Source organism: Pezoporus occidentalis, unplaced genomic scaffold (genome assembly GCF_034315485.1).
Source record: "Pezoporus occidentalis ecotype Australia unplaced genomic scaffold, CSIRO_AGI_Poc_V1 ctg26, whole genome shotgun sequence".
Lineage (NCBI taxonomy): Eukaryota > Metazoa > Chordata > Aves > Psittaciformes > Psittacidae > Pezoporus > Pezoporus occidentalis.
This window is the reverse complement of record NW_026914502.1, coordinates 2,283,448-2,355,536: the sequence shown is the minus strand read 5'-3', so window position 1 is coordinate 2,355,536 and position 72,089 is coordinate 2,283,448.

Below are 72,089 nucleotides of genomic sequence, written 5' to 3'. Positions count from 1 at the left end.
GACTGGTTTGGGTATCAAGAAAATCACAAGGGAAGAAATGAAATATGTCAGATTTGATATATCCAAGGAAAATCTGGACTTGGACGTTAGGCTCTTTCAGAGGGTTGGTCTGATTTAAGAAGCCTTGCCTTGCCTCATGCTCTACCTTGGGCTATAGGGCTAGTAATTAATTTCATGTGGTTGTTCTTGATAAACTGTGTAAGTAGTTAGGTCAAAAATTTGTAGTCAATATACTTGAAAAGCATCTGGGGCAAATCCCCTTGGGATTGTCCTGTTATGAAGTGATGATGAAAGCTTTTACTGGATTTTTTGGGATGAAGCAATATGATGAATGTTCTGAAATATTATAGAACCATGCAGTAAAGTTTATTCCTTTTTTTAAGTCATGAAAGAAGCACAAAGTAGTTTTTTTTTCTTTCCTTGAAACACTGCCTATTAATTTATGTAGCCTGTATTTAGTTAGTGATGCCAATACAGTCTTCTGAATAATATAATTTAATTTCAGCTTCTTCAGAAATGGAAAGTTCAACTGTAAGATCTTCAGATGCCTAAGAAATATGTTGTAAAGAGCTGCAGCGTGACCTTTTTGTTTTGTTTTCTGCTGCACAGATACTTTACCTTGGTAAAAACATGTCAGTGGACACTTCCTTCTATTTCTTTCTGGCAATTTTCAGATACGGCTCAAGTAGTAATTTTATATTCCATATCAAATTAATATCCTTTTATTTGTGTGTTGTAAGCTTGTTCTGGTGGGTGTGAGCTCCTCATCACTGAACTGATCCACTGTGACAGCTTCGATGCGTAATAGGGATTTTCATGCCTTCTAAGCCGTCTATGTGTCACAATGAGGAAGTTGCCATAGAGTACTGGATTTCACGTAGCAATAAATGGTAGTAAATAACAAAGGTATCAGCAACCTGACAAAGCCTTACAAAAATGGCATTAAATCTGTTGTATCATTCCTTCTCTATATTGTGTCCTTACAGGTTTCAGATGCAGTGTCCAGTAAGTCATAGAATCATAGAATAGTTAGGGTTGGAAAGGACCTTGAGATCGTCTAGGTCCAACCCCCCTGCCATGGGCCAGGGGCACATCCCACTAAACTAAGTCATGGTATAAAGAGCCTTGAAAACGTTTTCCAACACCCGATGATGGGTCAGGAAGACTTAATAGTGTGTTTGGGGTGCAAATAAAAGGTTTTTTTGCCTGATGACAGCTTGAGGAGAGAGGTAGTACCCCTGCCATTCCTTACTGGGCAGTCTGATGTGTGAAGAACACTGAGATGAGCAGCCCACTTAAGGCTGCTTGTATTGCTTGTCAGGTCTCAGGAATGGGGTTGTTACCTTAACTTCCCACTCCCTCAACACTTCAGGAGAATTCAAGCCCCAGTTGGTCAGGGGAAGGATTACAAAGATAAATGCTGTGGGTTTTTTTTATTTCCTTTTTTTATTTTTATAATTATCACTTGCAAAGTGGATATCTTCAGTAATGACCTGGAGGTCTGTTAGAGTAGTTTCTCTTCAAGTTAGCCTGAGCCAGATTTACAAGCAACAAGAAACTGGGCAAGGACCCCTTTGAAGTGTGTAGTTGGCATACTTTTTAGTATTAGGGAAACTTTCTGTGTACCAGAGGGGAAAAGCTCTGTTTTATTTCTTAGAGCGTTAGGAAGGCATTGGATAGGAAGTGATATAGGGAAAACCTTTAAGTAATATTTTCAAGAAACAGAATTAATCTAGTCAGCATACTTGATGGAGGGTAAATCTTGTCAATTGTATCACTGTTACCTAGTTGTGAGTGATCCTAAGGCAAGAGTTAGATCATCTGGCTTTTCAGTACATGCAGGACATGCTATTGAAACAGTCCAAGCTAAGTAATAATGTTTACATGATGGAATGCATAAATGCTTTTTAAGGTTGGACTCATCCAGTATGTGATTTTATAGTAGATCCTGCAGTCATGGGCTTTTGAACTCTTCTGCTGCACATGTTTGCTCTTGGCCTACTTAGTGCTAGAAAAGCCTGTAAACACAAGACAAAGCTGGGGGAGCAGTAAATAATGGTGCAGACCTGCTGGTGGGACCCATCCACGGAATTTGCTGCAGGGCAATACTGGGAATGTGGCTTTGGTTTCTTATAACAGCTCCGCTTATAATTAAAAGCCAGACCCTAATTGGAAGAGGCACCACCCAAACCTCCAGTGATTGTCTAAGACTTCTGTGAAAGGCCAAGCTTGCTGTTCTGTGCCACGGCATACAGGAAAGGGCAACTCTCAGTTTTATAACCTTGGGAATACGAAGCTGTCAATTGTGTTAGCTGTACAAGTACAAAGACATAACAGAGCTGGGAAAAAAATCAAAACCCCGCTAAACTAAACCTGCAAGGCATTCAAAAAAGAATAAGAGCATGGCGTGCCTTTTACTGAGGCTAAAATCTGTTATTTGAAAGGGCTAAAAGATGACCTTGTTCTAATCTAAATACTGTTGAGGGAAAGAGTCTTCTGACTGTATGCTGGTTTTTAATATAGCAGGAAGTGATGAGATGCTGCAGCTTAAAGGTGAACATAGACAAATTGAGTCTCGAAATGAGAAAGTAGCTATCCATTGAAATGTCTTAGGTATGGGTATGGCTTTTTGTACCAAAGAGGTCAGAGTCAGAGTTTTGCAATGCTATGGCTTTTAGAATAGAGGAATCTGAGTAACAATATATGGTTAGATTCCTTGACCCAGCTCACAGCTTGTATGCATCCCAAATAAATTTTTCTGTACTCATCATTCAGATGTGGAAAACTGAATTTGGCTGTTCCTCACCTGTACCAATGTACTAAGCTTCTTTCCAGTCGAGTGCTCAAGGCTTTTGAGGTTTTCAGGGTTTACAGAACTGCCAAGGATGCTAAGCTATGAAAATACTTAAAGAAGTATTGCGATTAGTACTATTATGCAATAAAATATGGAATGTTAATTGAGTCAGTTAAATGTTTGTTTAAAGCAAAATTCCATCATGACTAAAGGTACTTCATATCACTGTATTTATAGAGCAAATGCTGCTGAAAGCTGGCATGTTGATCACAGAATTTCATGTTGTCATGTTTCTTTGATACATAGCATGAATAAAAAATGATAGCTTGAAGAATGCATGCGAAAAATGCTACTGATACAAGGTAAAAATAGAAATAAATCTATTTAAGCCTGCTTATGGCCTCTCATGAAATACTTTGTCTGCAACATTACTAACCTATGACAATCTGTTACGTCTACGTATTTCACAGATCTTCCATACACACTGGCTTACATTTTCTGTAGGAAGCTTTATAGAAATCTGAATAGTCAAGCAGGATCCATTTTACATTTGCTTCTGCAATTAAGTCTTTCCATCTCCCGTTCAGCCTTAAAAGCATTATAAACTGGGAAGTTCATCACTACTGAACCCTGCCCAGGAGATCTGGAGAGAAAGGATTAGAAGACAATGGAGAAAACCCATCAACAAACAAACAAAAACCTCAAAAAACCCACCCAAAATAAGAAAAACTGCCAACAAACCATACAAATGCCAAAAACCCCAAAATCTTGCGTGTACCAGATCAGGCCTAAAATACCGCTTCCTTAAATTTTCTCAAATTTTGCTCCTTTTCATGATGTTTTTCTAGAGTATAAGCTTCCAAGAAATGACTAACATTGATTAATCTTCATTTCATAGCTTCGTTTCTTGGTGGCAATTTTTCTATTACTAAACTCAGCCTTGTTTCCCAATGGAAAATACTGAACCCAACTTCAGCTGAGTAATCAGAGCAGCTTAGGAAACAAAAAAATCACGAGCTTTTGGCTGGTGATTAATAACATTAACTCTGGTTCAGTGAAGATTTCTGATGAGCAAGTTTAATTTTCTAAATCCACTATCATTTGCTCTTAATTCTGTATATATACCATATATTTGCCATTATAAAGTTGTTCCAAAAAAGCTGAAGACTATAGCAGTAGGAATTTGAGTTAGAAATGAAGTTGACATGTCTAACACGAAGCTTAAAGAGAAGGGCTTTCCATAATATAGCTTTATGTGAGAACTGAGTGTGCTCACTTGAATTTCTGGCTTCTGCAATACATTGCTTTAATATCCTGACAATTATTAATGAATAATGACAATACAAGTGTGAAAATGTAAATGGGATCCTATGTTTGTTTGGAGCCTAAAATTGATTTATCCTGTTGTAAACTTAGGCTGTGCTAACACAGTGAAAGGGTGTCTCCCTGCTCCCAACATCTCCTCATGGTTATACTTGGCCACTTTCTGCTCTGTGATCCTAAAGGAAGTCTCAGGGACAGAACTGTCTCTTTCCAGAATGCAGAGGACTCAGGTTTTTGCTTACTGGAACAGACTACCACAACTGTGCTTCTACAGACTATAGGGAGCTGCATAGATGCGATGTGCTGGGAAGCAAACCACGTGGCAGAATAGCAGGGCATTATAGTTGCCACTTCATAGAGTGGTGTAAGTAAAACCTCAAAAGCTTGGATTTAATTTATGCTCTGAAGTGCTTCTCGGTTTCTGCCTTGAAAATTAGATCCTGATAGAGAAGACTATTACTTAAACGTTGACAGACTCAGTTTGTATTAGTCAAAAAAAAACATAGAACCATAGAATAGTTAGCGTTGGAAAGGACCTTAAGATCATCTAGTTCTAACCCCCCTGCCATGGAGTTTACTTCTTACAGCTTGTGCATCAGGCCAAGGCTAGTTCAAAAGGGTACTTGGCTGCACAAGTTAACCAGGAATGTTTGTTACACATATTACAGGTGAAATGGTCAAGCAAAATATGCTGTGGCACAGCCATCTCTTCCTGCACTCCTACTTCAATAAAAAGACTACTCTAAACCCAAATTCAGAATGCAGTTGCTTTAAAGAAACGGGTTTTTGTTTCTTTTTTTTGGGGTTTTAACAGTAAAAATTAATGGCTTTAGATTTCTTTGGTAAGTAATTTGCTGTATTATTGTCAAGGCATGGCTGGATATTTATCTATGAGGACTGAGAAGTACTTTTGTGTTTAAGAAAAAATAATTATCTAGTTTGGTTTTCTTTCCTTCCCTTCTCTCTACTGTCAGCTGGCAAGGTTTAGATAGTCATCTAGAGTTGTCTTGAAGGATGTAAGAAAACTGAACCTCAACCCTACCCCTGCCCATCAACAGTCAAACTTCTTAAATTCACTATCTTGTTGCGCTTGGACTTCACAGAGGTTTCTTGAAGTCTGCTGTTGTCCATAACTGAACTTCCTATTTTCATTATATAAACATACTTGTTAACTCTTTGCAAATAAGCTGAGAAAGAAGTTTTACTCTTATTTTAGTGCAAGACTTCAAATTTCCATTGCATGGCTCTTACGAGGCCAGTGCTTAAGCTTTAGGCTCCTCCAGTATCTTGCTTAGAGCCTGGAGTGCAGCTCTTTAATTTTATGAGGTGCTTTATGTATTCTGTAATAGACTGAGTGCTGGATCACTTACAAAGAGTAGTTTCCCTTAGATTGCACTTGGAAAACACCCTAAAATAGTAAATAACATTTTACAACTGCCTTGTCACCCTTCTTGCCCTTGTCTAGTTTTCTGTTTCTGCTGCTACATGCCTGTCTTTTCCACCTCCACATGCATTTGTGCAAACACCTGATGAATTCAAGCTAAAATGGATCAAACAGGATCGGGTCCCTGATCCAGTTTTATTGTGCAGCCACAAAATAGTTGTTCTGGTGTAGAGGGTAGGGTTCAGTAGAAGCTCATTCTGCAAAGAGCAGAAATATTTAGGTTGAATCTATGCCCACTTCTTTAAATAACTCTGCAGTCTTAAAGTGTTTGTTAAACTACAGTCAGAAGTTGCATTTAGTAATTTAGAGACAGAAAGCACCCTAATTTGGTAGCTACCAGCGGCTGCTTTTAGCCTTCTTACTCCATAAGCAAGAAGCGTTCTTGCATGGTGGGCTGTTACGTGCTGAGTGACTGAGCTTCTGTGCACTGGCACATTCTGCTAAATACAACATAAAACTCAGCCATGCCTTTAAAGATGGTTAAGAGTGTTTGTTGAAGGAGTTAGCTGGAATGCAGGTTGCTTAGACTTATTTGTGCCTCCATTAAGTGCACTCTCTTAAGTACTCCAGGTGGGATTACACTGGAGTAGGCAAGTGAAACCTCACTGTTAAAGGATGGGATTTCTGGCAAGCTGTCTCCCATCTCTTGACAAATGATGCGAATTGCTGGAAAAGATTAACCTATCCTGCAAGACCATTATTTGCTGGGTTGTAGCCTGCTGGTGGAGACAAGGTGGGATGAACACTGGGAGAGATAGAAGGACAGAGCAAAACTGCATAAAGAGGTACAACTGAGGAAGGTGTGCTTGAAAGCAAAACCACAGACTTTAAATGCAGTGAGAATTTCTTGAGGGACGTCAAAAACCATTGTTGATATATGTAGTCAATTACCGTGAGAATAAGCATGTTTCTTCTTTCTTTTGTTTAATTTTTGGCTATCTCTTGTGTATATAGAAGAAGAAAGCTAAATCTTAATCAAAGACCATACTGCAAACCAAAATAATTAAGCCGAATAACTTGAGTTTCAACTGACTGCTAAATATTCATAAGTGCTGAATTCTAATTTTACAAAGTTCCTTTTTTACGTTTTTTTTGTTCCATTATAACTTTTAAAGAGCCTAAATAATATTTGCAGTGTGATTGGAACATTTCAGTTAACAGCATAAAGGCAAAAGCTATTAGTGCCTACCATATAAGAAACAGTGTCTGCCAGCAAATAGTAAACTACACGGCTAACAAATGGCATCCTCAACAGGGATGCCAATAGTAACAGGGTATTGCTTATAGTGCAGAAAGAATAAATAGTGCCAAAATCACATCGTGGTTTTTCTAATGATTTAAATGAGTTAAAATTTTACTTTTTCTTAAGGGAGAAAGTTCTATTCATGTGTTTTTAAGGGCTGGTAATTACTTTTTGGAGGATGGGAAAACTGATCTTTCTGGTTTATATACATTGTTAGCTTTTTCTTATGGAATAGAAACATGACCATCAAAGGGGTTTTGGCTATTATTTAGAGAAGACAATTAGCAGTACAGCACTCACTCTTGATTTCTGCATCTGTATGCCAGTTCTTCTGAAGTTTGCAAGATGTGCATCTTTTGTCTGTTCCATTTGAATTTTCATAAGGCATCTTTAAACTACCTTTAAACTACAGTTTTAGTATGAGTTATCATTACCAGCATAATAATTAATATATCCTTGTGGAGCAATTCTCTCGCTGATCGTCACGTTCAACCCTGGAAGCAATTACCTAAACTTTTTTTCTTCCTCAGATTATCTGAAAACCTTTTAACTGTTACAATGCCTTAAGCTGGATATGAATGTATGCTAGGTAGCCAGGGTGGTATCAGGAATTTGGCCTCTGATGTAGAAGCTTTCTTATGAAAGAAATTAGGAAAAGGTTATTTTGAAGGAACTTAGCAAAATTCTAATGCTTTTTTCAGAACATGAAAGATAAGACACACAAAAAATCAATACTTGTATAGGCAATATTCAGTGTAAATCATGTCTTTACGGAAACACTTGACATCAACAGTCATAACATTTGAGAGGAGGGAATCAATGATAGCCGCAACAGTGATGGCATGAGATCTGTTGCATTTTGAGGACAGAGATGGGTTCCAAGAAAGCACTGTAGAGTAGTACTGCAAGCAAAGAACACATGAGCAGGGCTGGAGGATGTGGTTGTGAGAATACAGGCAGCTGTAGGCACCAGCACCCCAGTAGGGTGGCGGTCTCCCAGAGCTCTGCTTTCAGTCAGGATCTGAAATCCAGGACTGGCCCCATGCTGTTGACCCTAATGGAATACTCTTGAAAACACTTTCTGCAATGTGTAAGTAATGTGTCTTTCAAGTCAGAAAGATGGCAGGTAGGGTCATGAAAAAAGCATAAAGCTCCTACAGTTTTTCTTTCCTGCTACTCGCTCCAGATGTGCAAGGGAGCAGAGGGACAATTATGAAAAATACAGTGTTTAATGTCTATGTCAAATTGTAGCTCCACTTTTGCCACACAGTTTAAGAAACAAATGGGTTCTTGAATTGAATATGCTGTCAGCTTTTTCTTCTCACAGTAATGGATGTCCTTCTCTAGATGCAAATCCAATAACAGGATGATAGATGTGCAAGTAAGAGCTCTGGAATGTGGTGGAGAAAGAAGTCTTTTTTTTTTTTTTTTTGGTGGTAAAATAGGTCTTCAACTTTTTATTAAATCTAGTAAGGAATCCGTGGAATATTTTGGGGAATTTGGGTGGGTTGGGTTTTTTGGTTTGGTTTATTTTTTGGTTTTTCTTTCTATGTAGAAATAGAGAAGCGTGGAAGAGAGTAGTCTCAAAACATAAATAGTAAATACCCTAGAATCCCAATAGAAAGCAAACTGACCATCGCCTTGGTAGAGTTGCAAGAGATCTGACTTCATTTTTTATGCTGCTAGTAATTTTCCACTGCAACAAGAACTATGTTGTAAAATCTCTTCAGACTCAGACCTACCAAATGCATCTTCTATTTTAACTTAATGGTTTTTTTTTCTCCTTAATAATGTCGACATGGACAGTGTTGAATCGCTTCAGCTGGCAGGCATGGCAATACCATGGGGCTTCGAAATGGAATAAAGTAGTAACAAAAGGATCTCTGCTCATTATTGGCTTTTATCAGCTGTGATACAGAACAAAATGTCATTGGTTTCAACTATGTTTGCACTCAGTCTGATATCACTACCCACAAGACATCTGCTGGGAGATTTAATTTTGTCACACTGGTAAGTGTTTCTCACCGGGGGAATGAGTTGAATGCGTGTGGTTAATGATAGGGTGCGTCTGCTGTCGTGCTGTCAGAAACATCTATCTAGATGTAAATATTTTACATAAGCTTAGAAAGACAAAGGCTAAATTGGTTCCTGCAGTTTGCACATGCATCAGTGCAGCAAAGGGTAAAACATCAGTCACCTTTCTCTGGCTAGATGGGCTAGGGATGAGAAAATCTAGAATAGTTTTCTACTTTCTACAAGCCCATTTTTACTGGCCTCTCTTAATAAGAAAGATGTGATCTCCACAGGGAGAAAGAGATAAAAGGCCGGAGAGAGTAAAAGATAACCAAAAAATGAAGAGCAGCTTTGTATCTCCAATAGGTGAGTACATTATGTGCTGTAATTGATCCTGCTTGTCAGATTAAAAATTGAATGAGTGTGTGAGGGTACAGGAAAATAGATACCAAGTAAGGAAGAAGTCTTTCAGTGGAAGAATCATTTGAAAAATGTCTAATGATAACACGTTATTTGAACTAAGGAACAGCCAAAAAGTCCATCAGGGAGGCAGCCTGTGGTTCCTAAGTGACCTTGTCCTCCTTGCTTGATCAGATTACTCTGTCATTTTCTGTTACCTGTATATTGGCTTTATCTTTCAGAGTCTTTTCAGTTTTGGGCACTTGGATCTACTGTGTACTCTAAAAAGCCTGAAAACTGGATTGATGGAAATAGAAAGAAAAGCCACATACTCAACTTCCCCATTTTCTTTCTGTTTATATCACATGATGATTTTTTCCCCTGCTCAGTTAAATTATATTTGCAAAAATACAGATTTTTCCTAAAAGGTGAATTTCAAGGATATTAGCTGTTGGTTTTGGTCACTAGCAATTTGTCATCCAGTAAGGGCAGCTGGGTTGCTAAAATTTGAGTTCAAAGGCCATGTGCTTGGACCATCCAGACTTAGATGAGTTATTTTTAGGCAAGCCTTATGTCAGCAGTCTAAAAGGAGATGTGCACCATGCACTCCGGCAGACTCTTGCATGCACAACAGCTGTGCTAGCAGAGATTAAATCTCTCCATAACATCACTGTGCTGTAGAGAAACGCTTTCTGGAAGGTTCCAGGATCCCTTCCCCCATCTCAGATGAACCACTGCAGCTGATATTTGGCTATTAGTATTGTCATTTTCTTCTGCTGAATGTTAAGACAGCTTGCCTTCACAGTAAACCAGCGCTTTCAAGTTGCATTTATTCCTTTTTGTGAACTGTTTAAAGTTCTTTCCTTCTAAAATAACTGTTTTATCTTGAAAGAGCAAGTCTTAAGGAGGGTTTAAGAACACAGATCTAAACCCAGGAAAGCTAGAAGCTTGCAAATTTGTGCATATTCATGGGTTTTGTCTCTTTCAAGTATGGCTGCTTGAGAGCAAATGGATTCTCCCACCTCTTCTCCAGACAGGTATAGATCTGACCTGAAATTTTTTCTTACTTTCCTTTTCTCAAGCTGATGCTTATACCTAAATTAAAGGTAGTTTCCCCACATTATCTTCCTTTCCAGCCTATTTTAGCAATTAATATTAAATGCCTACATTTAAATACCTGCAATCACCATGCTCCTAAAGGCTGATCATTTAGTGTGGTGCTTTGCAAAGCTGTAAGGTCTTTCTCAATATAAAACCATGCTCTCTTTCTTTTTTCCTTTTTTTTTTCTTTTCCTTTCATTTCTTTTCCCTGTTAGTTGGAGAAGACAAATGTATGCTGTCTAGTAGTGACAGCACCGGGGGTGCTGAAAAGGGTACATTTATCCATGTCATCAGCCTTGCTTCTTTTGTTTTACTTCATGGAGATTTTGGGCACATGCCTTTCACTTGTGAACATCAAAATGTCTGTTCTTGGTTTTGCCCTCTACCCTTTTCCACTCCAAGATACCTTCATGTCTTCCTAGGACATCACATTGGTAACTCCAATTTTCATCCCTGTGACATTTCTCTCCCCTGCTGTGGTTTCATAGGCAGAATACATTACATTTGTTCTTAATTTCACATATTCCTGATAGGGAAGAATAGTCATCATTGTTCTAAACCTCAAGTTTTACTTGATTATTTATTATGCTTTTCATGCAGGGTTTGGATGAATTAGTGTTTGTACAATTGACATGATGGGAAGGATCATTATTTCCATTGCTGCCCTCTGGGGAGTTCTCTAAATCTGATGCGAAGACTGTGATATTTTCCAACTCAAGTATTATATTCTCTTATGGCAGATCCTTCCTCTGTTTCTTGCTCAATTTTCACTTTTCTTCTTTTCATGAATGCCTCTACAATTCCTGCCAGAAAGCCCACGTTGTTAACAGTTATGTTACATTTTGCAGCATCCAAATGCACTGTAATGTGTTCACAGTGCCCAGTCTGCTTCTTACGGGTCTGTTGAAAGTTAAAGGTTTTTCCTAGGTTTCACAAGGGTACAAGCCCACTTTATTAGCCATTTAAGCTTTTTGTTTGAATCATGAAACAGTTATGGAGCAATATTTCTTCAGGTGACTGGTACATGTTTTGCAGTAGCTGAAGGACAAGGGTTCAAATACAACCATGTGTGATATTTTTGGTGGGGTTCTTTGGCATTTGTTTTGTTTGGGGAGTTTTTGGAGGTTTTAAGAAGTATTTGCGTTTAGTAGTGCCCTTTAATAAAATGGACTGTGGCAATGTCTGCTGCACAACACTTCAAACAAGTCCATCAACCCTGTTACCCTGTTTGGTTTTGTCTGTATCCTGTGGAAAAGTAGAATATGGTACATCTCTTACAAAATTAGTTATAATATTCTTTTTTCTTTAAATGGAAGCCACCATAGTCCCTGTATTCTTCTGCTGCCTTCTCTGTTACACAGCTGTACATGTGTTCAACTCACTTTTACTGGAAATACAGAATTTAGAATAACATCTGATTTCTGGGGAGAATCCCCACACTGAAATATAGGCTCTCTGAGGAAGCTGCAGTGTTTATGCTAATTGTCATGACTACATACATAAAGGCATTAACAGCTAATAAGCATAAGCTGCTTTTATTTAAATGGTAACCAAAACCACCCTATTGCCTTTGCATTTCTTGGTGGTGGAGATGCGCTTCTTGGCTCTGACGTGCAGTCCTGCTAACGTTATGAAATACTTTGCTTCGCATAAAGCCCGTGTCTGAAGTTAAATACATCAAGATGAATTCTGATATTTTAAGATTTTGTAAAGCTTAACTGTGATTTGTGTTTTAGTAATAATTATTAGGGGGCATCTGTAGTCACAAGATTAGGGTGCACCTGACAGCTGCTAGTTTAGGTGCTAAATCAAGTTGATAAAATAGTCACTTCTTAGTCAAAATCAGAAAAATATAATAAACCCCAAAACTAGAAACACCCCGGTGATCTCAACCTGCCTTGTTCACATAGGGATGTAAACTGTGAAAATAATCATAAGTTTAACAGCCCCATCACCGGATAATGTCATCATTAACTCAAATGCTGCATCATTTCTTAAGCTGAGGTTTAGACTCAGAAATTCCAACTGGTTTTTAAGATTTCTTCAGCAGTGTTATATTCTCACCTCGCCTTAGGCTGTTGGGGTCAACCTGAAAAAGGTCACTGAATGTTCTTGCTTTTTGTTCCTTCTGTTGAAGGATCACTCTATCAATATTAGCTCATACTAATTGTAAGAAGCCGTGTTATTATTGTGGCTGAAATAATGATGCTTATAAAACAAGTTGCAGTCCCTGGATCGATTCATTGTTTTTATTCTGACTTCCCTGTTAGCTATGTCATCCTTACCTGAAGTCCCAAGGAAGGAGGTATTAGTTTTGAGGTGGAACTAGCTTGTCATTTGAAATCTTGCTATGCTGCGGTCTCATCTGCCTATCTACACATAATCCTAAAGTATTGATGAAAGATGTAAATTGATTCCTCCTGAAGAAATGCTGAATGTTCTGTCTACAATCAGTGAAACATGGTTGCCTTGGGAATGGATTGGGGAGTTTTAAAAACATTGGCTGTGACACTACACATGATTACTGGTAACCTTGCTTCTTGCAATAACTGGACACAGCGCCAGCTCAAGGCTCGCCTTTATTTTCTGTGACAGCTGAAAGATTTTCCTGCTTTACAGTACTCACTGGCAGTATTTCATGACAGTGAAGGCTCTCTCATGGCAGTGTCTGGTGATAGGTTCTGTATCCTAGTGTTACCTTGAAGTAAGGGGGTTTAAATACCCTGGGCAACCTTGAAGAAGGGAAGCCCCAGCCCGGCACACTTCCTGAGCCTGTGTCTGTTTAGTGTCAAGTCTGTAACCTTCATATCTACATTATTAAATGCATACCCGTTGGCTCTAATGTCTCTAGATTTCTTTCCAAGTCTTTGCCAGGCTGAACTCCAGTATATAGTCAGGATGAGGCAGTAGGTCAGGCAGCGCTTGTCCTCTCTGACTGAGGTGTATGCTACCAGCTGGGATCTCTATCTCACTGGAGAAAATAGTAGAGGTGAGGTCAAAGACCCAGGTTAAGCCAAACATAGTGTTATCTGTAGTCTTGTTGATTCATAGAGACACCGGAGGCTAATGTTTGAGATGTCATCCGTGATGTAATTGCTACATAATGAAAAAGTACATATTAAATGTTAGCAAGGTGATCTAAGAGGGGTGTTGTATCAGTCAGGTTGTGACCAGAACAGAGGCTGAGCTTGGTAATAAGTCTAGCACTTCGTAGTTTGAAGCAACACGCTTCAGTGTGATGTTAACAGTGTGACTGGGAGCAGGAAAAAAGTGTTGATGGGAGTTAGTTATGTACTATGCTGCATGGACATGGAACTTCAAGTTACTCCAAGTCCTAATGGATTCAAAACGTAGTTGTCCACCTTTTTAGGCAGACCCTGTAGCTTGGGTAGTTTCTCCTTGCCCCACACTTCCTGAGTGCCAATTGCTGGTCAGTCTGTTCCTGTGACAGTGTTAACCCCCAGGTAGTCAGTTAATAAACTTGTTCTATGTCTACTATAGTAAATTGTCATTCATTGACTGTACTAAAGAACTGACCATTCCCTGGCATGGTTTTGGAACCTAAGAGTTAGCACGGTCTTGCAGAAATATGCTGTCACAGCTCAGAACAGAACACAGGGAGGGCCATTTTCATCAGGCATTTAATAAGATTTGGAGCCCAAGGGAGTTTTCCAGCATAACCTTAGAGTCTTTTATGCCAACAAGCATGTTTAATTTATGTTGCTGGGTATGTTTGATTTGCTAATATAGGCAGAGCCTTTTCTTTTTTGTGAAATTTCTAACTCTTCCTTACTAAAAATAGCGACTCAAAGGTCAAAGTCTTTTCAGACTACCTGAGACTCTGTTGAGAGATGAAACTTATTTTTGACAAGTTGGATTATGGGGTATGTAAAACTTTCCTGTTAGCTGTGACAGGAGAGGTCCTGGGCTGAGGACTGCGCAGTCCCTGTAGGGTTGTGTTTTCACTAGTCTTACTCCTGAGCATGTAGCATCCGTGTGCTTCTGCTATAGCAAAGTGCAGGAAATAACCTGGACCTCGGAACGATCTCCTCAGGACACTTAAGAAGATACGACCAAAGCTGCAAAAAGATTAATCTTTGGCTCTGAAATTACTTTACCCAGCTAAAGATTCATTACACTTTCAAAACCCTGTAGAAATAAGAGTGCTGTTAGTCTGAGGGGTTTTTGTGCTTTGGAGATGTTGGAATTCCTGTAGCGTGGCATGGTAGGAACCATCCCTGCTTTGTTGTATCTTGATTCCAGAAAGTATGTGCTGGAAAACATGGTGGATATCTGGGAGGTCAGAGGAGGCTGCTAGTATATCCGTGGTCAGTAGGTCTCTTGAAAAGTGAAGAGCTGCTTGATAGTCTGAAGGCATGTGTGATGTCTGATTATGTGTGGCTAAGCAGAGAATTATGGCTTTCTCCTCATCTGAAGGGGAAGATGAAGAGGTGATTTTCATTCATTTTTTTTTATTAGCTTTGTAAAAATAGCAATCAGCAAAGCAAGGCAGCTTTGGACTGAAAGACACTTTTCTGTTGAGAATACTTTTATTTTTATCCTTTTGTGATATTTTGTGCTATTTTGTTTTTCTCAGAATTTCTGGAACTTGTGGGAGTTGAGATTGACTGTATAAATGCGTTTTTGTGCAAGCGTTCTATTCTTTTTGTTATGCTTTTTAGTAACCTGCTGAGTGTCCACCTCCAAATTCAGAAATGACCCATTTTCACTTGTAAAGCTGGTCGCATATCCCAGCCAGTAGGCTCTCCTTTGCTAGAGTAATATATGAAATTTGGTAAGGGTGTCTTGATAAAATACTAAAGAAGCTCTGAAGACAACTGTCTGTGGTTGATTAAGAGTGTTTTAACTTGCAACTGTAATCAAATCTGTGTTATCCAATTAAAAAAGCCAATCCTCAATCAAGCTATAATTAACCCACCGAGTGGTATTTATACTGCGTGGTTAAAACCCTGTGTTTTCCAGATAATTGCATGACACTGACAAGACAACTGTATAAGGAAAATAAATTTATTGAGATTTTGATAGGAATATGCTTATTTTGTGAATAAATTATTCAGTCAATTGTGTCACATTGTAGATGTATTTGTACTGTGTTAATAAGTCAACATGCTTATGGCAAATACTTGTGGCACCCTCGTACTGGCAGAGAATTGCATTCCCCATGGAAATGTTTGCCATCATAGTCTGATTGCTTTCATAATTCTATTGTTTAGACTATTGTTTTCTTTAACTGTACTATATGAGTGGTTTTTTCATCTTGTTTTTATTTTTTAGCTTGCTCCTGCTACTATTGCAGACTTGAAAAACAGGTTTGCTTGCTGAAAGCCTTATCTACACTCTCTGCTTAAATAACCTCATTTAATCAAATATATTGTCACTGTCTACAGACCTGTCTGTGTTAACAAAATTCAATAGTCTTATGCAGGTAGAAACAGTGTCAGCCCTGGAAGTCCCCAAAAACGGCCAGTGTTATACAGTTGAAAATTTACTACTCTTTCTTAAATTGCTTATCGAAGAATTCTGCCATTAGGACAAATATTTGACACTGTGACTCTGAAAGTCTTGTAAAAGTGTGAGGATCTCGTAGACAACATGAACAGGGGCAGCACGTGTGCTTTTTGAACCCAAGAAAAGCCTGAAATTTATTGTGACCCTGCATGTGCTTGACCTCCAAGAAAACAGTCGAGGCCTCACTAAATCATTGTCTTCTCTGTGAGTTGGCCTTTGCTACCTCAGCTTCCCTGCTGTAGCTGATGATGGCATGAAGGCATTTTGCTACTAGAGGGTGATCATGTAGTGAAGGGACAGTTTCTGCCCCTCTTCACAACACAATCTCCTTAGGCTGCTGGAGGAATGATGGGTTTGTATGTTAGATTAAAGCATGCTGCTATGCTGCACAAAGGTAAAACGTAACAAAACCAACCAAACAAAAACCAAGCCCCCAAAACCCATTAGATTGTGAAGTTGAACCCATTTTAAAAAAGAAGGCATTTTCTTAATGCAGTGCATTAGGGAGGTAGGCAATGTTCAGAAAGCATTGCAGACAGCTGAGTGCTCCCCAAGTGTTTCTCCAAGTGATGTTTATCAAAAAATGAAAAAATGGTGTGGTTTTCATTAAAGCCAGCAAAGTGATAGCACTTGACTTCTGTATCATTTGTGTAGTGATCTTATAAGTGGGCTGCTCCAAATCTGTCCTGTATTCTAATAAATAAAGTAAGCTTATCTCTTTTACTAGAGACTCTCACCTGTTGTCTTATTACTTCACTTTTAGGGTAGATGACATTATTTTTTCCTTCCCTTGTCTTAGGTAAAACAGTATTACTTCCTTATATAATGCCTTTTTTGTCCAATGTTTTTCTGCTGACTTGAACCAAGGTGGACATGCTTATTCAGTAATTCAGATGGAGATAAAGTGCTTTTAACTTGGTAAATGTACAGTGCTGGCCTTTGGCCAACTCTTCCAGGTGGTATAAAATATTTGTAATACCTTGTATTTGCTATTGCTGGGTATCTGTGATGTTATGTATGAAAAGGTGCATTTCTTTGATGTGCTTCTCTTGGGATCTTAGAAATAGGACCTCTATGTCTATAGATTTTCCAGACTTCATCATTTGTAATAGAAGCTGGATTTCTCATTGTGCTTTTTATATTTTTCTTTTCAAAAGATTCATTCCAGCCCTGTCATTGCAATTCCTGCTACAAAAAAAGGCATAAAATTCTAGTCTCTAAGGAATGCTAAATAAGACATCAAGTACATTAGAATTTTGTTATCACTCATGAGTGGCACCTTCTTTGGTACACTCTTTTTACTTGAGAGCATCGCAGCTATGGATAAATATGAAATCAGTAGTGATGGTTATAATATTTTCTCTGAGTAAACTACTTAACTGGGATGTAGTTCCAAAGTTGTATGGATAAGTTAGTAGAAATTAATCTTCTTGGATTTCTCTTGAAAAGATGGAGAGGTTTCTCTCTAGGATTATAACGGTGTTTTGCTTTCTCATGAATGCATTCTTTCATCAAATCTGGGGAACTTCAGAAACGGCAGCTTTTCAAGCAGCTAGCCTGAGGGGTTTAATACAAACCACCAAAAAAAATAGTCAAAACTTTGCCTGCTTATGTGAACTCATTGGACTGCCCTATGCATTGCTTAACTGTGTTGTGATTATAACTATTTACATTAGTCTAAATATTTGTGTGCTGCGTAACTGCGAAAGTATGAGGTGCTAAGTAGAGAATGAATGTTTTGTTTACAAGAGAGGTGTTCACGTTGAGCAGATGAAATCTGCATGGGTTTAGGAATACAGTTTTCAAGGGAAACATGCACAGCACAATATCAAAAGGAAACATTTGTTCCTTCTCTTTTAATTCAGGCATCTTGTACTTGTCAGCTGGCCTTCCATGTAGAGCAGAACCAAAAGCAACATTTGTAGTTGCTTTGTTAATTCCTTTCTATGGATTGCAGTGAGCTTTCTCATCTTCAGAATAGTCCTAGACCCAGGTATGAAAGAGGAAACAAATATCAGTGTTGTTAACTGGTGTGGCTCTGGTGCTCCTCATGCTGGCATCCCCAGGGTGCAGGGCACATGTCCTCAGAGGCTGCAAGGGAGTTCCCTTGAGAGGTGCTAAATTCACACCTGGTTTTAATGTGGTTTCACTGCAGAGTTACGTTCTCCAGTGCAATGCCTGGAAGTCGGACTAAACCATGTCTCCTAATAAATAAATAGGAATTTGCATGTTATTCACTGCATTACAGCCTTTGGGGTTTTAAATTCCTCTTTTTGTTGTCGTGATCTCCAATTCCACTCTTCAGGCAAATATTTCAGCCCTATCACAGACCAGAAAACAAGTTCCAGTACTGGCAACCAAAATACATTAAAAAAATACCCCAAAACACACCTCCTTTTTTTTCTTCTTTTTAATGTCAGAAGGGAATAGAAAACCCAGTGAGAAGAGTTGTGTCCCATTGATTGTCTTTGTTTAGGCCAGATAAGCCTTCCCTTCCAACACATCTTGATTACTAGGACTTCCCTTTCGTTTTCTGCATTCCCAGATACGTGCCTGAGCCTTGAAATGTGGCCGTAATGCAGCCATTTATATTCACTTGGATTCAAATGGCCATTGGAAAATACAACAGCAAAGCAGTGAGATACATCAATAATTGTGTCAGAAAACTAGGAATTAGGTGATACTTGGCATGGAGATTACCATGTTACCTGGGGGTTCCTGTTTCTAAATGAACAGGCAAGGAATGATAGGCTTTGCATTTAAGAGTGAGCTAAAATGTCAGCTGAGTGCTTCCGAGTTCTTATTGCAGTCTTTATAGACAGCCAAGCCCACTACCTGAGCTCTGGTTTTAACCTTCAATGTTCTTGGAGTAGAAACAAGGTTCCACCTGTTATGTGGGCAGGTGATGTTTGCAATGGGCACTAACTGATTTGATGGGCCTATCCTGAAAGACGGGAGGATCTTTGAGGAATTTGGTGACATTGTTTTTAAGCAAAGCAGACAAAAAAAAGCCATGCACTGTTGTGGGATTTTTGCCATATTGGTCGACACCGTTGGTCTCAATGGATTTGGAAATTCAAAACAAAACTTGAGCAGACTTGGAATAAATTAGAATCAACTCCAAGACAATACTTGCACGGTGCCCTGCGAGGGAAATCTGTAGACTCTTACACAGTTCTAACTGACAAAGATCCCGTTCTCATGCTAATAGAGCCAATAATGAAGAAATGTGGGAACAAAAATAGAGTGGGTATGTGTTATACAAGCAGAATTGTGCTGAAGCAGGCTGAATAATGGTGTTCTCTATGGGATGCCAGCCAGCCCGTTAATGCTTACTGCTACTGCAAAAGCACTCACTAATCCTGCACCAGGAATTGTTTTTCTAAATAACATCAGGACTTTGATTTCATTGTAATAGTGCAAGGCAAGGGAGGCTTGGGTCTGAGACTCTGGGCAGATGGTTTGTCTCTTTGGATGAAGGGTGCTTTGTAATGGTGTGTCATGCTGGAATTGCAGCTGACAACAGGCTGCACAAGGACCAGCACCTTGAAAGGGGTACTTTGCTGTCTAATTCTGGGCTCTCTTCTTATCCAGTAAAGCTGTCTACTGGGTAGTAGTGACATTTGGGTCTCTTTTGTCTTAACTTCTGAAAGTTGCTCTTGAAAGCTTTTTTTAGTTGCAACATGAAAGGGTGACAGTGGTGTTAACACTGTATGGGATTAAAAGGAAACAGCTAGCTTGGGCACCAGCACCTTGAACTTCAGGATTTAGCAGTGTCATCTTACTCTCTGAATAAGTAGCATCAGAAAGCCAGGCCTTAAATGCTGTGGGTAGAAATATGCCAATTTCATAAGCATTTAAATGGTAAGAAGATATAGTTGAGGCAGTGCATTCAGAATGGCTTCCTTTTTCCCTTAAAACCACTGAATTTTGTTGCATTTTGCTGATCTATAGATAAATATTGGGATGGCAAAAGGAAGAGAGTTTGTTTTAGTGACAAAAATTGAGGGTCTGTTTGTGACGCTTGTGTAGATGCGGGATTTCACAAGGGTAGTAAATAAAGGAAAGCCCACATTGTTTCCCACTGACATTTGTTGTTAGGAGACTGGAGAACATGGAAACATACATAAAAATGAACTATTGCTGAAGACAACTGAGGAGTTTTGTAATCGTGTTGAGTTCATGTGGAAGTAGTTAGCTCTGTGGATGACTGCTGTAGGAAATGATCTCTTTGCTTATTGGAAGATATAGTGGCTCAGCTCCTGTGGCAGCCTGGTACCTACGCAGGTAAAGGCATCTTGCATCAAACTCTTTCTCCGATTCCTTTTCTTGCCCATTTTGTTTCTTTAAGGGAAGGTGATCTTCCAAATCCTTCAGAAACAGAGCCCAGCTAAACTGGGCAGTGATGAGCAAGGAATGTTTTCAATCAGTTTCATAGTGTTAGTGTAAGCTTCATTAAAAAAACATGAATCCAGCTAAAAAATCCTTCCTGGTCATTATTTTTAAGGTAACTCTCCCTGGAAATGTAATCATAGGTTTAAAAAGTCCATTTTAATTGAAAATTATAGAATTTAAAACTTTTACGTTATAATAGATGTTCTGCTTCAACTTTTCATTAATGTGTAATGTTCCTATTCCTTAATTATTGATTTACTATCTAAATCTAAATGCATCTGTGAAACAGTACTTAGAAACAAAATAGAGATTTCAAACTAATGAAATCACAGGGGTGTAAACTGTTGAGGAAAGAGCTAACATTGGAGATGCCTCCTCAAATCCTTATCAGTGACAGGACGTACACAACAGCACTAAATAGAATTGTGAGCATAAAGCAGACCCAAACACAGCTAAATCGTGGATAAAGAAGTTCACATTATATTTTTGTGATAATCCCTTGTTGTGGTTTTTGTTCATTTCGGTTGTAGGCAATTTTTTAGACCTGGGTTCACTCCTCACCAACGGTGACTCCTCATACACCGTTTTATCTGATTTGGACATCTTTATCTTGTACTCAGGCATAGAATTATACAGATAACTTCATTATTTATTAAATTCTATTGCTGCTTTTAATTAAGTCTCTGCAAAATCAACACTGAAGTGTCTGCCTGTTATGATTACAGGTAAGTTAATAAACACTCATTTGTCTTGCTCATTAAGACAGCCTTACGTTACGGCTCAGCATTTTTATGTTCTCAGTCTGAAGCCCACAGAGCTTCTTCATAAATCAGATTTAAAAAAAATGCTTTTTTATAAAGCTAAATGACCTCATCCATCACTGTTTCCAGATAAGATCCAGCATAAGCTACTCCAAAGATAGAGAGCATCAATCTTAGGTGATTCATTTCCTCAGCTGCTCCCAGTGCAATTTAGTGAATACATAGTCTCTGCAATAATAACGTTTCCCAAAAGTCTGAGTATTTATACTAAGATGTATTTAGGTACAAAGATTGCATCATATCTTGCATAGAGCTATGTAAGTTACATTTGAAAAATGAAATATAAAGCTTAATAACTCCATTAATTTCTTTTAACGAACCATTTAGCTCAAAAGAAAAAACCAAACAACGTTTCTCTCCTACTTCAATACAGAAATCACAAGGGAACTTTCTCATTGTGGCATCAACTAGTTTATCCTTTACTGTCCTTCAGCTTTCTGGGAAACTGTCAGATTTACAGCATGAACATTCACAAACACATTTAAGAATTCAGACTTTTACTTGCTGTAGCTGCAAGACAAGTAACTATGGTTTGCATGAAAGAACTGGAAGTCAAAAGTGATAATTTCTGTTTCTTGCTTTGATTGCTTCTGTTTCCTGGGCAAAATAGTTATTTACACTATAATTATAGAATAGTTAGGGCTGGAGAGGATCTTAAGATCATCAAGTTCCAACCCCCCTGCCATGGGCAGGGACACCTCACACTAAACCGTGGCACCCAAGGCTCTGTCTAACCTGGCCTTGAACACTGCCAGGGATGGAGCATTCACAACCTCCCTGGGCAACCCATTCCAGTGCCTCACCACCCTTACAGTAAAGAACTTCCTCCTCATACCTAACGTGAACTTCCACTGTTTGAGTTTAAACCCATTACTCCTTGTCCTATGAGTACAGTCCCTGATGAAAAGTCCTTCCCCAGCACCATTATAGGCCCCCTTCAGTTACTGGAAGCTTGCTACAAGGTCTCCAGGCAGCCTTCTCTTCTCCAGGCTGATGAGCTCCAATTTCCTCAGCCTGTTTGCAAATAAGTTTAGGAATTTGAATGTCAACTATTTTGGAAACCTGAATTTGAAAGCTTGAGCTGTGAAATCTTGTGTGGTCTTTTATTTTCAGTCTGCAAATAGACAGCCAAGGAGGAATTTGAATCTATTATGTCACTCTTCTGTTGTAAAACAGAACAAACTCTCTTTTGTTCTGTCCTGAAAGCCAGGTATGCTATCTGGAAGAACATCCATGGGTGGAGCTCACTGCTCTTACACTTTTCTCAGATTGACACTGAAGATGGGGCTTCAATGGGTAGGGAGCAGCGAGCAGGGCCCCTTGATGGGGACAGCCAGTGGCAAAGAAGGCAGTAGGAGAAAGGCCAAATTTCCTTTGGCCTGTGTTTCAGGGCATGCAGGGTGAGCAGTCTAATGTTCCCGGAGTAGAAACCAGGATAGAATGACAGGAGATAGGCAACATGTAGAACAACTTAGAGGTTAAGAATTAGTTGTTTTAAAAAGAGAAAAGCTGTTATGTTTGGGTTTGTTGGTTTTTTTTCTATAGACCAGTATGTCTGAACATATTAAATCAGTTGCTATTATGGTAATCAAGTGTACAAAGTAGCAATTGATATTTACAAAACACGGGGAAGATTTTACTTCTGGGGAAAAAAAAGGCTTATTAGCCACATTAGACATAGTGAACAAAAGCTGGCAAGCTCCAGTCGATAAGCAGACTTTCAAAACATGAACTACTCAATAGCAGCAATTTGACTGATTTGAAATGCTAGAACACATTGAAAGGCATAAAATGCTTTAGTGTATGTCTCTGTGTAATCTGATTCTTTCTTATCATGTTCTTTTTCTTTCCACAAACTAAGTCAGAAATTACCTATGTGTCAATTAAGACTGAAGTTATACTGTGGTAGACAGCTGACTGCGTTAGGGAGAACTGGAAACTCAAAAGCTTGTAAGTCAGCTCGCTGTGCAACAAAACCTTTTCTTTGATGGCCTGTGTCATTCAGCACAAAGCCAACAGTTGCCTTGTAAAAGACATTCTTACAACAGACAGATAAACCTCTCCTATTCAGAACAAGGTAACAAAAAATGGGCAAATACTGTGTTCTGTGAAAGCAACCTACGAAGTTGCTCTAAATTGATAAAGGTGCCTACGTATGGGATAAGGTACCAAGAAATGCAGATGTTGGGTTGTCTTGCTAGGGTTCTTGGGATTACTCTCCGAGTGTCCAATTTGTTGTTGGCTAACAGTTTGGTATTCATATAAGAAATAGTAAAGAGCATACCTAGAAAGAATACTGTGCAGCCTTTGTCTACATGATGCTGATCTGGCTTAAGGTCAAGGAAAAGATTTATGACTTACTTCCTGCTCAAAATAGAGGCTACTCCTCAGCTCCTCAGAGCAGCCTTAACCATTCAATTTCATTGCCCCAAAAGAATACATTGATTGTATTGTGCTTTCTTTCGGGAAGTTCATTTGTAGTTAGGATCCTAAAATAGATGAGTTCTGCATGTTTTACTCTCGGAAAACTTCCCAACCACAATGGGGGAAATGGCTGGGGTTTTAGCAGTCTGAATTTGTGTTTATAAATGAGGGAATAGTGGAGCACAATAAAATAGGATGGGAGCATTTATCTCTGTTCTCCAGCCCATGCTGACTGAATGGGCAGTGCTTAAAAGGGAAAAGATTCTTTGCTTCAGGAAGCTGAAATTTCTTGTGTTTAGAAAGTGGCATCTATCAAGGAGATGAGAAGTGTGTTCTGTGATGTTAACTGATGAACTTGGGTCTCCTGCAGGTTTGTGCTCCTCATCCCTGCATCTGTTACTTTTAGATCCTTTTTTACTGCTTTCTCAGCTGCATTCACCCCAAGGACATAGTATCTCTCCACTGTTACTCTTCCAGCCATTCCCCTGTCCTTTGTTCCATCAGTCCTAGGCCTGGTTGCTTTGGATTTGTATGTATGCTGTGTGTAGGCTCTGGGGATGCTCAGAAAAAATTAATGGAGCAATCTGAAGCTTGTGGCTTTTCATTCATTAGGGCAGTAGGTTGGACCTCTCTTACTTTCACAGCTACTTGTTATCATAAAGTGGGGGGACCTTCACACCTTGGAAACTCCTATTGAAACAGCCCAATAAGAGCAACAGTTTCCTAGTGGCTTCATCATGTTCGTTTTCCTCAGGTAGACAGAGTAAAAAGGCTTTTTTGTTTCCTGCAGTTTCATAAGTGGAATAAACCCATGACAATGAATGCTTTTTGGTAAACAAAATAATGCAATTAAAAGTCACCAAAAACTCCCAGCTTTTGAAGTCCACTTTCTTGACTGTTTTCCCTTATTTTCATTCCACTGGAATCTGAATACAATTGCTTTCCATGCAGTGGTGTTTTCTTTGTTTTTATAGTTCTATTGTTAACTTGCTTATGACAGGAATAAAGAATAGTTGATATTCAGGAGTCATAAGTACTATGAAAAGACACCAACAGACAAATACACTGCAAAGCTTTGTGCTAACGTGCTGGCTACTGGTTCTGACTGTGTATACTTCTTGGAGCTATTTTCACCTTTAGCTGTCCAGAGGAAAAAATAACTGTTAGCATAAGTAATTTCCAAGGACACAATAACTAAAAGGGCTTGAATGTCAGTTTGTCCTAGCATGTTTCAAAACATGCTAATTGTGAACATTATCCATTTCTCAGGCAAGTTAATCCTCTAAAATACATCCTTTTGTACTGTGAACAAAGTTGTTTCAATGCTTATTTCCTATGGAAATGGTCATAAATTGGAATGCCAGCGAACACACAATTTAGGACTTCCAGTACAGAAACAGCTGTTAGTATTGAGTGGTTGTATATGCTCTGTCAGTGAGGGTTTATTGCTGTCCTGGGTGAGCCATTTTGGCATTGCAGGGTATGCTCGGTCTTAATAGCTGCCCAATATTTAAACAGGGCCAACAGCTTGGATTTCAGGCCCCAAAACCTCAGACATTCTTTCCTTGCACAGTCCCGGAGGGCCATGTGGTGCCTTTAATTGTGAACAAGTAAGCATTAGTCTGGTGGCTTGAGCAATTCAGGAGATGAAATGAGACAGAAGTTGTCTCTGCAGGTGGGTTAACAGCTGCTGCCAAGTGCCTCTCTATCTTACTATCTCAGAGCAAGCCTTGAGATGAGGCTGAATAATTTCCAGTGTCATATAAAGACTGGCAAGCAGCAGGAGAGATTTGTTCTGATTCTCGTGGAAAAGAGTGAGGCAGCGTTTGTTCCTGAACACTTGAAATTGAAAGAGAAACCACTTTTTTGGCTCTTTTCTCCTGTCATTTAAAATCTGAATGGAGGTATGCGAATTCTAGCTTTTTCTTTAAGTGTCATTGCAGGCAGTAAGCTAAACCCTCTAATTTAACCCTCTAAATGCAATTACCTATAATTTAGCCATCAATTAACCTCAGTTTAGTGCCTCACAAACTGTTGCAAATAAGAAGTAGGGCAATCTGTCTGCAACAGGTAACTTGGAAACATGATTACGTGTCTTACTTCCAGGTACATGTTTTGGACAGAAGCTCAAGGGAAGGGATAGCCTCTAACAGCAAGATGCCCCTAATGGTGGTGTCATTCTCATACCTACTGCTCGGGCTTTTATTATTTGCCCTATCACCTGGAATATGCTAAACATGAGATGAGAGAGTGGGTGGTTCTCATGAAAGATGATGTACATCTGAGTGCTACAGGTATTTACCTTCCTTTACAAATCACAGCAGCTGAAGCAGTGCTCCCTCCAGTGAAGTACCATGGTTTCTAGTTCACGTTCCTCTTTCAAGCCTCTTGTGAATTCCTGAAACTCTCGTTATCTGAAGTTCTCCGGGTTTTCTCCGGTTTACTTGCATTCAAACTCAACCAGTTTTCTTTTTCCCCACTTTTCTTGGAAAAATCACTGAAGAGGGGGAAAAAAAGGGAGTCTCTCAAAAGCAAATGAGGCAAGTTACAAAGCTTGTTACCTGTGTGTGCCAAGTGGCTTCATTTTAGAACTGAAACACAGAATAGAAACAGCCTTTCATCTCAGATGTCCTGTGTTTCATCACCACTGGGTCTGGTTTCTTTAGTCTCCCTGGCTCATAGTGAATGTGTGGATTTGCTGATTGTTTTGCTGAAGTTAGGAACCTGGGCTAGTGGAAGGTGTCCTTGCCAATGGCAGGGGGTTAGAACTAGATGATTTTTATGGTCCCTTCCAACCCAAACCATTCTATGGTTCTGTGCGGGAATAGCTGTAGCAAAAATAAAGCCCCTTCTTCCATTGCGATCCTATTCAACTGTGAGAATTTCCTAACTGCTTCCCCTTTTCTGTGTGTAGATTTACAATGCTGTTACTGCTGGTGATATATCTGCAACATGTGATGCTCTCCCTTTGCTAATTTTGAGAGAGAAATGATGATATATTAAGTAGGGGATAAAGGAGATTTCTTCAGAAGAAAATGAACTATTCACTATTTAGCTGAGCTAACCTCACTCTTCAAATCGTTTCATGGCAAGCTGACTTTTCCAATTCATTTTTGCTCTTCTTGCAATTGAAAGAAGGATGTGCTTTCCCATCAGCTGTACGTTGGAGGCTCAAGCATCAGCGAGCCATTTCAGTGAGTGCATATCTAACTGTGGAAAAAGGTTTGCCTTCTAGAAATCCATAGAAAGCAGATTGCATGTGTGTCACTGATGCAACTGAATCCTGAGCTGTGATCTAGCATCTTTTATGAGCTGATGAGGGTCACTCTGGGTCAAGACTTGAATGGATACTTCCAGGAAAAACAAAAGTGTAGTAGGAAGTACTCTTTAATGCATCCATAAGTGATGCTTGCCCTTTGACTCAGTGATACAATACAGCCTGAAAGAGACTTAGAATAGTTTATGTAGTCTTCTGGGTTGGTGTCCAAACAGATCAGCTGCTTTTAGAGTGCAGAACAACATACAGCTTCAGTCTGAAAGGTCTGGCTTAATGCAGTGACAGGGCATCTAAATATCTGGTGCTTCTGATGGGCAGCAACACAAGCTGGGGAAATAAAGAAAAAACCTAAGATCTGTCTAATCTCCTTAAAAATAAATTAGGTTGCTGAAAAGGTTTTGTTTTGTTTTATAATGTATCATTGCTAAGTATACATTGATGCAATTAAGGTTTTGTTTTATAATGTATCCTTGGTAAATATACATTGATGCAATTAAGGTTTTGTTTTATAATGTATCATTGCTAAGTATACATTGATGCAATTAAGGTTTTGTTTTCTAATGTATCCTTGGCAAATACATATTAATAGAATTAATAAGTAAGTAGTGGGGCATTTTACAACTTCGTAGAAGAATAACTAGAACAGTGACTGGATTAAGGAGGAATACATTAGCTTCACAAAGAAATGCATTAGTGGTGGTATAATACAAGGTTTGAAAGCAGCCTTCAGTTAGGCAACAGCTAGTTTGCCAAAGCCTAGGAAGTACACCAGAAGAAGGCTCATTCTATGTGTGCCTTATTTCCGAAGCTGATTTTCCTCAGCACCGACTCTGAGATCAGGTACTAAATTCAGGGAGTATTTTCCTGTACACCATGCAGCCATTCGTAATTCAGTATGCACATACAACAGAAAGGCTGTTTGTGAAGCGGGAAGGCTTTGGGTTAGTTATTCCATAGGTCGCAGTAAAATGAGGCATTATGCATAGCAAGGAATTTGGGAGCTGGCTCTGGAACAAGGAAGGGAAGTGAAAAAAGCAGAAGAGCAGAGAGAAGTCTGTCAGGGAAGGCTTTTTAAGGTCTGCCAATACAATTTTATGTCATCACAAATCCATTGATACCAGATAAAACTACACTCAATTAACTTTTCTCATAGAACCGATCAATTTCCTTTAAGCTTTAGTGAATATCTCCTTTTCAATGCCATTGCTGAAGTGCTCAGTAATCCCAGTTCATAACCATGTTTTCCTGTAAAAGCACCCTATTATCAGGTGACAAGGACCTGGACTGAGACACTCAGCTCTCACCCTGTAAATGCCATTCAATCAAACGTGAGTGACAGTCTGCATCCAAAGAAGCAAGGCAACTAAGGAGTATTCTGTGTTGTTCATCTGTGATAACTGTACCCCCACAACTTCAAATTTCCCTATCAAAATTAACATTTTAGGACTTCTTACCATCGCCTTCAACTTCTTGAGGTAGTTTCTGGTTTTCATACAGAGTATAGTTTTTAGCCACCCTCAGGATCTTTCTGCTAGCCCTGAATTTTACCCGTTGCAGTCTCTTTCTCATCTCTTCCATCTCCTTATGGGTATTAACATGAATAATTGCACTAAATTCATCACCACAAATCACATGCATTGGTAAAGGAGTTTTAGTCTATAAAATACACTTATATTTCCCTTGGCAGTATGAGGGGGCACACAGCAGCAGAAGCACTGATCATGTATTTACAGAGCTTTAAGTGTAGAGTGAGGTTTTACAGTAAGTCAGCAGGGAGCACTCCCCATGCAGCCAGCCTGAACTGCCGTGGCTGCAAGATGATATAATTTACCTCCAGGGAGGCAGGACTGGAAGTGGTCTGTACTCCTCAGACTGAAGAAGTTTCCTGGTGGTGATGTGTGGAGCTGAGCTTGGTGCAATCACCAGTTCTGCTTCTGCAAACGAATGCAGTGATTAATTATGTGGGCAAAGAGCTGCTTCTGTATACCTTGATTTTAAACACAAGTGCTGGGAAGCAGTGTTACCTCTAAGGAAAAAGCTTCTGGGGAATCAACACAAAGAAGCATCTTGACTGCTGAAGAAACATTTGATGCTGAATTCTTGTTGCTTCTTCAGAAGATAAATCTAAACTTTCAGTTATGATGATGTGCTGTTGCCCTTCAAGGCTTCCAAATAGGGGCATCTACCCATTGGAAGTTAAAAACAAGCCTTCTGTTTAAAACAGGCTTTGTCTTAAATGAGGCGTAAAAACTGGTCCAAACAATCTGTCTCAAGCAGGCAAGTTTCACTTAGGTGCCATTGAGAAAACTATGATGGAGAGGTTTATAGGGTATAGTGCTGTGGAAAGGGGCAGAAGTAGGGGAGGTATCTAGCTATACTGCAGTTTTAACTTACATGTGTTGACCTGTAGGAGCAGGTGAAATGTGCTGACACAGCTCTCTTAGTCCCCTGCCAGCCTAAACTTTCTTAGACCTCCTTGTTTTGCCTTGGTTTTCATGCTTTTTTTCACAGCTTCTTTTACTATGTAATATTGATAGAAGAATAAAGTCTTTTGTTCGGGCAAAATAACACAGTACAGTAGACTAAGCACTAGACAAGGCTTGAGGCAAATTCTCTTCCTTTTTAACTTTGGTCACTAAGTCGCTGAGTATTTGGCACTTCGCAGGAGAGCAGGCAATGAAGTATACCTGCATTTGTAAAGCCTGTGTTGGGCTACACCATGCCTTTTATCAACAGTATGTTTCCAAAGGGGTGATCCTCCCTGCCACCAGATGAGGTGAGAAATATTGTGCTGAAATAGTAAATGGAAACTTGATAGCCTTTTTGGCTTTGTATTCAGATAATCATACTCCAGGGGCATGAGAGCAGGCTTTTAATTACGAATACTGGTATAATGTTTGTGTCTCTTTTGAGGACATATACTACTTGAGCAAGCCGTAGTCTTAAAACCTGTGCCTGGGACAAGGCATATATATCTCATGAAGCGTTTGGCCGCGTTTGGCCTGGTTTGGCCTGGTTTGGCCTGGTTTGGCCTGGTTTGGCCTGGTTTGGCCTGGTTTGGCCTGGTTTGGCCTGGTTTGGCCTGGTTTGGCCTGGTTTGGCCTGGTTTGGCCTGGTTTGGCCTGGTTTGGCCTGGTTTGGCCTGGTTTGGCCTGGTTTGGCCTGGTTTGGCCTGGTTTGGCCTGGTTTGGCCTGGTTTGGCCTGGTTTGGCCTGGTTTGGCCTGGTTTTGGCCTGGTTTTGGCCTGGTTTGGCCTGGTTTTGGCCTGGTTTTGCCACATACGTGTATGTTTGCATACAGATGTACATATGCTATGCATCACAGCCTGCAGAAAATAATAAAAGCTAGTTTAGTGCCATGGTGTAGGACAGTTGTGCACGTGATTAATCTGTTAAGAGGTAAAAACCACTCAGGTTTTATTTTTGGTGAAGAGTCTGGATCTCTCAGTGGTACATCAGTACTCATTTTCTGTGCAAATGAGTACCACAGTCCTGAAAGAAGAGGAGAACTTAAACAGCAACGTTGCCACAGCAGAGCTAGCGGGAGCAGCTAAGAAGTGACACATTTAGGATGTTAGTTTTCTCAGTAGCAGTCAGATGATAGGAGGCCTGTAATGGTATCTGTGAAGGGGAGCTCACAGCTGCTGTCTTCTTTTGGTGGACGACCATATTAGAGCTGATTCCTCAGGCGCTGCTAATTAGTGTATGGAAAAGAATGAAGTGCAAGAGGGTGGCGGTGTTTATCATCCCCGATGCGCAGCCGACAACGTTTAAATCACAGTGTGGTGGAATCCCCAGCGTTATTTTTCTGTGTCTGTGTTTATGTAATGCTGTCAGTTATCAAAAGCACACTCTGAACTAGATGCCTTTAATTGCATATCAACCCAAAATTCTTCGTTTGCTTGCTGTTAAAGAAACAGCGAGAGGTATACAGGAATGTCTTGGAGAGAAAGCTTTCAGTTGTGATTGCTGCGAGTACCAAAACAAGCTCAAACTGTATATACTAGAAAGACTTATGTCCCTTGCTAAATTTTACACGTCCACTGGTACCATGAAAGATTGCAACTGCAACATGCATGCTCGATTGTGTATATTACAGTTCATTAACCAGCCCTCAGGCTGACTAATTGTGCCAGATGGTATAATTTCTGTGTGTACTTGACTTGCCACGAGTGTTACTATCTTGATTCTGATATTTATCTGCAGTAAGTGGCAGGGAAAGGGTTTCTAATTCACAGGCACCTTCCCTGAAAAGACCAATTGCAGATGGAAACAATTTAATGAGTTGTGATTCCAGATATATCAACAGGAATGTGAACAGTCAGCATTCATCAGGGGAGCCACTGAATTAAAACAACAACCTTCAAAAAGCGTCTCATCAGCCTTTGAGCATGCTGGCCTGGAGTTGTGGGGGGGTTCCCGGTCATGTTTTGATAGCTTGCAGGAGGGAGAATTAGTGTTTCAATAGGAATTCACTCTAATGATAAACCTCTAAAATAGATAATTGTACCTTATTTTGTGTTCACACAAAGGTATTCTACTCCACCGTGCTTTTCCCCTTTCATCCAAGGAACAACACTCCTTAGCCAAAGACCAGCACTTAGGAAATGCGTCCCCTCCTGCCCACTCCCTCTCCCCGAGTTGATGTGTGTGTAAATTTAGCAGGGATGAATGTTAGCTTTCCCTAGGGACTCCGCAGGACATGCAGGGTTCCCTCCTGACTCTTAGATTAAACTGTTTTATTTATCTAGTAATTTGTCCTAACAGGTAACTAAGTCAAATCTCATCCAAATTCCACAGGGCAGGGAGTGGAACCATTTCATCCACGCTGAATGTAACTGAACCCTGGTGGGGCGCTTCTGTTGGAGTTATCCCTCCAGCGATCTTGGAGCAATTCAGAGGCTGTGATTTCAGAGGAAAAAGGGCTCCTTCTGTAAGTACACCTTGTTTGGGAAAAAGGAATTGTAGCCAGGGAAAAACCCTTCGGTGGGGAGAAGGCATTAACAGTGGAACATTCCTCTATTTCTCCAAGCCTCTTTCACATGCATTTGGCCTACAGAGCCTTACTTATGAAAAGGCTGCATTCACAATGTGTAGAATATACTTAACTGTGTGAAATTTGCAGAAACCCAACGCTTTATGCCCTTAACTTCTCTCTGTCTGCTCTTTCTTCAGCTACGTGTCACAGAGATAAAATATTTAGTATGCAAGGTTTTGAAGCTGAAGAAGGATATAAACAATTTTGGAAGCAAAGTTAAGCTTCCAAAGACACTGCAGACACTTAAGATATGTACTGAATAATCATGTTGATAAGCACATGAAAATGGAAGGTAAAGATCCTGAGCTGTAGTGGGATTAACTTTTAACAGGTGCAAATAATCTCTGCTTGTGATACTAACAAACTGCTCTACAGCCACATTTTTTTCACAGAGAAGGGAATTGGGTTTACAAGATAAAGCCAGCCTAAAATAAAAGCTAAACTCTTGCTGTTGCCTAACGCAACTATTTACATAGTCAATAACCACCCAAAGAATAGCTTTTACAAAAGGCAGATCCAAAGGCAAACCTTACTGGAAGCGACGTTAATTTTGCCACGACACAGCACTTATCTTTTAATTTTAGCAGTAATTAAATCCCTTCTCTTGTGCCTCTGAACAAGAAGGGCACAGCCTTACCAGCTTCTCGAAACAGATTCTGCTTTGGGGGATGGAGGGGCAACAGGCAAGGCTGGATCGTTTAATTTATTTCAGAAATGTGGTTTGGAGTTGTGTGCTTGTGAGGCTTGTGTGCCTGTTGCTAGGTTTGCCTTTCAGTGCTATGGCAACCGCCGGGAAGCGGGGCTCGGAGGGAGACTGCTGCCGCGCCGTGCATCCCGGAGGACTCCGTGTCCTTGGGGTTAGTGGGCCGAGGCGGGCGGCTCTACACTCAAGGGTCTGAGCGGAGACGAGTGTTTTGAAGATCCTGTGGCTTCAGACCCGCCTGTCACTCTTGTTCTCGGTTTCCCCGGGGACCAAAACGGGTAGCAGGAGCTGAGCAGGCTCTTGGAAGAGGAAAACGCACAGGCAGGCTGTGAGATCTGGGCAGGAGGTTTTAAACTCATCAGGACTGCGGGCAACCTCACCCCTTAGCACCTTGAATGATCCAGAATTATGGCTGGAGGCAGCTCGTGGTAATGCCTCAGATGTCTTTAACTTGCACTGTTTATTCCAAACATCAATTACCTGACTTGTGGTCGGTTGGGGTGTTTGTTTTCCTGCACAGTCTTCTATGAGAAGCTGTGTTCCTGCACTGCCAGGTGTCTGAGTCGGTGCGATGCTGTGATTGTGACCCTGAGCCTGTAAGGGACAGTGAGACTGTGTGCACGGCAGCCAGTCATGGAGCTTAGATGTTTGACTTGGACGTACTTTATTTGGGTACCCTGCTCCCTTTGATGCAGTTTGGAATTGCACCTGCCCTCATCATGTTGGTAAATATTTACATGCACACCACTCCCAAAGGAAGTGTGGTTTTCCCTCTTGCTGCAAAAGAATTGCTGCTGGGGTGCCTCTGCTTACACTTGTACAGCAGCCTAACCAGTGGAGGGCTTTTTTCTGCCTGCTGTTAGAGGGGTCAAAACACGTATCCTTTCCTGATGGTGTCAATCATCATCTCAAGGTGTAGCCTGGCTGGAACGTGCCACACTACTGCTAGCAGTTGTTGCAGGGAAAGGATGGCAAGATGTGGGACATGGGGCGTTAAACACATTTTACAGTCTCTCCATCTGACAGCCCTTCTGTCTGAGAAGGTTTTTAGTCTAGAGGCACAAGTTCTTGGATGAGGATGGACTGTTGCAGTGTTATACAAAGAGCGGTTGTTGCTTCTCGCTTTTTTCCTTTTGTGTGTGATTTTTAGAAGCTAAGGAGCAAAGGGGATCTGTTTTCATGGTTTTTTGGCTTTTTTTGTTGTTTTTTTTTAATATATATACAACTGGATTTTTCTAAAGGGAAGGTACTGCAAGCACTGGCTTCTGTGATGTTGTTTTCACTTGGAGGTAAATGTTTTTTTTACTTATTTAAGATATATGTCCCTATGTGGGAGAGGGTTCAAATGGCTGCTGCAGTAATCTGATTTGAAGCTTTCTAGTTACACAGTGTTAACTTTTGCTCATAAACTTCAAAACCTTAATTTGGACAGTTACAGTGTTAAGCTACCAGGGTTTGTTCTTTTAATACCTTTCTAGATACTGGTTAATGGTTCTGAAATACTTGAAAAACATGAGTGGTTTTGAATTGTTTTTTTTTTAATGTCTTAAATTATGGTGTTACAATCACAAATAGAGACAAGGATGAAGTGGAGTTAGTTAATGCCTTTGTTGCCTCCGTCTTTAACACCAGCAATGGCCCCTGGTCAGAACCCTGGGTCAGAGAACTGCGACTGGGAGTTGACTTTGAAATTGTATGGGATTAGCTCCCGCAACTGAATGCGCTTAAGTCTATGGATTCCAATGGGATTCATGCCAGGGTACTGAAAGAGTTGGCTGATGTTACTGCTGACCTCTCTCAGCTATTTATGAGCAGTCTTAGGAAGCTGGAGAAGTCCCAGTCAACCGGAATCTAGCAACTTATTTCAAGGAAAAGAAAACACAAGAAAGAAGACCATGGATATTATAGGCCTGTCAGTGTCACTTGGGTGCCTGGTAAAATGATGGAGATGATCATTCTGGGGAACACTGAAAAACAGCGCAGTCATCAGCGAAAGCCAGCATGGGTTCATGAAGGGAAAGTCATGTTCCTAACTTCATATCCTCTTAAGAGAAGGTTGCACACCTAGAAGACAAAGGGGAGGTTGTAGATTTCTTTGTAATTATTTAAAGAAAGTTTTTGATGCTGTTTCTCACAGTATCCTTCTGGACAAATACATAGCTAGACATGGAGACAATACATTGGATGAACAATTGGCTGGAAGGTTGGCATTGTAGTAAATAGGGTAACATCTGGCAAGTCCCTAGTGGTGTTCCCTAGGGCTCAATTTTAGGGCCAGTTCTCTTTGGCTTTCTTATCAATGACCTGATACAGGTGCTGCGTGTACAGTGAGTTTTCTGATGATACTAAATGATGAGCTGTTGATTCCCTCAGTGTTAGAAAGGACTTACAGAGAAATCTTGGTAGATCAGAGTATTGGGCAATCATCAACCATATGAAATTTGACAAGGACAAATGCCAGATTCTGCACCTGGGGTGCTGTCATGCTGTGTATGCCTGTAGACCGGGGAACAAGCAGCTGGAATGCAGCCCTGGAGAAAGGGATCTGTGGGTTTGGTTGATGGCAAGTTCATTACGCAACAACAGTGTGCCCTGCTGGCCAAACCGGCCAGCCCTACCCTGGGGTGCATTAGGCATGGTATAGCTAAGTGGTGGAAAGATGATCTTCTCACTATGCTCAGCATTAGTGCAGCTTCACCTCGAGTAATGGGTGCAGTTTTGGGGTCCACGGTGTGAGAGAGATACATAAAAGTATTCGAATGTGTTCAAAGGAGGGCAACAAAGGTAGTGAAAGGACTAGAGAGAACAACTTATGAGGAGTGGCTGAGGAGTGGCTCTTTCCTCAGTGTCAAGAAGATGAGACTTGAGTGGTGACCTGGTTGCTATCTACACCTTCTTCATGAGGCAGAGCACAGAGGGAGGTGCTAATCTCTTCCCCCTGGTGTCTGGAGATAGGATATGAGGGAATGGCTTAAAGCTCTGTCAGGGGAAGTTCATATGGAATATTACGAGGTTATTCTTCACTGAGAGTGTGGTCAAGTACTGGAACAAGCTCCCCAGGGAAATGATCAAGGCTCCAAAACCTGTCAGTATCAAGAAATGTTTGGACAATGCTCTTAAATATATGGTTTAACTTTTAAATTGCTCTGTGTGTAGCCAGGAGATGGACTTGATGGTCTGTGTGGGTACCTTCCAACTCGGGGCAGTCTATATAATTGTTTCTTTTTAAGCTGAAAGAAGAAAATAGACAGTAGGATGTATGTAATAGTGTAAATTACATTTGCTTGTTTTTTCCATGCGCCTATATCTGTGAAGCAAGGAAGCTGTATTCCATCGTTTTGATGTTTTTAACGCCATGATTGGAAATGAAAGACCAGGAAGAGAATATCCTGTTTCTAAGTTTTCTCATGGTAGTTTTCAACACATTGATACTTTTCTTACCCTCTGCCACTGCTTAAAAGAATAAAATCTTTTAACAACAGGCATATGTGATCAACAGCTCCTCCTACTTCAAATCTGTCTTTAAGCTTCACTTTTTGGGAGTCCATCCTACGGTAACCTTCTGCTAGGGTTTATATCAAACCAAAAACGCGGTAACTATGGTGCCGTGCGAACGTATGTGTGTGAAATTGTAAACTACGTTTGTTAGTCTGTTGATGGGGTAGGGTTGAAATCTACTGGCAGAAGTACAAATGTAGATCCTCTGAACATTGAATGAACAGTTGAAGAGATGCCCAAACAATTGAATTTTCATCCATTTAGGAAATAAAACATCTCTATTTGGCTGATGTTTTAGAATTGAGATCTTCAAATTTTGAAGATTCAATTGGTTCACAAAATAAACCCAATAAAAAGATGGTGCTGAATGAATCAGTAGCTTAACGAAGGGAAAAAAATGTGGTCTGTTTAGTTCTGTCATAAATACGTTGTTTAAATTCAGGTCTTTTTGGGGGGATAGGGTTTTAGAGAAGGTTTGGTTTACGTCATTAGAGGAAGGTTAAAGTTGCTTTCTCTACTGCCATCTTTTAGAATTCAGCTCAGATATGAGGGTTTGGGGGTTTTTTGTTGTTGACTATAGACTGCGTTATTCATCCCTTTTTCAAGGCTGTGCCTCTGTCACGTATGTCAGGTATCTGTGTGTCTGGAGGGATAGCTATCACTCTGAGGGGTATTTTGTTTGCTTTAAGCAGGATATCTGAAAGGGAAAATGATGCTGAAAGCTAACAAAAGAGATAAAAGACTCAGAAAGAAGCATCATGCCCACAGGCTATTTCTGACTGATAGGAATCCAAGTGCCTGCTTTTTTCCAAGTGAGTGGCCAAAGGGAGCTCTCCTGTTTGACATTCTCCCCTGCCTCTCCACCTGTGCCACACAAAGACTTTTAGTCTCCATCCTCTGAATAAAAGGTATTTCTAGGTCAGGCACACCTCATATTGAGAAGGAACAGGTTTGTCACGGAGAGGGGAACGAAGGTTCAGAGCTCTTCTACATTTACTCCCAGGAATGATAAGGTTTACGGAGCAGGATTTGCTTACTATAGTCAGGTGTGAAAACTAATGATAACCATTCTTTTTTTAAAGTAAATTGCTACTCCTCACCTGGAAGTAATTTCAGAAGTGACTGAATATTCATGAGGGGTTTTTTGATAATGAGATAAAGGTTTCTCTAACCTTGTTGTGTTCTTGTGCATATTATTCAGGAGCAAAAGGAAGATATCTTGTAGAGTATTGAACAGACAGACTTATTTTCTGTAGAAGAAGGAAAATCAGGCTGTGTGAGCTTAAAAAGGAAGAGTAAACCTTGAACAGAAGGCAACTCAATATACGTGATTCTGAAGTTCATGTTTAACAGCTGCATAAGATTGTCAGTATAAGTCACGTTTAGACCTTTTAAAAAGGATGTAACTAGAAGAGAATTAAGAATTCTACATAGAAATAAATTAATGTTCTCTTCTTCCAGGTAGGTGTTCAGATAACAGGCAAACTGCAAAGAAAGCTGTGAACCTCTGCCCTTTTTCCTTCCTACTCTGTCTCCATGGTGCATATTCTGCCTTCACCTCCACCGCAACCGGGTGCTGCACATTGTGCAAGGTAGTACTTGCTGTAACAGATTTTGTATCCGGAGTTTTTTGTCAGGTTTAAAACGGACATAAAAACAGTGGCTACAAGAGGGAAGATTAGTTCACTTCTTCAAGAAATCACACACATAATAGCTGTTAAAAAAGTGATGTGCTTTCGTGGTTCAAGAAGGAAAGGAGTCCTGACTTTTGTGCTAAAGGCTGAGTGTAATGCTTTCAAGACAATAAAAGATTGGCTTAATTTGTGTGTGGTGTATAGCATCATAGAATAGTTAGGGTTGGAAAGGACCTTAAGATCACCTAGCTCCTACCCCCCTGCCATGCGCAGGGACACCTCGCACTAAAAGGTATGGAGGAGGGGAAATGTTGGTTTGACTTCCTTGTTTGTTTTGGAGTCTCTGTTTCTTGTGACTGATACCTTAGGACTCAAGCCTGTCTTTTCCTGTCTTTCAGGCTAAGTAGCAACAGTAAAGCAGTTCTGAGAGTTCATCAAGTGGTGAAGCATGACTTTAGAGGATCCTTTTATTCCAGTCTCGATCAAGCGAGGCTTTTTCTTACAAGCATGTTATATCGATAGCTGTAGTTACATGATTTCAGTCAGTAGAGATACATTGATTATAGGCTTGTTAATTGTTTGGGTTTTGTTTGATCAACTACATAGAAGACAACAGTTGGAGATAGAGTTTGCCTGAAAAACGGGGAGGATGGCTGCATTTTGAAAAGGGAGGCATGGATTTTGTGAAACATCTGTAGCATACAAAACGGCTTTTGTGGAAATACAGAAATTTGTTAGGGTAAGATGCTTTAATTACACAGTGTTCGAGCCATATGTTTTTCAACAAAGAGGACTAGGTGTGGTTTGTGTCTGTTTAAGAGGTTCAGAACCATTTCAGGGTCTCACTTAATCCTCTGCTGGCATGAATAACAATCCTATTTCCAAAATACTTCCCTCTGACCAGTCCTCCCCTCTCCCCCTTGACTGTGCTGAATGCTAGGGGCAGTTACAGCTGAATACTAACAGCAGTTAAAGGCATTCCTGGCTTCTACATCTCAAGGCAGACACAGGGGAGTTAATTGCTGCTCTTGTATCTTGTCAAAATGACCAAAGGAATGGAGCAGTTGCCATATCAAGGCGACTGAAAAGGTTGAGTTTGAAGTAGAGCCGTTTGTGGTAGGGTATGGCTGAGGCTTATGAAGTTGGTGAAGGCAAGAGATGAGCTGTTATTCATTAAATCTCACCAGAGAAAAGTTAGGAAACGTATTAAAATAGATTTGAAACGGGTAAAGCAATTTTTTATGTAGTGCATAATGGACTTGTGGAGGTTGTGGAGGCAAACACAATATGAGAAAATGCAAGCAAGGATGGACAAACTGTGGCAAATGCCTGGTTCATAAGCAGATAAAGGTTACACGGGGATATGCCTTTTAACATATGTAAATTAGTTCTTGTCGGTGCCAGGGGGAGCACAAGAGTAATGGTCTGTAGAGTATTACATGTCCTACTGCCACTGGGCATGGTGCAGCATGGGCTTGGCCCAGTAAGGCATTTCTCATGCTCTTAACACAAGTGAAGAATTTAATTTATCAGTGAACAATAACTCTTCTTTTTATGTATTTTTTTCCCGGGGGGGGGGGGGGGGGGGGAGTTTAAGCTGCATTTTGTCTTAATTTATAGTCTCAGTTTAGTTCCCAGCTTGCTTACCTTAGCTGTCATTATATCTCTGAGCTGAAGCTGTGAGCTGCTAGTGTGTGGTTTAAAATCCGAGGCCAAAGGCTGACATCAATTTTAATGTGCAGAACAGACTAAATGGCGAATGGCAGCTGTGAGCAGGGGCTACCTGCCAGTCCTGTATCTGATGCTGTCCTAATATAATCGAAGCCAGGCTGCATGACTTCTTTGTCTCCTGCCTTTTTGCTGGGCAGCAAAGGAAACCTTTGCCATCTCTCAGCTGAGAGCAGTGCTGCTTCCTGCTCCCCTGCAGTCAAGGATTGGATAAGGAGGAGATAGGTCCCAGATTCAGCTGGAAGGGAAAGCTGCCTTTGGCACCTCCCAGCTGAGACTTTCTTTGTTTTTCATGGTAAAGCTCAGATCTGCTCTCCCCTTTGTTTTAGTCAAATCACAAGGAATTAAGAGTGATGGCAGAGGAGATCTTGGGCAAACACCTGCCTCACCTAATGATGATAAACACCAGTGACTGGAAGTCTCTGCTGAGACCAGTGTCTGCTTCTGTGACTGCTTTACTGATGTGCTAAATTTGACTGCAGTTACTGGTTTGAGTGAAGAAGTTATTGCTGCCAAGAGCAGCTGTCTCTCAATGGACCTGACCTTGGCATCTGTCCTAATTTGCAGACAGCACTGGCAAAATCAGTAGACCACCGGATCAAAAATACAATGTCTACTGAGTCATATGAAAGCTTTCAGGTCTTAGACTGAAACATGTGCGTAGTTTATGGGGTTGAAGTGGTCTTAACCTTTTTGTTTCTTCTTTGGAAGATTGGATACCCAATATGAAATAACTTCTGTCAGAACTTAGATGCCCACAGCGTGTTTTGCAGTGCCGGAAAGAGCCACTCTGCTCCAGATCTAGGCTGAAGAAGAAAATCAATGTTGCTGTTTGTGTACGTGATCCTTAAAAGTCCTCCATCCTAACATGCAGGAGCATGTTTGAAAAGATGTAGTTCTAATATACGGAGGTGTTGGTGAATATTGAGGTGTTGGTGAATATTGAGGTGTTGGTGAATATTGAGGTGTTGGTGAGGAAGTGTTTGTAAAGTCTAGTAGACTGTTTTTATTGTCTGCTGTCATCGTGATTTGTTGACCAGAATAACACCTTCCATATCATGTGAAAATAATCACCATGCAGATTATACCAAGTAGATTACTTCAGTGGAATAGCATTATTTGTTCAGGAACCAAAGCAGGAGGAGCTAATATCAATATAAGAAAATATATTCAGTTAAAATTGGTTAGGAGTGGAAAAGCGTCCGATGGGGTCGTATAATGGAAGTGTGGAAATCAATGCTGCTAGGTGTAAAGTTAGGCCTTGATAAAGTAAAATCAGGAAAGATATTAATATGGCTGGAGAATATGAACTTCGGTATTTAACCAAGATAGTCAATTATGAAAGTGCGTGGCTGTGTGTGTACAATGTAACTCGGGAAGAAATGCTTTGGGTTGTGGTGGGTGTTTTGGCTTGCTTTGGTTGTTCTTTTTTGGTTTGTTTTTCAGGTATTTTTTGAGTAGCTTGTGCCAATGATCCCTCTTTTTTGTGGCCTTTTTCTAAATCATCTTATTCTTGACCTTTCGAGCAGGAGAACTGCATAAAGCAGTCCTAGGTATTTCTTTTCAGTTCTGCTTTTTTATTTCACCAGGCTTGCAGACATGCTTTTCCAGGTATTTGGGTGCTCCATCCCTCGGAATACACCAGTCTGTGTTTTCTGGAAATGCAGGTGTAGTGCAAACCCTGTTACACCCAGTGCTGGTGCATTTGTCAAGGAGATAGGTGAATACAGAACTAGAGAAACTCAGTGATTTAGTTGCTGGTGGTTGCAGTGGAAAGGCCTTCAGGGTGTCAGTAGTGTAGAAATACTTTGCTGTTTTATTTTCCATAGTGAAAGTGCTCTTTGCTGCTGCTGTTTGTATTTTAAGCAAGGCTTGTCCGTCGGTTGTACTGCGTGCATGTGTGCCTTCAGTGGTGACAAATAAGAGTTAGCCAAAGACAAGGATCTGTCCCTGGGCAACCTTGTTATACTCACAGCAATATTTTCCACACAAAAGCAATTGTTTTATTGCCCCAAAGACATCTCTATCTGTTTGGATGTATTGCTTGTAACTGAGATGTAATCTTCAGTTCAGACTGGTCTAGAGAACTGTATTCCATTTATGACACTTCGCTTAAGAAATAAGGTGAAGTTAAAATAAGCAAGGCCACAGGCAGTGGCTGGGACATAGCACTGTGGAGTCTGCATTAGAGTATTAATCCTTTTAGCTGGTTCTTCCAGGTTTGGTTTCACATTTTAACCACAGGTGCTTCAGAGGTACTCAGCTGTCAGATATTGATATGCAGAGTCCTAAGTAACTGTTTGCATTGCTCCCGTATGACAGGGACTCCTGTTCTTTGCCAGCCGGACATCTGGCTGAAATGCTTTTGAAATCCCCTTGGGAGTTTTTGAAGTAATATGAAACTTCAGTGTTCCCTCTCTCTAGTACCCAGGTTAGAAATGATTGGGCTGCCGGAAATTAGGATTCTAGCAAATGGAAGTTTTCCTTTTCCCTTCTTTTATTGCCGGAGGACGCAGCTGTCCACTTCTCACCAAGGACTGCCTTAGCAAAGCAACCTAGATTTTCAGAGGCATTTGTAGTTATAATTGACAAGCCCAGCTTTTGAGTTGCACGCCATCTAGAAAACCTTGATAGGTCAGTTTTGGCAGTATTGTGTCCATGTCTAGAAATTAAAGTAGCCCTAATTCACCTGGGAGTCATAGGAGTTTTGGAGTTACAGTTTTGGAGATACGCTTGATGTAAGCACACACCATGTATTTCAGCAGTGGAAAAAAGTATAACATATTATATAAAACATATATGTATGTTTTATAATTAATCTTTTCGCCTGTAGCTTCATCACTTCAAGTGCTATGTTAATACAGATGCAAAGGGAAGGGAAGGAGGTTCAGTCAGTTTTCAAGTGCCTTAAAAACCCAAGCCTTCCTGCTTGCATCCAGTTTTGGGCCAGCCATTGTCTTTTGCCTACTTTGAACCGGTTGTATTCAGCAGCTTGAGAACTGGAGATTTGCTGATAACTGCGGTGCTCCCATGGTATGGGAGTTCAGTCCGACAAATGTTTTACTCCTCATTTTCCTCAGTTTCCATCTCTTCAAAAGTGTGGTTCAATAATAACAACTTGATAATGTGTTTTTAAATGTGTCTCTGAAAATGAAGCACATAGAAACTGTCTGAAAACTGGTGATTTTTGGAGGTATGGCCACCAGGCATGCTGTCCTTCTTTTCAAAGGTGGGCATTTAGGAACCTTGTTTGCAACATAAGGGTGTTGTCACAGCTTAAAATACTTAAAATACAAAGGATATATTGCTGGTGTGAGCCAAGTTTGGAGAGGGTAGTAAGTATATCCAAGGTAATGCAGCCTTGTATTTACCAGACTAACAATCTGTATTCCCAAAACTATTTGATGTGCGAGCTGCTAGATGCGGTACAGCAAGAGGAGTTCAGATAACTTTGAGGTCTACTCACTTTGACCTTAGATGTAGGCCATATATGCTAGATTCCTAAAATATCTTTAATATCTACGTTAGTCTAGTTGTCAGGCCGCGTTCAGCCTCACAGCCTGCTGTGTTTCAGCATGCCTTGAATAAGCTTTTAGATCATGGCTTTAATCCTAGAGATTTTGAAGCAGCACCTCAGTGTCTTTTAAAATACAAGGGTATGAGGCAGCTGTTGAAAATAGAATGCCATGGATGAATAGACCTCTCTGTTACAGATAAAGGGCTTGTTGCCATTTTCCCTCAAACACATTTCTGCAACACGCTTGCACAAAAAATGTGGATTGCTTACGATGCGCAGCTTAAATAAACTGCCCTGTGAGGAACAGTAATGCAGCCCAACTGCCTATAGATTAGATTCCAATAATCTCCAATACATCCTTATCACCTGCTCTTATGTGTGAGGCTCCTGCATTCCACGTATACAATTGGAGTGCAAAAATAAACATTATTTGGGGAAATTAGTTCAACTGGTGCCTATGTGTTTTGAATCTCTTAGGCTGAACTTGCAAGCGTACAGGGTAAGGTCCGCGTTCCCAGTGAGACAAACTAAGATCATGGCATTAATAAATTGATTTTCTTATTTGACAGAAAATAAAACACAAACATAATGGTACAAGCATCCCTGGCAGTGTTCAAGGCCAGGCTGTACAAAGCCTTGGGTGATATGATTTAGTGTGAGGTGTCCCTGCCCATGGCAGGGGGGTTGGAACTGGATGATCTTAAGGTCCTTTCCAACCCTGACTATTCTGTGGTTCTATGTGTTTTGTTATAAGGTTCCTTTAAAATTGTTGCTAGTAAAATAGAACTTGTACGTGAACAGAGAATTGGATCTTTAGTCCTTAGTTAATTTAGGAAAACTCCGTTTCCTCAAATTGGGGCCGAATCATCAGGAATTCCTCTGGCAAAGGGTTCCCTCACAATGTAGTTTATCTAATTATGGTTTAAAGAGGCATGCAGCAATGGTGGCTGACTAAAGAGCCAAGTCTCCAAGAGCACTGGGAAAGGAGAATGAAAGCGTAAAGAGAGCTCGACTTTCCCACAAGAGTAAATTGAAGATGATTGCATCTGTCCTTAAGTTCTGTGCTGAGTGGAATCAAGGTCCCTGGTGTCAGGTTTGGACACGTTGGCTTTCCTTTCTTCTTCTGATTCTCTCTGTCATTTTGTTATGTGCAGGCCCCATTCACTTATCTGATGAAAGTTTGCGTTTATTCTTATTGAGTCTTTAGGTTGATGTGTGTTAACAAAGGAGGGCTCTTGACTTAAAAAACTCATCGTTAGAAAGTCAAAGGCTGTTGCTGGTCCTCGAGTGAGTCAGGGGAGCAGCGAGCGGTTGCTTTGCCTGGGAACAAAAGGGTTTCCAGAGAGCCATTACCTTGGAAGTCCTGCCTGCAGCAGGACCATCAAGAGCTTAACAGCTGCCCTAGGCTCTCTTTAGGTACTGGGGGAGACGGCATTGTCATGCGTGGAAAGGGGAGTTGCCTGATCACGCATCCTAAGCCCATCATCGGCACTGCATCCCTGAGCTGGCCCAGGAGCGTGTCCAATTCATTCAGACGTATTCGAGGTTGACTGCCAACCAGGCTCACCCTTAGGCAAACCTTACCGTTTAACCCTTGCTGTTCTGGGTCCGGCCGCCTGTTTCAGCCAGCGTGGCTGTGAGTCAGTGGATTGCTCAGCGCAAGCTGCGAGCTCTGTGTTAAACTACGTCGATAGTCCTAAATAACGTGAGTACTTTCCCCCTACCTCTTCTCCCTCTGACCTCCAAGCGTGTGAGTGTGCTCTGTCTCCCTTTCTGTAGCCAAGGAGGATGAGCAAGTCGCAGTTTATGCTATAGCTGTTTCAAAGCTGTATGTATGTATACACGTTCTGGTTGCTCAGCCAGACTTGAAAACAGAGCTATTCCCTTCGCTAGAAACAATGGCTTGGGTTTTGTATCCTCTGCCCAGTAGCAAAGTTTTGCCGAATTTATACAATGTAACCTCTTGTCTATTCTCTATCAAATGAAGCTGAAATTTCTTAGAGTTCAAAATTGTTGATGTTAGATTAAGGGGAGGCAGGGAGGAGAATAGATCAATAGTTCCATCTTTAAAGTAATCTCTCCTTAGGATCCAATCTTTAACCTTTCATACCTCCACCTCATCTTAGAGAAAATCGTTCCCATCTCAAGTCTTGCAGCAAGTATCAAAGGAGGACTTTGCTGGGCTTTCATGCTGCGTATTGAAGGATTGCTTTAGTAGCATGAGTGTCCTGTGCTTCTCAAAGGAAGCACTTGGTTTTGTTTCTCAGATTTACAAGTTAGATGGCACGGGGTAGGAGAGAGAAGGGGGGAGGCTTTGTAGGTTTGTGAAGCTAAGTAGTGGTCTTGGACTCAAAATTCACGACATTTTGGTGTAAATTCTTGGATCTAGTCCAATAATTAAACTCTGAAAGGTTTGATTCTGCTTCTAATTCAAGTTAATTTAGAAATAAGCTAGGAATCAATATATATTATCCTGGTGATCGCAAATTGAAGTAATAAAGAGTAAAAAAATATGGGGGAAGGGAGGCTTGGAATTCATAGTTTGTGTGCTGGCGGCTCAAAGTATGCTTGCACTATAATCATCAAAGTTCATAGGGCTTTTTTTCTCAGTCATGTTTTCCTGTATTGGCCAAGATAATGAGTTAACTGTGAAGCTGGCAGTGAAAATGCCTTTAAGGAAATGGCTCTTCTCTTTATTTGGGTGCCTGGCTTTTGGTAGATTTTGTCTTTCCACCAAACAGTCGTTAAACTTCATCTGGTTTAGGAAACATGGTCGATTAGCTGCGTCACTTCAATGCTATCTTTTAGTCGAGCAATTATATATTATAGACCTCAAGGATCATCCTCTGGGTGCAGCTGGGCAGCCAGTTTCCCACCCTGCACAGTGAATACTTGTCCAGACTGTAACACATGGGTTTTTCTAGGAGGAGGCTGTGGGAAAACCATATCAAAAGCTTTGGAGAAATCCACTTAGGCAGTGTTCATGATTCATCCCACATCAACTGAGCAGGTTACTTTGTTGTAGAAGGCATAGCTGAGCTGCTGGTGTTCCTTGTCTCTGCACACCCTGGCAATGCCCTTGTAGTTCTCAGTAGCTGTCTGCTTTTCCCTCTCTGGAATGCTTCTCTCTCGATTTTTGAGCTGACTTAGAAGCTCACAGTTAAGCCAAGAGGGTCTCTTGCTTCACCTGCTTCCCTTACCCTTAATGGGGATGAACTGTTTTAGTGCTTCTAGGAGACCCTTCTTTAAAATCTCCCAGCACTCGCTAACTCCTTTATTCTCTATGTATGTTTTAAACCAGAAAATTATCCAGAAAAGTTTTCCTTGACTCATTAATTCTAGTTTAAAACAACAACAAAAATAAATCATGAAGAGATCGTTGTTGCTGCTATTTAAGTGTTAGGTTAGACTTGCAACCACTCTGCAGTGTTTGAAAATCAAGCACGAGTCCGCTTTGAAGTATGAAGTAAATTGAGCATGAGACCAGAAAACTATGGCCTGGTTAATAATTCAACAGTGAAGTTTTGTTAGCTACCATTTAAAGTAACTAAGAAAAGAGGGTATGGGGTGTAAGAAATGAACAAAAAAAGCAAATTTGGGGATAAAGTACCAGATTGCATGTATAACAGCCTGTTACATCATCTTTTTTGAACAAAATTAAGGGGTTTGCTTGCAATCAGAATCATTCCAGTGTGTTTAAAAGGAATAAGTAGGGAAATATTATTGTAAATATTTTCTCCTAGATTATCTTTCTGTTAAATGAATTAAACTGTTCAAATGTTCACAAAACAGTAGCCTGATATAAGTGGAAAGACTTGAGACATGTAATATCACATCTTACAGGGAATTGCTTGTCATAAGTGCACAAATCTTGTTCAAACACAATGTGCTGTGGTTGAACATTTGAACAAGGCCACATGTTCAACCACAAGTCTTGGTGTGAACGTTTGGCCTTGACCAAGAAGACTTTGAAGTGATACAAAAACACCTGGGAAATATTCTAGTTTTATCTTGTGTGTTGAAATTACATATTAGGTATCAATCTTCATTAGGACAAAGTATTCATATTAAGCAGTGCTGCGCAAGCAATCATGCAGCAGGTATTAGGAACACACTGCAACAGGCAAAAACAGTTGAAAGATGGGGGAAGCAATAGCCAAAGACAATGAGTAAAAATACATACTAACAAGAACCTTGCCATGAGAGCGCTGTGGCTAAGAATCAATGTTGTTTTGCACACTGAGATGCAATGGCCAGGTTGAAACGTAAGCTGGACATTTCCAGCTACTGCATCTACAAACTGGAGTCTTGCTCTTTTCAAGTCGCGTTTCTTGTTCTGTGTGTCTTGGTAATCTTCACGTGCATGCTGCTGTTGTGATGTGGAGGAGAGGTTAGAGAAAAGTACCTTGGAAGAAAAGGCATAGCAAAAGTATACCAGGTGTGTGTCACCTGCCCTCAAGCAGGTCAGGCCTGGGCTGTGTGCTGAAGTTAACCTGCAAGATGATTTTACAGTGATAGGAGATGATTTCTTTATTGGCAGTTATTGATGAGAAGTTTGCAAGGCTTTCTGAACGTTTAGAAACTATCCATGTATTTCCCAGACCATCTTCCCTGACACGTAAAGCCCCTATTTGTGGTCATGATCTTAGGAGTTTGAGAAAAGACAGCCTAGATCAAAACAACATATGTCTAATTGATTTTATTTGGTCTGAAGTAGGCAAGGAGTACACTTTAAGCGATGAAATATTTAAGTCAGAAGCTGCCAAATGATGGTATCACATCACAGTAAACAGTTAAAATAGAGTGATGATTTCCATGCTGGTAAAAGTAGTGATGACAACGCTGGAGCTTCTTTATGAATCTGAACTAACCTGACAGAGTTGCTATACATAAGCTATACAGAAGTGACTAGACTTCTTAATGTAAAGCAGTATGGAACTGTAAATATATATATATATATATAGTCATTGAGAATGCTTTTCTGTGGCATTATGCCAGCTATGAAAAACTTGCTGCCCACTTGACAGGGATGCTAGAGCCTGATCCTGAGCATCAGCTCAACTTTATGTAAGAATCAGATGGTTTTGCCTCCTGGTCTTGACTCAAACTAGCAAATTCTCTTTAATACCAACTTCATACACTGTACATTCCCCATGCATTCTCACTGTAAATATGGATTTTGCGCAACTGTTATCTGCATTAGGCTAAGGTCTGCTGTAGTCATTGGAGACTTCAATGGGGATCAATTCATCTTGTGCCTTAAATGGACATGGGATACACTCGGGGGGGGGGGGTGTTGTCATTTAGAAAACTGATTATACCATTTAGTAGTACTTAAGCTTATGCTTTAGTCAACCCAAATTTATTAGCAGATAAGGTTTTTAGAGAAAGAGATGAGAGCCCACTGTTTCTCCAGTGTCTTTATAATTTTTCTGCTTGGTACCAAACATTACACTTCCTTGCAGAAGTTCCTGTGGAGGTAGGAAAGGTAATTCTGGATGCTCAAAAAAAAGAAGAAAAACCAAACCCAAACCTTATTATCAGTGTAAGGCCTCAATATAAGTAGCTTTTATTTGCTTTAATTTTGTCTACTTTACAGTATAGAAGATTCTAATTTTCCATTTGGCAGCTCTGCTATCTGCTTAATATCAAGATCAATCTCAAAGACTAGATCAAGCCTTTACTGATACCTGTTCAATTCCATTGTTATGTGTACCACTTGGTGTAAAACAGAAACTTAGTAACCAAGGTTGCAGATGCATATAGAAACCTAGAACATAAACAGTATCATATGTGATGGGTTTACATGGTGGTGATTTTCTTCTGTACAAACTAGGCAAGTGTAACTTAAGACATAAGAAGAGCAGATCTGTTAAGACTGAGATAATGTTAAAATGTTGTTAAAGCATGTTTTTTGTGTAAAGCAGAATATACAGGGAAAGGAGATATTCTTAAGTTAATCTACTTTAATATTGTTGCAATCAATAGATGAGGTTTTGGGCATAGCCCTTAGCTGTGTCTGAAGAGCCAACACACAGGTTTCTCCTCTGGGTGCAGAAGAAAGTAAATACAGTACTAATATTTCTGCATAGAAGAGTTTTGCCTGCAAAGTGGTAATTGTATAGGAATGAAATAGCAATCGGTGGCTTTTTTATAACTCATTAATAGTCCTCAGTATTAATACTGATATTTTATTAGTTTTTTCAGAGTAACATCTGCTGTCATCATTAGTGAGGTAAATAATATCAAAGTGAAGTATGAATGTATAAATACTCACACATACTGAGCACTGTTTTCATGCCTAATGTGTTCAGAACACATGTAACTGCATTGGATACCAGTGCTTACAATGTAAAGGTCACAGGTATCTTGATTTTGTCTAAGAGATGAGTATAAAAGTTTTCACTTAACTGATGCTTCCATTTTTTTTATCTCAAGTCTGAACTGCAGATGCTTCAGAGGGTGGATCAGCATAGCAGTCATGCATTAGCTTGCAACAGCAAAGTGGGAAGTGACAACTGACTGGAACCCACAGAAGGAATATATTTATAAGATGTGGGCTTTTGAAATGACATGAAGTTGATATCTGAACACAACCCAACGCTACCCATGCTCTGTAAAAGAGACAGGGGACCTTTGACCAGAATAAGGGCAGAAAAGAGCTGTGAAAAAAAGATCTAGGTGGTAGCTGTGCAGCACTGTGTCTTAGAACATTAGAAGAGTTGGCTGGAGAGAGATCATAAGTGTGGGGAGGAAAAGCTCTTTCACAAAATGCAACACCTTATGTGAGAATGATTATTGGCTACATGACAGTTCAAGTAACACGCATTAGACTTGATGAACTCCTGAGAGAAAACTCCAAAAAGGATGCAGCACCGTTACTTTCACTGAACTTTATGTAGCACAATTTGTAGGTTTGATGGCAACCTCCGTGTTCTGAAATCTGGTCCAAATGGCTTCAAAGGGAATGGCAGAGGAGCAGGGAGGTTGTGGCAAGGGTTTGTCTTGAACCAAATACCGATGCTTGGTCTTCTCCTTCATGGTGTCAGCTGGTGTGGAAGCGTTTAAGGCCAGGTTGGATGGGGCTTTAAGCAATGCTGTCTAGTGGAAGGTGTCCTTGCCCATAGCAGGGAGCTGGAACTGGGTGATCTTAAGGTCTCTTCCAACCCAAACCTTTCTATGATTCTTAGTTCAGGAAATTCTAATTCTAGCAAATGAACTATGCATCCTAGTAATATTTCTTAGGAAAAAGATGAGGTCACTGCTTTAAAACTTCACTCAGGTTATAAATGAGAATACATATGATGAAAGCTGAATTACTAGGAAATAAATATGAAAAGGTTGCTATTTTACCTGGTTTTTATATAAAAAAGAAAAAACGTTGAAGATTCATTTAAGAAGAGTAGAAGGGAGTACAGGGCACGTTCTCTGAAGTGCTAAAACTGATGTTTTGCAATGAAAAAAGGTAAAACCCTGAAATATCATAGAATCATAGAAATATGTTTTGTAAGGGGTTACCTCAGCAAGATAATAAAAGATATTTGCATTTATCCTTGGATTTTTAGAGGGGGAAACATATATATGTTTTTAATTATTATAGAATCACAGAATAGTTAGGAAGGGACTTTAAAGATCATCTAGATCCAACCGGCCTGCCATAGACAGGAACAGCTCACACTAGACCAGGTTGCTTAAAGCCCCATTGAACGTAGCCTTAAACACTTGTTTAGTCTCTATTTCTCTATCAGGTTTTTGCCAATGGAGTTCCTTCCTTGAAAGGCTGAACACTAATTTTTGTGCAGCTCACTCATAGCACAGTGAAGTGCCCTGTTTTGAGTATTAAGCTGATGCATCGCTCTTGACCCTTACCCTGTGCATGGAGCACGCTGCATTTTAATTAAACAAAATGACCTTATTTGTTCTGCATTCTCTGTCTCAAAAACAAGGTGGTGGGGAAGGGATAGAGATATAGGACTGAAGCAAAGGAATCTGTAGGCAGAATAATGATTTCCAGCCACTCCCAAATCTGAAACTTGACACACTAATTCTTTGCTTTTTAAAATGTGCTGTAGCTTTGGTGTTGAGAAACGCATCCAAACCCCATTGTGCAGCGTTTTCTTAAAGCTCATTTTGCACAAATACGAAGTAATTTGAAAATGTATTATAAGAATATGGGTGCTTCGTATTTTGTTGTGGTTATGTTTGAAACCTGGTGGTGATTGGTGGCTTTCATGGCTTTTTTCCTGCAGAAGTGAGACAGCCAAGTGGAATTCAAGGAAATGCTAGTGGCAGCAGCCTATGGATAGATCAAAGCTTCAGTGAAGTATAGCTGCGTGCAGTCTTACTGCTTATCCTCCTTTGCATAAGGGGCAAAAAGAACATACTTCCATCATTATTTTGCTGATGTGGGGTTAGTCTGAACATTGCACATGCAGTTAAACAAGTACTTTAGACACTTAACATTGCTGTGCTTCTTCAGGAATGTTAATAAGGAACAGCTCCATGTCAGTCCAGAGACAGCTACTAGTGTTATGAAGACCTGGGCCTTTAAGAAGGGCATCACTCATGAAAGCCTGAAAGCCCAGTGCAGTGGCAGCAGATGGCCAGATAAAGCAATTCTTGCCAATTACTTGTGCTGCACCAGGCTTGGAGAGATACTTTGTTATGTAAGTGTCCCAAACCGGGGGCCTGCATGAATAAGGACAGATTTATCCATGATGCTTTCAGGTCGTTTAAACAATAGACTTAAAATAAGGTTATGCTGGCAGTTCCTTCTTTCCTCCCTTTCCCTTTTTGTGCCAAGCAGCACTAGCACAGTGGTTTTGTTTAGTTCAGTTTTAATGCCTATATAGATATAGAAACATTTCCTGGCTCTCCCTGGGAAATGTGCAAGTGCAAATACTGACAATGCAGAGAACATCTTTTAGTCAGTGCAGTGTTGCCAGAACTTGCCAGGGATGCCTTGTGGAAACTTTAAACTCTTCTTGTTGACCTTGGTTAGACCAGAGGTTTGAATGCAGTGACCTCCAGAGGTCCTTTGTGACCCAAATTTTCTATGGTTTTATGCTTTTAATGCTTTATCAAATAGGCCATGGAGGTTACCAACTGGTTTGGGTTGCACGGCATTGCCTAGCTGGATCAGAGAGTTTTAATCTGCTACTTTGATGCAAAGACTTTCCAAACTGGATTTGGGTGTCCTACAATCCTGGAATTGTGGAGAGGTGAAATAATCACTCCTAAAGTCCAGCACTAACCTTGTTTTCCAATACCTGGTAGTTAGCTTCATCGTACAAAATTCAGTCAACAAGGGTCGCCATTCAGTCTTTGTCCCTCAGTGGTACATTGTATTTATACATGGAAGTGCCTGATCTGCTTTGATATCTTCATTTTTTGTTCAGTTCATTGTTGTGATCCCATTTCTGTGATCTGATTACAGTGCAGGTGAAGTTATTCCTTTCTATGTATTATCCCCAGGTGCTTCTCATGTTGTTTGTTTGAAATGCATTGCTACCTTATTGAAGTAAACTGACATGAAGGATATGTTGAAATAATGTTTGACATAACAACACGACAAATACTGCATCTACTACGTTTTCTGAAGTCCAAGATATACTGGAGTATTTCCTCGGCTGCTCATTAGCAAGTAATACAAACCCTGTGTTCCAATAAAATATGTGCATTGGCAGTGAAGACTTTCCCATTTGTTTTTTCAGGGGCTGTCCTCTCACATAACGTGTTCTGAATCAATTTTGAGTTTACAAGGCCTTCTGTGCAAAGCACTTAAAGGCTCTGAATTAAGACCTTAGTATTTTATAATAAACTTAAGTTGCGTGGTGAAAAATTGACTAAAGACCAGTAACTCCTTTATAGTTTTGCAGCAGTCAAATTAGGTTTTTAGGTTTTACCCTATATTATTAATGGTGAATACTGGAACAAAAAATAGCTTCTTTTTCTTCCTTTTTTTCTTGTTTTGTTTTTAACACAGAGGGCAGGAAGAGTTAGCGTTCCAGGTCTTGGGAGGTGTGAGTTAGCTATATAAAAACCCAGTAGTGTTATATACTTTATTCACATTGATGTGCTCCTAATTGGGTTTGGCATAGCAATGAAGTTGATCCTTTGATCTTGTGATTTCAGTACAGATCTCAAAAGACAGCTATTTTACAGAGTCGTGCTATCTTGGTCTCACCTCTGCCTGCTAACTGTTAAGTGTTTTGACCAACTTTGTGTTTAGGTGATTCATAATATAACATATCATGAAACTGGGTGGACAGGAAAGAGATGAGGAATACGTTAATCTGAAAACCATACACTGTGTCATTAGCTCACAATATTAGACATTGAAAGGTTTAATGGAGCTGAACACATCGAAATGTGACTTAATAGAAAACTAAGCTTTCTTATTTAGGCTTGGAGCCTGAAAATGAAATTTCCAGGGCAAGAAGATGTAAAGCTTTTAGTGCAAGAAACTGTAAAAACTAGTACAGTTTGATAGTATTCAAAACTGTAATGGTACCTACTAATCTACATTTTATTCCCTTTCTAATTTGATCTTTTTTAAACCTGTTGCTGCTATATCTCAATGAGATTACCCTGTGCTTCCATAAAGGTTGGATAAATGTCTAGTGCAGAATATGGCTGTATTTTCATCTTATTTTTGGATGATCAGTCACAGGATGGTTTATATACCATATATTCAGCATCACCGAAGGGTTGGGGTTGGAAGAGACTTCTGGAGGTCTTCTGGTCCAACGCCTGTGCTCAAGCAGAGTCGCCAAGAACTGTGTTCGCATCTTCTACAAGATGTAGATCTCTTCAGTTTTATACATAGATTAAACCCCACAATAATACCACAAATTTTGATTGGTTGCGTTACTTCAGGCAAAGTTGTTGGTTACTTTTGGAAACCGCCTCAAGCAAATGCTGATAACTCTGCATCTCAGTGTTGTCCCAAGAAAACCAACTTCTAGTGCCTTCAGAGCTTTCTAAGAAGTAATATAGCATCTGTTTTTGTCTCCGTTTCTAGCTTCCCCTTATAAATACAGATGAAATACATAAAATTGCATGGATCACTTTAAAAACAGAAAGTTTAGGGAAAAAATTGTATTTGTAGACTTTAAGAGCTGTAAAGCTTAATTTAGCGAAGCACAAAAAGGTGTTAATCATTGAGATGCATTGTCCTTTTCTTCAGGGGTATAGCTTCTAGAGTATGCTGAGGCATCAGAACTTAAACCTTTGACTTTGAAGCTTTGAGGTGTTCTGATATAGGGGTGAGCAGCATTTTATGGCTTTTTATTAGGAGTTTTGTTTTAGTTGGAAAAAAATGTGAGCATGCAGGAACTCTTTGGTTCCTGAAATCTAATAGTAAATAAAGCAGGCAAATGAAGCACTCCCTGCTTATTTGGGCAGGGAGTGGTGGGGTTATTAGTTATATCTCCTCTTATTGTCATGCTCTGTTATCATACGCTTACATTGTAAAAGCTTTAAAGATGGGAGACTAACATGTGCGTGTTATGAGCAATTTTAATGTAATGAGATGTGAGTGGTGACTTGAGCTTCTTGTTTCTGCTGGAATATCAAGAAATGAATGTGTAGAAAAATGCATGCTCACGGCTGACTGAAGAAGAAATACAGAGAAAGCAAAAGATGATTGTAAAATTGCTGTAAAGGGCCTTCTATACTGTCACTTCCAAAGCCCAGGCTGCTTCTTTAGCAAGCTCCATAAAACTTTTCTGTATCTCTTTCTTTGAAATAAAGAAATAAGGAGAAACTGCTAGCAAGTGGGCTAACTGTAGCCCTGGCACGCTTTTCCAAATGGAAGTTGCTCTAAAAACCATTTCAGTTTAGATCTGGAGAGCTCTCAGATGTTTTTAAGCATTACCAATTCTCTTACCTTCTTAAAAACCTTTTGTTAGAAAGAGGGATGTAGGATTGGATCCGAGATAACCTTTGTGGTTTGGTAGTAGAGAAGTGGGCTGTTGATTATCAGTTTGATGGGACATGTGTGGATATGCAGTCTTTGTCAGCTGCTTTTGACTAGTGTTGCACTAAAACTTAGGGTTGCCTGAGCAGCTAAATCTGAATGCTCTCTTTTGAAATATTTCTCCTTAATTCAATGTAATGATTTTCTTGAAATAGCAAAGCGTGAGATTCAAACTCCATTCACGTTTTCCTGACTGTTTTTTTTTTTTAATGCCTGCGAGTGCTACAGTGTCCTGCAGGTTTTCTTGCAATCAGCTTTCTCCTGGTGGCTGCAAGAGGATGAACGTGATAGACTCAATTCTGCAGCCTTTTTTTTTTTCTTTTTTACCAAATGTCATGATTTGCAGGGTAAAAATATTGCAACTTTACCTAGGTTGAGGGTCAGCTTCTGTAAGTGGTGAATCCTCTGTTTTTCTTACCCTTTCCTCTAGTTTCCACAGTTCTCCTATTTTAATAAAAGCCACATTCAATTATCTTGATACTGAAGGAGCCAGTTGTGTATTTCATAGACATGTGTATTTCATAGATTCAGAAACAAACAGAAGAAACAGTGCACCAGTGTTCTGAATTACTTTGCAACAGCAACATTTGCTGTAGTTGCACATGAATACTTACAGCAATACAGACTTTGACTATATTTTTTTTCATTCAGAATATCCCTCAATCACAGATATTACGTTTGAATCAATACGTTGTTACTGCTTAGTGCAACAGTTTTTGTTTCTTTCAGTCATAAACCCCCCCATGATGCTGCATTTTAAACAATATGGCCATTGAGAGTTAGTTGGCAAACTAGTCAGAATATACTCTTTCTAAATTTGTAGTGCTCTACTGGGGTTTGTTTCATCTCTTTAGTTTCTTACATATAATTAGGTATTGGCTAGTATCTGCAGTAGGTAGCCTGTACTTCGGAAAGGGCGAACTGAGTTAAATGTATCAGACTTTCTTCAAACTACCTGGGTAGAAATAAGCAGCTAGGTTGTTCATTGTCAAACAGGTGACAACTGAACTTCCCTTTCTTAACTGTTGAACCCATTCCAGTAATCCTACTTCTTCATGGAAACTCATGCAATTCACAGCAGCTTGTTCTGGACAGATGAGCTCTTGGCTTTGGGGTTGAACAAAATGAGTCTAGTCTTACTTTACGGGTACTAGCTGTGATCTATCCCTTAACCGTATTGATAACATGCCTGTCGTTATTTCACTATGTATGAACTGACAGGCTCTTGGTACAACTTTCATACATTGCAAGTGTATAACTGAAATTGGTTCCTTACAGTCTTCAGGCATGTTTCATTTGCAGTCAACTTTAACAGTGTCCATAGGGATCAAAACCTTAACCAGACGTTGATTAACTGATTATATGTACAAAGTCAGCATGACTTTGCAGTTTAATTCTCATTAAAGAATTAATCTCATTAAGTGCTACATAAATTCTCTAAAGTAGCAACTTGCAGTTTGACTTTCTTTACGTCAACCTAGTAGAAACCAGATTGGATCTGCAAGCTTTTAACTGTAAAAGTGGCAGCATATCTATATAAATTGCTTGCACCTTCATGAAAGGTGTGTCTGTTGACTGTTACCTTAAGTGAACTTGGTGGCAGGCTTATGATGTGAAACATGGTGGCCACATGACTTTTTTTCTATATTAATTTATCTAAACCTCAAATTAGGTAAGTGTGAAACAGGACTGAGTGAATAATAGTTTTGATAGTGATTGGTAAGAAATTCAGGTTTTTTTTATGGGAATACATTTTAGTGTATATTGGTTTATTGTATGTGTATGTAGACCTTGAAATTGTTGTGATAGATGGAAATCTGTGCATGTAACTTGGATCTAAAATCTTAATATGCCAGGAAAAACTCAAACACCAAAAAGAAATAGAACTTAAACTTCACACTAAAAATTCTCACTTAATTTACACCTATGTATATGTGCTGCTCAGGATGGTAAAGTCTAATGCTATAGTTGATTTCTACTCAAAGAATCTAGCTGTTTCCACTGTGATGGGTTAACCTTGACTAACAGCCAGACTCCCACCCAGCTGCTCATTCAGACCCTCAGCTCTCCCTGCCCTTAGCAGGATTTAGGGGAGGAAATAGGGTGAGAAGGCTTAGGGAGATTGCTTACCCATTACTGCTGTGGGCAAAACAGACTCGGCTTGGGGAAAACACCTTGTTGCCAAATAAAATAGGTTTAGGTAGGGAAAAACAAAAAGGCAAGTGTTAAACCAGCACCTTGCCCTGCCCCTTTTCCTGGGCTGAGCTTCTTTCCTTTGCTTCTGACTCCTTTACTCGCAATCTGGGGTTCTTTTCTAGGGGGGAAGAGTGGGGTTATGGGCAGTTCATAATTGTTCCTTTCTGCTGCTCCTTCCTCCTCACATATTTCCTTGGATCTGTTGTGGGATCTTCACAGGCTGCAGAGGCATCTCTGCTCTAGTGCCTGCAGTTGCAGCTCCTCCCCTCTTGCAGCTCCTGGACTCTCCTGCAGCCCCCAGTTGCCCACATCTGTGCATCTATATCCAATGCATCCACAAATGCCAGAGGGTTTGTTTTGTAAAACCAATAAGTGTTTCATAAAATGGGGAGAAATTATTTGTCCAGTGTATTTTAGAATTGATGGAAGACTTAAACAGGGGAAGTTTAGACTGGATATAAGGAAGAAGTTCTTTCCTGTGAGGGTGGTGAGGCACTGGAATGGGTTGCCCAGGGAGGTTGTGAATGCTCCATCCCTGGCAGTGTTCAAGGCCAGGTTGGACAGAGCCTTGAGTGAGATGGTTTAGTGTGAGGTGTCCCTGCCCATGGCAGGGGGGTTGGAACTGGATGATCTTAAGGTCCTTTCCCACCCTGACTATTCTATGGTTCTAGGTGCTAGTTAAAGTAATGATTCTGTGGTTTGTTCAAGTTACATATTTTGTCATGATAGTACAACATTAGATAGTGGTAAGTTTTGGGTCACTGTAAACTGCTGATCATCTAGCTTAGTTCTTCAAGACTTAGCTCACAAAGCTTAACCATCAATTAGATTTTAGTATAGGTTTGTAGAGCCTGATATTAATCTTAAAAGTAAGATATAATAATGATATTGCATTAACTGTGGGACAAAGGCCTCTCAGTAACTCAGGAATTGAATTGTGTAGATCTTGGGACAAAAAGCGTAAGAGCTGCTTTTTAAAATCAGAAATATTTAGATTTTTTGTAGCTTTATAATATCTCATTCCTCATCCAGATTCCATAACTGTTAACATTCTTTTTAATAAACTAGATGATAAAGCCTGATACTCGTAGTGGATGTCTTGAACCAAGTTTCAACGGGTTTCTGTGGAATTTGGAGCTGAAATGAAAGGTTTTCACTATTGGAAGAAAGCTCTTTATTCTGGCTGTCTAAGGAGAGCCAACATTTGGCGGGGGGGGCCCACACAACTTTTTGTTGAAGGTGTTTGTTTTTTTTTTTTGAAGGACCTTTAAAGGGCACAAACTCTTTGAAAAACCCCTAAAACCAGCAAACTAATGTGCCTAGAGAAGATTAGACCACCAGACGTGATAAAAGATAATTAATCACTGGGGTGTCTGTCTGCTGATATACAGATAGAGGCATGATCTTTGTCAGCTTAATTCAAATATGTTATCTCACAGATACGCAGAACTCTCTCTACAAAGCAATGCCACATGCTAAGAGCTTTCTGCAAACATGTTTAAATTACAAAAATCATTATTGTTAGGGTTTCTTTGACATCCTCAGTCAGTTCTGCTGTGCCTGCATTTGGCAGCTCATTAATTGCTCAGATGAGGAGGAGTGATGCATGGGTACCCTACTAAGCTTCAGTGCAGCTCCTTTAGGTTTCAGAGACCCCCAAGCCCACCGTGAATTGCTTTCAAAGTATATGCTGTCACTGATGGGCAAGGCACACAAGTTTCTGTTGTGACAGCACAGGTAAGAGGATGATTGTTCACTTAAGGGTCCTTGAATGATGTGAAAAGTGCTAAAGAAAAGGAAATTTCACTGTGCTGCACTGATCTGTGAATGCAAAATTCCCTAGGGAGTCTATAATCCAAACAGTCAGAATTGCTTAGGGGTCTACAGATTGAAAGATGATAAACAAGATGTTGTAATGGCAGAGAGCCTCAGCCTGAAATCTGCCACTGCTTCTTGTACCCTTCCTGCAAACAGGGCGTGAGTTGGGGCTAAAAGGAGGCAGCCTCCAGCTGTACAGGACAAGGAGATGGATCTCCTCATGTATCTCCTGATTTTGAGCTGGTGGACAACATCATGCATCCAGCAGAAATGCACTGAAGAGATGGATGGGTCGAGGAGGATTGGCAGGAAAACAGATGTATATTAGAAAAATGTTTTGGATGCACAGTATATATTAAATCTTCACATCAAGGTTTTTTTTAGTCACAGCTGGATCCTGATTCCTTTTCCAAATTCACTGAACCACTTTGCCAGAGAAAGTCGCAGCAAACATAGCATCTGCATTAACGTTTAAAGGCACTTCCGAACTGCGACAGGAGGAATCATTCACTAGGCAGCCACCTTTGTAATTGTTAGAACTGGTTGCAGAACACTGTAAACTGATAGACCAATGCTGAAATTATTGTTCTTTGTAGTACAGTCTTATCAACATCAGATAGATTATGCATAAATTGCTCATCTTTGATTTCTAGTGCCAGAACATAAAGACCCCACATAAACCTCTGTTTCTTACTCAATTTGTCATCTTCCTCTGTATCTTACTGTGTTTGTATTGTCTTGTAAAGATAATAATGGTTCATAAATCTTTTCAGCAATTGAGAATTAAGTGCACATGAAAACTCACCTTTGTCACTGCAGAACTGTCCATGTTGCTGACAAAGAATTGGAAACTGGTCCTGCTACTGATTCCTGAGGGAAACCACTTATCACAGATGTCCACTTGGGCATTGAGCTATTGAGCTCAACTCCATGAGTGTGACCCTTCATGCTTTTCCTTTTTCTCCAAGCGGTCCATCCCTAAGATCCGTGGCTCTCCAATTTAGAGACAAGGAAGTCATGTGGGACAATGTCAAATGCTTTGCGCAAGTCCAGGTAGATTACATCTGTTGCTATTCCCTTATCTATCAATGCTGATGTAGAAGGCCATCAGGCACAATTTGCCCTTAGTGAAGCCATGTTGTTTGTCACAGCTGTAATGCAGAATGCAGTGCTATTTTAGAGTCACCTGAGGGCCAGCAGAAGTCTGATTAGCAAAAGGTCCTTCTAGTCTTATAGTTTTTCTATAGCTTCATGCTATTATTCCTCTGGAGGGATGCGTAAAGATATTTGTTACTATGCAAAAGATCTTCTTTGAAAGAGGGGACTGCAGTGGAAGAACTCAGCTGCCTACAAAGAAACTGTGGCACCCTTTTTCATTGCAGTGGTGACAACTACAGCTGTTCTCATCTCTGCAAAAGCTTGAGAAAAAGTTTTCTCAATGTTACAAGCGTCTCAAATGGGAAAAGATGTTAGTAGCCTGGAATATTCCATTTTACATTCTACTTCTTGATACATGCAGGATCAGTGTGGCCCATGCACCATAGCCCAAATATGGGAGGGAAGATTTGGGTTTGTCTTTTGGTGGTTTTTTTTTTTTTAGGATAAGAAAAATGTCTGGATCTACAAAATCTTAAGTTATCTAAACCTTAGACTCTATGTATTGCATATTAAAGTTGTTATTCTAACATAAGTTTGATCTAGTGGAGAGAGTTTTGCTTTCCTGAAGAGCATTCTCTCTTTTTTTCCCCAGTGTCTTTTCTTCTTCACTTTTAACCACACTTAATATTTCGTATCTTTTAACAATTCATAAGAAACATTAGTGGACGGGTATATTTTGTTTGTTTTGAGTGCTTGTGTCTTAAAACGTATTTGTACAAGTACTTACCACTAATGCACAGCAGAAGAGTGGGGACCTGCCCACGAATGCACTTTGCAACTAGATTGTGCTAGCTTATTTTGCCTGTGTAGGAAGAATAATTATGGCTTCCACCTGTGTCGAACTCAGCAACACTTTGGCTTTCAGGCTTTTGTATGCTGAAAGTAGGTACAGTACATGTGAAGTTACTCATCAAACAGGCAGCAGGGATAAATCTGCCGGTAGCCAAAGGAATCAGGAACAGGAGATATTGTTATTTTTGTATATCACTTTGAAAAGAACAAGTTGAAGAGGTACCTTTTATGTGAAATGAATGATACTTTGAGTAAGTTGGAGTGTTTTTGCTCAAGAGTTTATCCTCCCTTGGCTATAGAAGTATGCGCACCGATTGTTGCGTTGTGCCCAGGTTTTGTAGGATGTTCTCCTGCTGTTGAAAACGGTGCCTGCCTGGAATTCGTAACTTAATGTGTTGCTGTCAATCGTCATACAGGTTTTAAACAAGCCAAATGGGTACGTGTTGTGTATTTTAAAGATCAAATTGTTTCAAATAGGTTCTTTTTGGTTTTAATCGTTTGATATAAATTAACTTGCCTGTAATCAGCTTCTAATTGGACGTTTATGCTGGTATCAATTTTGCTTTTATCAAAAGCATTTTTAGCTAGCAGATTTCTCAAGTATTTTAGGTGGTTTTGATATACTGGATTTAATTATAAAACCCTTTTAAGATTTAAATATAAAATATGATCTGGCTGATGAAATGCCACAGTTGAAGACGGCTCTATTACCTTGGAAACATAGCTGGTATACAAGAAGGATGGGGAAAAGGCGAAAGGGGGCTTAGTCTTTTAAAAGTGAAAATGAAGAGCCACCAAACTCTTAATGAGTCATATTGCTAATGGATTTCTAGAGACAAAACCATAGCGAATGACAAAACATTTGGACATTAGCAACAGCCATTACATAGTTGCCAGGTGATCTTGTTGGAGCAGCCTGATCTGTTTACAGGACTGCTAAAGGGCTTTTGTGCATAAAGCAGCAAGGGTGGTAGGTGTCACTGGGTATAGCAAAGCTTTCTGTGTTTCACATAATGCTCTCATAAGGAAGACTGGGAAACAGTACCTAGAGGAATAATAACAACATGGAGTTGGATAGAGCTTTTCAAAGAGCTGGCTGTCTCAAGAGTGTTTTTCAATGTCCCCATTTACAGAGTTGATTTCAGCAAGAATCTCACCTCTCTCTATATTTGATGTTTCAGTAATGAACTGAGTGACGAAACAGACCGTGTATTTATTAAGTATTCAGACAATACCATTAAAGGAAGGAATGGTAGTGTATTAGAAGACAGCAGCTGGTCAAAATGATCCTTTGACATATTGGAGAAATGGTCTAAAAACTGACTTTTGTTCTAAAACCTCAACTTTTTGACCAGCTTTCCCCCCTTCCCCACCTTGTCGTCAAACTTCTTGAAGTGTCCTCATTTCACCTCTCTTCTTTGATACAAGTTGCAAAACAGCAATTTACCTCAAACTGCTGTTTTACTTGCCAGGAGCTTTGAGTTTCACCAGATTTGTCATCTTAGCAAGTCATTTTTCACTTTTTCATATTTTTTTTCCACTGTTATTTATTTCCAAGACAAAACCTGTCTAATTCTTTCTGCCACTCTCAACATGTAAATTCCCAGGCCAAATGGATGGTATCTTCTCGTGGAAGCTCCTGGATCTTAACCCTTTACAGATTATGTGCCAGTTGGACCTGGCCAGCTCTTTCAAGACTGATAGTAGCCAGTCCATGTGGGGGATGTCTAAACTGCGTGTTTTGTTAACCAGCTGCCTATGCTGGAAATTGTCAGTGGCTGAATGAGTGCTCTGGTACTAAATCTTTTGGTGTTTTAAGTTGATCCACAAATTTAGCTGTAAAATTACTTAAGCAGGATGGTGTTTCTCTTTGGTGTTTGTTTTTAACTTAGAGCACTATAGAAACAGGTGCTTTGAGCATGTTGGTACTTGTGTTTTCTTTCTCATGATTCTCTCCCATCACTTATGTCTCTTAAGTTTATGCAAACTGGAGGCAGACAGAAGCAGTCTGCCCAACTGGTGATCCAAGTAATGCAGTGGGCCACGGTGATTTAAGCTTTCTAAGGTGTTCAGTTCAAGTCTGCAGAAAGAAACTGCTGGGTATTCTAGCATCAAAACCAAGTGCTTCATTAGGGATAGGAAATGAAGCAGCCTTCTTCTCCTCCCTCTAAGCCCTGGTTCGGATCAGACCACTAGTTTCTCAGAGCTCAGTTCCCTTGTGTTTTAAATGTAACTTTGCTGCTTTCAGTCTGGCTTTTTTCCCAAACCAGTAAATTGGCTGTGAAAGGCAGAGTTACAACTTCATTTACACTCAGATACTCTCCTGGCCATTTATTGTTGCTTGATTCAAGTCTATTTGTGGTAGGAAGGATAACAAATGTTTGCTGTCTGAAACTGCTTTTTTGCATTAATCGCCATTTGTATTAGGTGCAGGTTTTGGGGAATGAGATTTCACTGCCCATCCGAAGACCCATACTGGGAGAGCATCTTTCTAGTTTCACCAGTGCTACTTGTGTTTGCAGATCTAGCTGGGAGCTTAAGAGTTACCTGCCTCTTGGTAGTGACCCAGTGATATCTTTGACTCTGTCCATGACAAGGGGAGAACAATAAAAATGGTGAGTGCATTAGTTCAAGATAGCTGCTGTTGCATATATCCCAAGGAGAGCTTCTTAAGGGATTTGTGATGTTTTCAGAGAACTAGTAGGTCCTCACTGTAAGGATCACTTCTGTCAGCCTGATCATAGCCATTAGGTAGGGCACCCAAAGAAATTGCTCCATATGAATGAGTCGTCCTTGCTTTGACAGTGTCTTTGGTTGACCAATTGGGCTGCCAGGATTATCCAGGTCAAGGATGTCTTGGTGTTTGCCTACCAGTTTGTAAGCTGCCCAAGCAAATGCTGGGGTGACAGAATTTTTCTGGAGTGTTTTGGATTTAGGGTACTGGCAGTTTTTGTACAGGCATGGGATCTGAGAAGGAAACAGAGGAGCTCTTTTCTGTATTGTTATTTAAAGTGTGCTTATCTACTATGCTTTACAAGATGCTATAATATATAACTGAACTGTAGACATTCATATCTTCTGCTACTTACAGTTTATCTTCCTTAAGACCCAAGCTTTTACTCTTGAACTGACTTTTTACAGTGGGGCACAGGCTTGTAGACTTACTATACAAATGGAGAAAATGAAAATTGGCCTGGTTTGCTCAGTAGGTCTCTTGCACATGTATCTGGCCTAACTAAAGTATATTGGAAATCAGTCAGGGGTCCTAAACTCATAATGATTTGTCTGTATTATAAGTTTAGTAAGCATTCTTTCTACATGTAACACTTATACTTTCCAATCCCTTGGATTTATTTGCACAAAGGAATTGACAAGGTAAAATAAGATGTCTCAGGTAGTGCCTTTGTTGCATAGGTCTTTGCAGTACGTAAACAGGCTATGGGAATTTGGTTTGGCTGAAAGAGCTAATAAACATAAGAGCTCCTTTAATGTGAAAGCTTTGGTATTGGTATCAGTTCTAATTACACAAATTTTCAGGCCTTTTCAGCAAATGCATTTTGTAATTGGTTTGTGCTTGAGTTGCTGCTTTGTAGCATGGCAGGGGTGTTGGAACTGGATGATCTTAAGGTCCTTTCCAACCCTAACTATTCCATGATTCTATGATTCTCTAAGTAAGTTACTCCTCCATCTTCCTCAAGTAAGGTTAATGCTTGGTTTATAAATATAAGAAATGCTAGGAGTCACTTGGAATGCCCTGAAGATGCTCAGCAGGAACTGTGCAACAGTGATCAGCGATACTGAGGATTTTAAAACCTTTAAGAAAATACTGTCTTTAAAGAAACACAGGAACACACTGCCAGAAAGGCTTCAGAAGAACCATTGAGCTTACCAGGAAAAAACAGAACCCCAAACAAACCAACAAACTGGTTGAGCTGGGAATTCAGTCATGTTTCCTTTCCTGCTTGATTTCAAGGGTTCTCTTGCTGCACTCGGTGTCATGCTATTTCATTTTTTGAGTAAATGCTCATAGATGACCAATAGGTCCAAATAGGCCAGCCCTTTTTCCACATTAAACATAATGTGTTAAGTGAACGTTAAGAACAAGGTCTCTTTTCTGACAGGGGTTTATTATGGTTCTGGTGCCTGTAAAACTGTTGAAGATGGACATGAAATATTTTTCCTTCATCTTAAGAAATGTTCTTGTCCTGAAAATGCATGTGCAGAGGACAGCTGGTCTTCAACAAATCTGTACAGCGTATTCACTCCATTCCCTAAGAGTGTTCGTATATTTACCCTTTAATGCAAATGCTGAGTTGTGTCATGGGCAGTGTGTTCGAGATGGTTTCAGAAATATAACGTGAGTTTTCCCAGTTTCTGCAGAGTTCCCAAACCCCAGCTTTTACAGATGTGGTGTTTGGAGAAAGCAGAGGAATAATGCTTAAAATTACCGTGTATCTGAGTAATTTTGGTTCCAGATAAATTAACAAAGTACAAAGAACAACTGTATAAAATTGTCAGTATCCTATGTGGTGACCATATGTCAATTAATGGAGGAGGCCCATAAATGCAGATGTCTTTGCATTGTTTTCTTGAATTAGAGGTAGAACAGTATTTAGCATTAGCAAATTTAGACGTCGCTAAGCAGAGAGTAAAATGCCAAATTAGGGTGAATGGGGATGTTTTCTAGCTTAATTTTACACTTCTGATTGCTTTCTTGGTTCTGTGTCTTCTGTCACCCAGTATTCAAAAGCCTAGACTAATTCAGTGTAGTGCTGAGTGCCACTTAATGGTTTTTACTTTTCTTTTTCCTTGAGAAGTAGATCAGGTGCATAATGACACTGGAAAAATGCTGAAACACTGGTGATAAACTTACGCTGATAAAGGATACATATATCTTTTCCTGTAAATCTTGTCTAGGCTTATTTTTGGATGAAAATAAAATGTAAAGAACATGCTTTTACTCGGGTTACACTGGGCTTAATAAAAGCTATTACCATTGAATTTGGTCCTAAAGATGTGTTTTTCTGCTGCTGTGGTTGAGGTCTCCTGTTCTCGTCAGAATAGAAATGGATTTCCTTGTATTTGCATTCTTTATGTTATCTTTTCTGTTATTGTGTTGATGCAATATATATTTAATGGACTATCTATGTAATATAGACAATTTGGGGGTTTCAAGGTGTTTGCTGGCTGTGTTGTGTTAAAGTGCCGCATACTAACTAAAGCTTCCCCAAAAGATGTTCAGAAAATCTCACTGGAAAATGTATACACTCAAAAAAACCTCGTGACTGACAAGTCTGGCTCATACCCTATGGCCTCATACTCGGGTTCCGCTGGCATCATTTGGTGCCTTCTCCAGCATGGTCAGTTTGGCCAAAACTTGGCAGGTCAAGTAAATGCAAAACTCAGACTCTTGTCTACTTCAAATTACTGCTATTTGTCTGCTTTCCCTATATGTTTGTGCAAGAGTTTGTCTTGACTGTCCCTGCCTTTCTTGGTAAGATACTGCGGAGGCAGGGAATGCAGGCTGAAATATGTTAAGCGCTCAGCACGGTCAGTGGATTACCTGCACTTTACTGTAATCCTTTTTATCTGCTGAGAAATGTATAAAGAAGCTGCAGAAAAGAAATCTGTAGTATGCACACTAGGAAAGGCCTTGTGTCTGGAGAAGGGCAGAAGTCTGAGGATAAGTAAGTCTTTTAAGCTGTGATTGCAGCTGTCCGAAATTTCAAAGTGGGCAGCTCCAAAGGCTTTGGAAAATAGATAAGCTTTAACGATGCCCTAATGAGCTAACAGGCACACACTGCCCTATGAGTAGGAAATGAGCAGTAACATCTGTCCCAAAGGATCTCTCAGGCGTTTTGCTTAGTGTCAAATGTTGGAATTTAGTTTGGTGGCAGATTTGTGGTGTCTTTATAGTTCTCCACACTGTGGAATACTTTACTGGTACTTAATGTCCTGATTGGAAAACAGGCGCATGTACAAGAGAAACCCTCCAATGTCCTTAGCATAAAATATACAATGGTCCACATGAAAGATGCTGGGTCTCATTCTTCAAAAAAGGAAATATATATAAAAATGTAATTGCGTTTGGAGATGCTTTATTCTGAACACAGAGAGACAAAAAAACTTTTAATGGTTTGGGACATTGGTTACCATACTGTATTTACTACTGAAGACTAAAAAAATGTGGGTGCACTACCCAATTCATTGTTAAACAAACATTGATACAGAGTGTGAAATGATGTGTGGCCTGGATAGTGCAGCCAAGCCGCTACAGGTGATAACTACTTGACAAATAAGAGCAATGGTGCCTTAATCCAATATTTCTTGTAATACAGTAACCAGAAGTGTTGTTACCTTCATTATGTCCACCAATCTGGTTTATTTCCAAGGTCTGTGGAAAAGACTGCAAAAAATGTGAAACATTGACTAGGCAAGCATCATTAGGTGTTATGAATGACAGTAAAACTGGAAGTTAACAGGGCAATGGGGATGCAAAGAAATAACTACCTGAAGGCTGTAGGGGAGACTGGGAAGTAAGCAGCTGGAGAAAATCCTAACAATAACTTTGTCTAGGAAGCCCCAGCTTTCAGTTTTGTTGTTGATCTCTGGAGTAGCAGCTTTGTCAGTCACGTGCACTGGTACCCTTTTCCTTTGGGGAACCTTTAAAACTCGACTTGTCAATCTCCTTTGAAATGGGGTGGTATTGAATATCAAAGGGAATAACCTTTTGCTGCACTGGTCTCTGATCTGCCCTACTATCGCATTCCCAATCTTCCCAGAGAAGCCGGTTCTCTGTTCCTTTGAGGAGGGATGGAAATCCTCTATTTTGTGGTTTGCGGGGGGTCACATTACTCGTGTACTTCTGTTTGAAAAGCACATTCAAGATTATCGTGAGTTGGGTTGTCAGGAAAACCTTTCTTTGACCAATATGCGAGAGCTTCATACAAGGCCAGTCAAGTTGTTCTCATGCCAAAGTGTGACAACTAGATAGAGTATTTATTAAGAGTTTTGTATACAGCCAATCGTAATCTTGCTCTGAGGCTTGCAGAGGTCCCTAAGCAGAATGAGTCTGTGCCAGTGTGGTTTGGTCAAGGTCTGATAGCACTGAAATCAGCTGACAAGGATTAAATAAACACAACCAACAAGCAAGCAAGCAAAGGAACTAAAACCAAACACCAAGAAAACAAGGAAGCAAACAACTTGACTTTAAATCCTGTCCAAATTCCTGTTCTTTCAGTCACATTGTATAGCCGCTGTGCTGCTGCATACTGCCGAGCATTGCTGGGAAATGCTCACCTGTGAAGACGGCGGCTGTGTGGCTGAGATTTCAGGTGGTGTGGAAGCAGATCGATATTCATTATTGCATGTTTCACAATTTGGGGGGCAAGGGGGGGGGGGGGAGTTATTAAAACCCTGACTTTTAACCGTTTACTATGGGTGGGTGAAAAAATATACGGCAAGATAGTTTTCTTTTATAACGGCAAACTTGCTAGGGTTTGAGTGTTTGAAGTAGTGTGTTCTTTAACATATCTATAATGTGAGAGTAACCTGAACTACGTGTCCCTTGGTTTTCAAGTGTACTCATGGATGCCAGAGGCAGCTTTTCAGTTCCCAAATACTACCATTTTCCATCCTCAAAGGAGAGAATTCGTCACTGCAGTAAATACACGCTGAAATGCCAATGTCAGATTGGGGTCTTAAATTAACAGAATTATAAGCTTTTTTGTTTTTAAGCTACCTAAATACTTGTGAAGCCTCCTGCATGAATCCGCACTGCATCTTTCTGTGGGCAAAGGGATGCTGATCTGAGAAAATGAAGCACTGACTTCAGAGTATTTGCAAACCTTACATCTTTTCTTGGCAAGAGTCAGCATACAGAATGCTCGAATGACTGCATAAACCTGGAAATTGGAAGATTAACCTTAAAGCTGGGAAGGGAAAGATTTGGAGGTCAAAAGTGAAACAATGCCATATGATTCACTTCATCATTATGGAGTACAAAAAGTGGCCTGTAATAGACTGAATGTAGTAGTATGTATAGTAGAATGTAGTATGAATACTGCTGTAACTTGTTGATTTTGTTGCTTTTTCTGAAGAAAAATTGGCTATAGTTTACATGTATGTTATGAGAACTTCAGCACTATTTTCTAAACTATAGTTTTCAATGTCTTGGTGTATCTTTAATCTTGCAGTAATGTGGTATTTTTATCTTCCCTGCGTTTGGTGTCATATTACCTATGCACACCTAACTTGGAGGAAGAGTTAGCCCAATTGTCGCATTTCCTTGGCTTTGTTGGACTTGAGTTTTTAGAAGGTGGTTTTTCTTTCTTTCAGTTTTATAGCTCAGTATTTTGGGCTTTAAAGTTGTTTTTCCTTCTGTGTCCACTTCACATAGTAAAGGCTGGAAATACTGTTAGAAAACGGGGTGTAAGAGCTAGTATTGTCCTGGCTCTAGTGGTCTATACTCATTCTATGAGCTGTTTGGAGTACAGCTACACTAGGGTAGAAATATCATTTGGTTTTGCTAGTAACTGACTCAGGATTTGTCACTTCTGTGTGCCTCCAATAAGTGCGGCATTTGTAGTTTGTAAAATACTAGCATTCCCACTGAGGCACTACAGAGCTATAAATGCATGTTTGCCACAATACAGTTGTTAATTACTCAGATGTGTTTACTGGAAAAATAGTGCTTTATCAGAAGGCAATGTATGGCACAGGTTGGGAGTCTTCTAGTGAGTCAGGGGGTTGTGGAAAACCGTGAATTAATGGAGGATCCTAAACACCCAGTGTCCTGGCTTTCCTGCACCTCTGAAACATATACAGATTTCAGTCTCCAAGACCACTGGTTTGTGAGCCCCAAGTTCTAGGTAGCTCTGTGCTTAAGGGGTTGCTTTGGGGCTCAGAAGCCTCCAGGGTTTAGATGTCTGCCTATGCGGGTCCACCTTTATAAATGAGTTCCCCTGGTTGGTTGTTTAAAAGGACTGAACTGTGGAAGTCGGAGGTGTATTAACTCCAGGATGTAGCATTAGCTTGACGGAATATCTATCATGTGAGATTAAAAAGATAAATAAATATCCTTGGACAGAGCTAGAGTTGGAGCGGGTAGGTATGACCTTAAGCAGCCAAACCTAATGTTGCAGTGGACTCCCCTTTAAAGAAGAGGCTTGATTAGATGTTCTCCTGAGATCCCTTCCATCCCAGTGTGTTCTCCAATCCTGTGAGCCTCTCTTGAATCTAAATTTGCACCAGGAAGCATGGGAGTATCAGCATCCTATATTGAAGCTGGAGATACTGGCTTGCACTCCTCAGCAGGAACATATGCTCTAGAGCACAGGTTTATGGCAGCTCAAAGCTCAGAACTGAGGCTGAGGTCTCAGTCATGGTCATGTGCCTTAGGGCTATGTCGTCTGCCTTTGTGGAGGTAGACTTCCTGGGTTTCTTGCACAATTGCAGCAGTTGGAACCGTTTTGGATTTTGAAGCAAGGAACCAGAACAACTTTCTTTACAGAATTAAAAAAAAAGAAAGAATTTGGATTTCAACCTAAACCTTTTTCTTGCGTTTCTTACTGGACATAATTTATCGTGGCAAAAGCTGGTGAACCAGTGATGATACGAAGTATTTTATATCTTACAAAGCCAGTCTGTCATCTACTGAAGGACGGCTTTTATTATGATTCAGGCAAGGATTACACAGGTTAGCCAAAGATCTTAATCTTGGAATAACTTCGAGTACTCCTGTTGTCTGGGGACTTTCCCTAAACTAACCGGGGGTGTGTGTGTGGGGTGTGTTTTGTTTTTCCTTGAAGAAATTAGTTGAGTTACTGTTCATCATTACCATGTAGATAATAGTGGGTTTATCTTTTGTGATCTTGAGAACCTGAGCTTTATTAATATTCCGACTTGAAAATGTCAACTTTAATGCTGGAATACTTCCCAAATGTGAAATTTGGGATTGTTTATGCTAAACAGTAGCAGAAAGGCAACTTGATTACTATAACCAGAATGCTGCTGACCGTCAGGCTTCTATAGCCTCATGTTATGGCAGATAAAATGTTTGTGAATAAGAAAAATGGTAACAAAACCCCCAGTAAAGTATTTCTAGGGAAGAACCTAGTAGTGGACAAGCAGCTTCAGTGATCAGAGTCAGTGTTTGAAACGTGTTTGTTTGGAATGTCGCTCAGAATTTGCCTGGATAAGGGTTGGGATTCAGAGCTTTGCCACTGGTATGAGCACTTAACTAAATACAAATTAATGACAATGTCTCTCAAAATTCAACTGAAGTTGTGCAAGACAAATGCAGCTAAGTATAATTCCTCCTTGATACTTTATTACTAGTGTTTCCCCTTCTTATTATCCTAACTTTAGTATTAAAACCGATACAGAGATTAGCCTAAGTGATTGAAAAAGGATGCAGTGCTGTGAGAAGCTGTACTTCTCTGCTTGCCAGGTTCCTTTTCCTCTTTGCAGTTTTAGTTTCCAGTCCCAGTAACCAGTTACACACTGACTGTAACCTCTCACTAGCATTTCTTTTCATGTTTGTTTGCTGCAACAAACCAGCTTTAATTCCATTCGCTTATTCACTGTGACAGGTGGGTAACATCTTCAGTACAGCATGAGAATCACTAAAACATCTTTTTGCTGGAAGCCTTGCAATCTAGGTAATTTTATTTATTTTAGTATAATAAACATGTAATCCATGGTCAAACGCTGCCTGGAGCCTCTTTTTATTTGCAGTGTTGGAAGGCATCTTATTCATAGAGTTGCCATGTGTCTCAGTTAGAACCTTGCAAATCTTGACAAAGACTGTGAACCAGAAGCAATGGCAAAATCAATTTTGCTAGAGGTCCTTCCCTTTGGGGAAGGTCGCCACTTACCTGGGCTCCTTATTCGAATTGCCATGTGTAAGTAAACCCTGCGTTTGACTTTTTAGGCGGGCCATCAAAGGTAAATCAAAAAGAAAGTACAGGAGATCAAGGTAACCGGCAAATTGAAAGTCTTTGAAGTTGAATATCCAATACCAGCAATTAAGGATATGTTGGTGCTGACATAATTGTGTCTTTTCAATGATAAGAGTTACACCGTTCCTTCGCTTTTCCAGAGCTGGCTGACACATCACCTTACAATTACCTGTCTTTTACAAAAGCTTCCAAATGGATGCCCTTGAAATGAGTAGGAACAAATCTACTTTCCAAACAATTTGGAGTTGCTGTGTTGTTTTGTTTCCATGATGACTCGGATCCACAAGAAAAGATCACACAGGCC